Source organism: Camellia sinensis, chromosome 13, assembly GCF_055761805.1.
Source record: "Camellia sinensis isolate YWXY chromosome 13, ASM5576180v1, whole genome shotgun sequence".
Taxonomy (NCBI): Eukaryota; Viridiplantae; Streptophyta; class Magnoliopsida; order Ericales; family Theaceae; genus Camellia; species Camellia sinensis.
The window spans coordinates 78127016-78199104 of record NC_138973.1 but is presented as its reverse complement, the minus strand read 5'-3'; the positions used below and the strand labels follow the sequence as shown (position 1 = coordinate 78199104).

Sequence of the window (72089 nt, the reverse complement as noted above, 5' to 3'; positions counted from 1 at the left end):
GAATCTATTACATATGTTACATAATAAGGAAATAGGATGAACATAAAAAAATACGATAATGGCTGAAATTTTCTAAGACGATGCTTGGTTACAACAAAAATGAGTTTTAAACTCAATACATATAAAGCCCTAGGCTTGTACAAAAATAATTACAACAAGTAAGCAAAATGAAGCTCTTACTCCAAGTCCTCTTAAGCTATTGCCTTGGCGGAGGCATATCATCAGCACCTGAAAATGGTTTTCCCACATAGGGTAAGCCAAAGCCTAGTAGGGATACTACGACACAGTTTATGAATCTTAACCAAGTCATAAGGTGAATGCATATGCAATGCTCGTGACAAACATTTATATCTCTTTCCAAAACCATGCAATACCAGGTTTATATCACAATTTATAAAATATTTCATTTTCAATAGAAAGTAAAACTGTGAATACAACTCGGTGAATCTCTAGATACATGTCTGCAAGTAGATTATACAAGTACTACCAATTGTCATTTTTATCGGTATTAACCGGAAGACTCAACACCTATCCGCACAGGTTTATGGTCTTTCACCATGGACACACATGCCAACTTAACATTGAAACCACATCCCCTGCCTAGATTCACCAAGTATTCACCATTTTTCTCAAAACGTTAACATTTTTAATGTGTTAAATGTACAACAATGCTCAATGCAAAATGGATGAGAAATTGGATTTAATTCTCCTAGTACTCATGCAATTTCTACAACAATCATAGCTATCCTCCACCGATAACCCAAAACAGATATCTCTAAACAGATAAATACATTTTTCATAAAGATAAATTTCCTCAATTTTCAAGATGTGAGTGGTAATACATACGCAACTCCACCATCCTCATCAATACCAACCCGATTTTATAATTCTAACATTAATTTCATTATCTTTTCAAAATCAACATTTGAAATCTTTAGAGCAAAATCCTCTTTTCTTTATAAATCAATTCCAAGGATAAAAACTGTAACAACCTCGACCCATGATTAATGTATAATCCATGATTAAACATGCTTAATGAGCAATTAAGGTGAAAAGTTCAAATTAATTTCATGTGTGCATGGCATTACTTGTGTTTCTATTTGTTTATCGTAGAAATATCTATTCATGTTCCTGTTTTGTTCTGCGAATTGAAGGCCTTATCGGCATCCGATCACAGAATTGGATTGATTTATGTGTTATTTGGAATTTGTAGAATTTTATGGTAGGTTTGATTGAAATTTGATTTGATACGATTAAATTAGGATGGTTAATGTTCATTTGATTAGCCTAAAGTAATTATCCCTAACCAAGCCTATATAAGGTTAATGTGAAGCCTTAGATCACTTTACACGCTCTCATTTCTCATCTTCTTGACTCCAACGTGGAGAGAGAGAGAGAGAGACTAAGAGAGATTTGCATTCAAACAAAGGAGTTAGCTTGGAAATTCAAGGATTTGACTGAGGATCTTAGTATATTCACTATCTAGAGCATTATTGAATACCTAAGGTACGACTTCAACCCTTAGACTTGATCATAGGACATGAATTCTAGAAAACTAAGTAGAGTAATTCAAGAATTGAGCTTAGATGGATGAATATGGGAGTGTATCATGCATGCATGCATATATCATGACATTTTGGGGTAGTTTTCAAAAAATTCTCTTATGCATGTATCCATCTTATCTTTATTTTAAGAATTCATCTTGTTTGATACCAATTTACCTTCATTGGTCATGTTTTGAAAGCTTTGAAACTAAGATACTTCATGTGTGTGATGTTTTTAAAGATTTGAGATTGATTTTGCACAATTGGCAACACTCTTGGGCTTGATTTTGCGAAATGATTTTCAATTCATGAAGTTTGACAAGTTTACACAAGTTTCCTTAAGTTTTTGACGCAAAATATCATGAATTTCAGCTTTAAATTCGAGTTTGAGTTTGGCAGAGCAATATGGAAATCCTAGAATTCTGTCTCTCAACCCGAGCGACAGATCCTGCGCTCGAGCGACCACCTTTCTTTTTGAGACTTTCTGCTTGAGTGACCAAACGTTGGCTCGAGCGTAAATTGCATGCTCCCAGAAGTTTTCATGTTTTGTAGACCGCTCGAGTGAAGACCTCAGTCTCATGCTTGAGCGACCGTTGAGCAAAGAATTTACACAACCAGTACTTTTGCAGAGTTTACAAACAACTCGAGTGAAGAAAGTTGCGCTCGAGCGACCACTCACATTTTTGGCCATCCACTCGAGCGAAGGAAGTTGCGCTCGAGTGAGGCCATTGTTTTCAGCAAATCTGACTAAGTGTTTTCAAGTGCATTTTGGCATCCTCATTGTATCCTAGGCATTCCTAGATCACGATTAAGACCTAATAATGATGATAAGACTTACAAACACACTAAGAACAAAATGAAAGAAGTTATGTAATATCCGAGTACGTGTTTCAAGATGTGTATCTGTTATGTTTGTATAGGTCACGTGCCATAAGCTGTTTGATTTAGTCTGCTCTATCTGTCTGCATCTGGAGCCACTTGTGAGTAATAACTTAGTAAAGCTATATTCGACCTTAATTATTTTCTGTATGAAGAAATAAGATCTGTTTTATGAAATGCTATATTCTATACAATGAATAGTTGTCCAATTTTTTGACACGTACTCGTGGCATCCTTAGTACAAGGCCCTTGCCTGGGGGTAACAATACCATGGTCTCATGGCTCTTGCCTGGGGATAATAATGTCGTGGCTCAAGTATATTACAAGTTTCCGGCACTAGAGGTTCCTTATGGAACTGACAAGCATGATAACGCTAATGGATGTACCATGGATAATGAAACATAAACTCTGATTTCTGTATGTGGTTTGAACAAGATTATGAATATGAATCTGTTTTTGTTTCCTTAATCTAATAAGAGGCGTCATTCATTCAAACCCTTTACTCTGTTATTATTCATTGGGCTTCCGCTCACTATTTATATTATATATGTAGGTAAGCAGGTGCGTGAGCAGACCTAAGTTGTTGCCTGAAGAGTTTTTGGGTCAGCTAGCCACCATGCCTCCCGGGGAGGGTCCTTTTTGAGAAGTCAAGTTTTATGATCTTGTTGAAGATGTTCTTTTTGTTTTTGTTTTGTTTGTCCACCTGTACATTAGGCGAAGTCCCTTATGATACTACGTGTATGGAAGTTTGAAATAATATAAGTTTAAAATGTTTCTATCTCATGTATGTCTACACAGCTCTATGGACATTGTATTCTATATATTTTCTTCTGCAGCCCCTTATATTTTGTTATTCCGTCTAGAGGCATTTGGTGATCCTAGGATTACTGGCCAGTTACGTTGCTAAACCTACAGGGACAGGTTTAGGTCGTGACAGAGTGGTATCAGAGTACGCATTACACCGCACATATGAGTCCATATGAGCTATAGAATGTCCTAGTAAGAGTTAGGGGCATTTCATCTGCTTGTGTGAGTGTGTGTATTAATTTCTTTACATGTGAAAACTGCATCTAAACATGAACACATGAAATTGAAATGACTGAACTGGGATTGAATGTTCCGAACACTGTGAAAAGAACTATTTGCTTATGTTTATTGTTCTCATATTTCCCTATAGCAATGAAAAATACAAGAAGTGATGATACAGTAGGATCCTCTGAGGCTCAAATGAGCCGAATGGAGTAAATGTTCGCAGCCTTAACTGAAGCAATGACACAACAACAAAGACAACAACCGTTGCCTCCTCTAACCCCCACCTGTCCAAGTTGAATCGGATAAGAACGACATCATAAACTTAACTCAGAAATTCATGAAGATGAAACCGCCGACTTTCTTGGATGGTACTGAACCCTTAAAGGCGGGGACATGGTTGCTCGAGATGGAGAAATTATTTGAGGTATTTCCTTGTTCTAAGATTCAGAAAGTTCTATTAGCCACCTACACCTTAAAAGATGAAGCCTGAAGATGGTGGTTGTTGATTCTAACTAATAAAGGGAACATGACATGGGTGCAATTCAATGACGTCTTTTATGACAAGTACTTTCCTCAGTATTTTCGGGATTGAAAAGTTTTTGAATTTCAAGAATTAAAGCAAGGAAGGATGTCCGTAGCCGAGTATGAGGCAAAGTTTACTGAGTTGGCCAGATTTGCTCCTCATATGGGCGACACAGATTATAAGAAGGCCCGAAAATTTGAAGGGGGCTTAGATCTGGACGTGTATGATCGAGTAGGCATATTGAAATTGCCTACTTATATGGAAGTACTTGATAGGGCCTTGATGGTAGAGGCCATACTAGCAAAAAAGAAACAGACTAATGCTCCAATAACTGAATGGAGAGGCAAAAGATCTGGATCCAATTTTCGAAAGGGCCGCTCATCTTTTACAAGCAAAAGGCAAAATGCTAGATCTTCAAGTAGTTCAAGCCAAAACAGTGGGTCTATGCTAGTTTGTCCAGAATGTGGAAGGAAGCATAAAGGCACATGTCACCGTGCATCTGGCGCTTATTTTTGATGTGGCAAGACCAGCCACATGATTAGAGATTGTCCGATGAGATTTGACACTATTACCCGTCTTCCAGCAAGTTCACCTGGATCTGCTCCTGCACCAAGAACGAGTGCGAGAGCCAATACTAAACTTTGAGAGAAGGCTAGGTTTTTGCATTAGTACCTGGTGATGTATGGAACATCGAATCAGTGGTGTCAGGTATAATCTCTATTTGTGCTCAGAATGCCTATATGTTGATAGATTCTGGATCCATGTATTTATTTGTATCGCATGCATTTTCTCGAAAATTAACTAGACCGTTAGAACCTATGAACTGTTTACTATCTGTGTTTACACCATCTGGAGGTTCTATGATACGTGCTTACATTTATCCAGCATGTGATATAATGATTGGTGGCATGACATTGTACGTTGATTTGCTACCTTTGAGCATTGATCGTTTTGACTGTGTATTGGGCATGGATTGGTTGACCAAGTATTGTGCAGCTACTGATTGTGTGAATAAAACTGTTGTGTTTTGACCACCTGGTATGCTTGAGTTTGTATTTGTTGGGAATATGGTAATTTATCTACCGTATTTGATTTCTTTTGTGAAAGCCAGAAAGTTATTACGAAAAGGGTGTCGGGGATACTTATGTTGCATTTTGACTGCGACTTCTGATAGCTCTACTGTTGAGAACATCTCTGTAGTAAATGAATTTCCTGATGCATTTCCTAATGACCTACCTGGGGAGTTAATTGATAGGGAAATTGAATTCACCATTGATGTAGTACCCGGGACACAATCAATTTCTAAAACCCCTTACAGAATATCAACCTTTGAACTGAAAGAATTAAAAGCTTAACTCTAAGAACTCTTAGACAAGATATTCATCCGCCCAAGCACTTCACCTTAGGGTGCTCCAGTCCTATTTGTTAAGAAGAAAGATGGGTTCTTGAGATTGTGTATAGATTACCAGGAATTGAATAGAGTAACTATCAAGAACAAATACCCACTACCCCGAATAGATGATCTATTTGACCAACTTCAGGGAGCACAAGTGTTCTCCAAGATAGACCTTAGATCCGGGTATCACTAGTTAAAGGTCAAGGCAGAAGATGTAGAGAAAATGGCATTCAAAACTAGATATGGACACTATGAATTTTTGGTAATGCCATTTGGGTTAGCTAACACACCTACAGCGTTTATGGACCTAATGAATAGGGTTTTGAAACAATTCCTTGATGAGTTTATCGTTGTATTTATTGATGATATTCTGATTTACTTGAAAAATAAGGAACAACATGAAAATTATTTAAGACATGCCTTATAGATTCTGAGAGAAAAGAAATTGTATGCGAAATTGTCTAAATGTGAATTTTAGCTTGGCAGTGTAGCATTTTTGGGGCATGTAATCAACCAGGATGATATCTCTGTTGACCCACAGAAAATTGAAACTATTGTGGACTAAACTAGACCAACCAATGTATTAGAAGTTCGAAGTTTTCTGGGACTTGTAGGCTATTATCATAGATTTGTGAAAGATTTTTCCAAACTTGCTTTTTCACTCACTCAATTGACACATAAAACTACACCATTTGATTGGATTGATCAAAGGGAGTCGGCCTTCCAAGAGTTAAAGACCAGGTTAGTAACTGCACCAATTTTGACTTTGCCTAATGGTACTGATGGGTTTCAAATTTATAGTGACGCTTCGTACAAAGGGATGGGATGTGTATTAATGCAAAATAGGAAAGTAATTGCCTATGCTTCTCGATAACTCTGCCCTCATGAAAAGAACTATCTGACCCACAACCTTTAATTGGTAGCTGTGGTGTTTGCCTTAAAAATTTGGCAACACTATATGTATGGTGTGACTTGTGAAGTGTACACGGACCATAGAAACCTCAAATATTTCTTCGCTCAAAAAGAATTGAATATGAGACAAAGGAGATGGTTAGAATTGATTAAAGATTATGACTTGTAGATTTTGTACCATTCGGAAAAGGCAAATACAATTGCAGATGCTTTGAGCCGAAAATCCATGGGCAATTTATCATGTTTACTCACTAGTCAGAAGGAGTTAATATGTGTAGCTCACATTTTCATGCCCCATCTCAGAAGACGAATAAGCCCTATAGTATCGGTCTCCTACGGTTTTGAATCTGATCTCATAAGTACAATGTGAAATAGATAAACACCAAAGAGTCCAAATCCGACAAATCTTTTTGAAAAATCGATTTTGAATCAAATTGCCAAAAATGGACTGCTTTGCCAGATACAGAGTCGCAACCTAAATGTTTTTGGAAAATTTAGAAAACCCATGACTCGTGCCAAAGGCCACGTGTCCGTCATCACCAAGATTGTCTTGGCTCGGGAACTTAGGTATGAGAGGGGAAGGTCATGAATTGAGCACCCCCGCTCGCCCGATCAAAGATTGGCCTCTACTAATCATGATGTGAATCTTACTTACATTATATGCTCTTGTTCCGATTATTAGGCTAACATTACTATGTGATGCGCACACACACAAGCATAGACTAGCTTGCAAGAACTGGAACACTTGATTTCATGTTTGTTTTGAAAATGTACCCCTTAAAAAAGTGATTGCATATGAACATTACTCAAATTATTCCAGTTCAAGCAACTAGCCTTCATCCACAGACATTCAAGTAGTTTATCATTTAAGCAATTGCAAGCCTACTAGACAAGGCAATAATCACATTCGTGCAATATGCTAAAGCACAAAAGAGCTCACCTAGTACTCCAAGCCAAAAGATGACAGAGATAGAATAATGCATGATCCTAACTATGCAATGTGACTAAAGCAACGCATGCGATATTCAATCTAAATAGGCTCGGCTACTTAACATAACATGTGTATCAATTTGATAGCATGTGATCTAAACACGTATTCAAATAAGCATTTAAACTAACAATGCAATTTAGTGTGATGAACCGAGCCTTGATGCATGCAAGACAAGTGGATTTAAGGCATGAGAGATGCTAAACAAAATATGATGCCCTAAACTAACCAGCATAAGCAAGTAAATAAAAGGGAGAAAGACGTGGGGTTGGAAGACATACACATTATTACAAGTTTGTGCCCTCATGCAGGAGGGTTCGAATAAACTAACTAGCTAAGCTAATTAACTAGCTATTACAAAATAAATTAAATTGGCTAAACTGCTTAACTAATTATTACAACAACAAATTAATTAACTATTCTTGCTAACTAATTATTACAACAAATTAAATAGTCTATGTAACTAGCTAATTAATTACACTAATTAACTATTTAACAAATTAGAACTAACTAATGAATTACAAATTAACTAATTATAACATGAATACAATATGAGAGAAGTATTAAACTAACTACTCTGACTACTCTGCCTCGGGAAACGAGGAATGCTCATGTATGGCGGATTTCCACCCAAAAAAGTCACTATTTTGTTGCCAAATACCTCTGTTGCACAGCAGAACACTTGCACTATTTTTCACCTGTTTTGTTTCAAAATGGAACTGTTGGGTTTTGCAAAGGTGGCCGGTAGGCTAGAAGTGGTGGCCTGTTGGCCACAAATGATGGTCTGCCATCCACAAAAGGTGGCTTGACGACTGTCACACCCCAAATCCGGGCATGACCGGCTGTGGCCCACAGGGACTCAGCCCAAGGCACACAGAAGCCTAAACACGAATCCATAAACATATTGAATAACTATACAATAGTCCAATAATAAATAACCAAACTCAATCCAATGACATACCACAAGTATAAACGGTAAAACCAATCGTAATCAGTACCATCCAAACATATGGGATATAAACAGCCCACATATCAAAATAATCCTAAATGAACCTCAATAAAAATAAAAATAAATATGCACAACCTTGACATAACAATCTAAGACAAAATAAATGAATATCCTAGAGGTCCATGCAATTGAGTCCCCACTATGCCATGAGTCCACTCTAAGTCCTTCTAACGCCTGGAAATGATAAACAACTAAGTCAGCTGATAGCTTAGTGAATAGCAACGTGGATAGTAAATACAGTTTTGAAAACAGGGTTCAATTCCAAAATAAGATATATATCACAGAAACTAGATTGGCATACAGTTTGGTAAAGAGAATCTGTTTCAAAAAGAAGGTTCAACAGTTCAATAGTTAAAATACTCATGTCTCTCGAGAACATGATAAATGACATTTTTCACTTAAAATAGATTACAACATGAACACCAATAATTTCCTGGATACCAAGAAAACAACAAGTAATATGCCACATAGTTCTCAAGGCTATAAGCCTCGTTGGATCCAATACCGAACTAAGAGTCATCCTCAGGGTAGCAACCTGGGCCTTTTCTCAAAGACGATCCGATTGAAGGACACCTAGCTTAACCTAGGTCTTTTCCTTACCATCATTGAGCACTAGAGTCATCACGGCCCAACCCAGATCTGTTCCATAGTGGCCAGAGTCACCATACACAGTGGAATAATTTCCCTGGACTAAATACACAGATGGTCCCAATAATCAATACACATCAGTTTCGCAAAACATAGTAGTTCATTATTATAAACATGAGACCAAAACAAATAGTTTACAGTATGCCAAGTTCACACATGTTTCAGAAATAATTTGATTCCATTGATAATATAATAATTTATCAAAATAGTTTAGTCCTGAAACAACAATTTAATTTTCCAACAGCTCAGGGTAGGGAAACATTTATAAAAATATGTAGCATGAAAATACTCATCTGAAAATGAAATAATGTAATCCTCGAATAGAGTATAAAAGTCCAACTAGTGCCCTGAACCAAGTATAAAAATTACACGTCACTACTAATTTAAAAATACTAAAGAATAAGAGCTAAGTAACCTCAAACATAAAGCGCACTAACACAGCTCAACCCAACTCACCGTTACTCTTAAATATTATCTAAGTTCATGTTCTTCAATGTCTAAAATCACCCAAGACATGGATTCCGATCGAAACTTAACTAAAAGTGACTTTAAGATAAAACAGAGTGTTAAACAAGTTTTTCCAATCTATTCACTAACTTTGAAAATTACAAAACCCTCAAGATATCAACTAATATATCTTAAGTTTCAAACCCAATTGGTTTTACTTGATTTGCTTATCAAAATAATTATTTACAATTAGTTATGCCCAAACAAGTTATTTTCTGTAGCACTTTAAATAAATTAATGGTTCTCTTAGTATACATGAGCAATCAACACAAGGCCAAAAATGTAAGAATCTAGACTCGTAACCGGTTCTAACGATGCTGATTTGATAATTTTCGGATTTATACTCAAAGAGAACAATACTCTCGAATTTACTGTTTAAACCAGTTTTCTAGACAGATTTGAACGCATCAGTTTATAGGGATTTTGACTTTCAAAAATTATGAAAAAATTCAGATATGCAATTCAATATGTAATTGATCTAATGTAAAAATTTTAGTTCAAAATTCATTCGTTTGATATGGTTTCATGATTTCTAAAGTTTGTTGGCAGATTAATATTCTTAGGAGCAACATTATGAATTAAATTAAAATTTCTAGAATACTATCCCAATCAGCCAATCCATTCCTTTTTCTTCCACCAACTCACAACACCCACAAGCACCACAACTATGTAAACAACATATTATAATAGAACAAGAATAGATTGATTAATACCTTAGAGAGTTGTTGAGACACAAGGGTGCTTTCTCTCCCTCTCTCTTTTCTCTCTTGCTCTCTCTTCCTCTGTCACGTTTCTACTATTGCTGCTGCTATAGTGTTGATTAGGAACCCTAGGGTTGTTATATATATATATATATGAAAACAAAACTCTAAATAATTATCCTTTGTTTTATATTATTTTTTTTTCTCTCCATTAATTTAAATAAAATACAAATATTATTAGATCAACATATGCTCATTAATTTGACACTTATTTATTTATTTATTTATAAATAATAAATTTTGCTTCCAAATTAAAGACTTTCACCATAAATTTATTTTAGGTTTTAAAATTAGTTAAATGACCCTCCAATAATATTTAATTTGCACTTAAAGATTCACAATAAAATATTTGAGATTGTAATATTATTATTATTTAATTATTTACTAAATCTTTATATTCGGGTTCTTACACCAGCCACTGATGCTTGGTTCTTCTTGCTGCAACAGGGAGCAAACAGAGCAAGAGCAGGGTATTCTCAAGAGTTGTTTGCACAACTTACCCCTCCTTATCATCAAACAGCTCAAAGGAGCGGTAAATTTGATTTACAATCCATCAATCAATGCAATTTCATTGCATGATGGCCTATGAACCAAAGTGTGCAAGTTCAATAAATGCAACAAATAAAGACTCTCAAACCCCCTTCCTATCATGGATTGATCAATGGAAGTGGTTGACATTGACTCTTGAACCGTTTACATCATTAAAAAGTATGAAACGATCCAAGACTAAAGGGTTCAATTAATGTCCAATTGAACCCTAACCAAATTATTATCTTCCATCATTTTTTTGTCCTCAGTTTATTACTCCATTTTAAATTACCAACCATTCCTTAGTGAATTAAGTCCAAAGGTGAGCTTTAAGTCCTCTAATGGAAAGAAGCATCAAACCAAGAGTTGTTTTAGGCATGAGAGAAGTGTCATGCCGTTGGTAATGAACCCCTAAAAGGATTAAATAATTAAGCACAAGACCTCAATCTCATGCTTTAAACAAGCAAATGGCTTGAACCCAACTTTCAAAGCAAAGCAAAAGCCAAGAAAGGAGGGAGGTTGCAGAAGTGATTAGGGGTGAAAACAAGTATGGAGAGCCATAAACAAATGCTATCAACTCAAATAGGTTGGTGGCTAAAGCCTAAACCACCAAACCTGTGAGGACAATTACACTACAAGCATGCAATACAAGGCCCAAATGCAATAAACCACTAGAAACAGTCCTAAAATAGTGCTAAATCAGTCCTAAAACACGCTGGAATTAAGACAAAAAAAACTAGAACAATAAGCTAAAACATGGAGCATGTTAAGCTAGTAAGCAAGACAGAAGGAGGGGAGGCTAACCCTCCAATTTTGGACTTCAAAACAACATTTTAGCCACTGAAAAACATCTAAAATTCAATATTTAAAAGCCCAAAAAAAGATAGTGTAAAGGTGGGAAACACAAGGGTAAAGGCTATAGAAGAAAAGTGGAAAAAAAAGATGAACCACCCCTCTACCCTTTAAGGCCTTAAACCACAAGTTTCAGCCCAAAATTACAGAGTTTATACAACCTAAAAACAGTATGAAACAAAGCAAATAAAGCAAGGGGACAAGCCAAGTCTTACACCTCTTGAAGGGGAGAACATTTCCAAGCAACAATTCAACACATACACACCCTCAAGAGCTCAAAGGCTCAAAAGTACCTCAACTCAAAGATGGTAAGGTTTGGTTTAGAGTGTATACACAAAGGTTCAATAACTAGCAAGAGAGAGAGAAAGAGAGAGAGAGAGAGAGAGAGAGAGAGAGAGAGAGAATAATTTGCTCCAAAATTTTCTAACCTTGAAAGCAAGAGAGGAGGTCCTCTATATATAGACAAACATCAAACTTTTTCAGAAATATCAATACATGCATGTGTAAGCAAGTGCATGCATCAGTGACAACAGCTGGCAGAAAATATCTACAAAACACACTTGTGGCTGATAGGCCACTAATTCTGTCTGGTAGGCCACACCAGTGGTCGACAGCCAAGATTAGTAACCGACAGCTAATAGTGGTGGCCAGCAGGTCCCAAGTTTTTTCAGGCTTGAAGAACTAGGGTTGTGGTCCAAAACAAGGCAAGAAATGTACATGGTTTAAAGGCTCAAAGCTGTGGCATTCTGCTGAGGATTCCGAGCACTTGACAAGCACACACACATTCATCATTAGGTGTGCAAGTTGTGCATCCAAGTCGTAAGGGCGGTAAAAAATAGGGTGTCTACAATATGTGATCTAGAAAGGAATGAGATTGAAATTGTACTGCATGAACAAGGCGGGATCTTAGTCTCCATTTCTGCTCAGCCTGTAATCATTGAAGAAATTAAAGAGAAACAAATTGAATATGAATTCTTGAAGAAAATTGTTGATGAGATTGATTCAAAACCAAGGCCAGGATTTGTGCTTAATAATAACATGTTAAACTTTCAGAGTCGACTTTGTGTACCTGATTGTTCTGATTTAAGGAAACGTGTTATGACTAAGGCTCACAATTCAAAATTTGCTATGTATCTGGGGAATACAAAGATGTACCATGACTTGAAACAGAATTTCTGATGGCCTGGAATGAAGAAGAGTATTGCTGACTTTGTAGCTAGACGTTTGCACTGCCAACAAGTTAAAGTTGAGCATCAACAACCTGCTGGATTGCTTCAGTCGCTCCCAATACCGGAATGGAAATATCACTATGGACTTTATTGTGGGTTTACCTCGCTCTTCTCGAGATATGGATTCTATTTAGGTCATTGTTGATCGATTGACTAAGTCTGCTCATTTTCTGCCTGTTAAAATTATTTATAATGCGGACAAGTTGGCTAACATTTATATGAATGAGATTGTGAGATTGCATGGTGTGCCAGTATCCACTATATCTGACAGAGATTCGAAGTTCACGTCAAGGTTTTGGCAGAGTTTACAATAGGGCTTGGGAATTGAACTATGACTGAGTAGTGCCTATCACCGACAGACAGACGGCTAATCTGAACGAACCAATCTAACTTTGGAAGATATGCTTAGAATGTGTACCTTAGATTTCCAAGGCAATTGGGAGACCTACTTACCATTGGCCGAGTTTGTATACAACAATAGTTATCATTTAAGTATTGAAATGGCTCCATATGAAGCTTTATATGGTAAGAAATGTCGATCTCCAATTTGCTGGATTGAGGTAAGTGATAGACCTTTGTTGAAACCAGAACTTGTGCAAAAAACGACTGAAAACGTAAATTGATTCAGCAACGATTGAAAACCGCACAAAGCCGCCAAAAGAGTTATGTAGACGTTCGAAGAAGAGATTGGGAGTATGAAGTTAGGGATCATGTGTTTATTAAAGTAACTCCTATGAAAGGGCAAATACGGTTTGGAGTGAAAGGCAAGTTGGCACCGAGATATGTTGGGCCCTATGAAATCCTTGAAAAGATCAATTCGATAATGTATCGGGTAGCCTGACAGCCGGTCATGGAACATATGCACAATGTTTTTTATGTCTCAATGCTTCAGGAATATTTGAGAGATCCATTCTATGTGATTGAACTAATTCATGATCTTTTGAAGGAGGATTTCACTTATGAAGCACGACCAATACAAATTGTTAACCGCCGAATCAAAAGACTGAGAAATAAAGAAATTCCATTAGTAAAGGTTGATTAGCAAAACTACGGAGGAACCTATGCTACATGGGAAACTGAGGAAAACATGATGAGGAGATACCTTGACTTATTTTCTTTGGATTTGGTATTCTTCCAAAATGAAGGTAATTCAAGTTTAGAGGACCACATTCTTTTAAGGAGGGAAGACTGTAGCAACCCCGACCTATGATTAACGTATAATCCATGATTAAACATGCTTAATGAGTAATTAAGGTGAAAAGTTCGAATTAATTGCATGTGTCTGTGGCTTTACTTGTCTTTCTATCTGTTTATCGTGGAAATATCTGTTCATGTTCTTGTTTTGTTCTATGAATTGAAGGCCTTATCGACATTTGACCATGGAATTGGATTGATTTATGTGTTATTTGGAATTTGTAGAATTTTATGGTAGGTTTGATTGAAATTTGATTCGGAATGATTAAATTAGGATGGTTAATGTTCATTTGATTAGCCTAAAGTAATTATCCCTAACCAAGCCTATGTAAGGCTAATGTTAAGCCTTAGATCACTTTACACACTCTCATTTCTCATCTTATTGACTCCAACGTGTAGAGAGAGAGAAAGACTAAGAGAGATTTGAGTTCAAACAAAGGAGTTAGCTTGGATATTCAAGAATTTGGCTTGGGATCTTAGTCTATTCATTATCTAGAGCATTATTGAACACATAAGGTATGACTTCAACCCTTAGACTGCATCATAGGACATGAATTCCAGAAAACTAAGTAGAGTAATTCAAGAATTGAGCTTAGATGGATGAATATGGGAGTGTATCATGCATGTATGCATATATTATGACATTTTGGGGTAGTTTTCAAAGAATTCTCTCATGCATGCGTCCATCTTATCTTTATTTTAAGAATTCATCATGTTTGATACCAATTTACCTTCATTGATCATGTTTTGAAAGCTTTGAAACCAAGATACATCATGCATGCAATGTTTTCAAAGATTTGAGTTTGATTTTGCACAATTGGCAACACTCTTGGGCTTGATTTTGCGAAATGATTTTCTATTCATGAAGTTTGACAAGTTTACACAAGTTTCCTTAAGTTTTTGGCGCAAAAGATCATGAATTTCAACTTTAAATTCGAGTTTAAGTTTGGCAAAGCAATTTGGAAATCCCAGAATTCTGTCTCTTCCCTCGAGCGACAGATCCTACGCTTAAGCGACCACCTTTGTTTTTGGGACTTTCGCTCAAGTGACCAAATGTTGGCTCGAGCATAAATTGCTTCCGGAAGTTTTCATGTTTTGCAGACCGCTCGAGCGACAAGAGTTGAACTCGAGCGAAGACCTCAGTCTCATGCTCGAGCGACCACCGAGCAGTCGTCGAGCGGAAAATACACACAACCAATACTTTTACAGAGTTTACAGACTGCTCCAGCGAAGGAAGTTGTGCTCGAGCAACCACTCACATTTTTGGCCATCCACTTGAGCGAAGGAAGTTGCGCTCAAGCGAGGCCCCTGTTTTCAACAAATCTGACAAGTGTTTTCAAGTGCATTTTGGCATCCTCATTGTATCCTAGGCATTCTTAGGCCATGATTAAGACCAATAATGAGGATAAGACTTAGAAACACACTAAGAACAAAATGAAAGAAGTTATGTAATATCCAAGTACGTGTTTCAAGATGTGTATATGTTATGTTTGTGTAGGTCACGCACCATAAGCCGTTTGATTTAGTATGCTCTGTCTATCTGCATCTGGAGCCACCTGTGAGTAACAACTTAGTAAATCTATGTTCGACCTTAATTATTTTCTGTATGAAGCAATAAGATCTGTTTTATGAAATGCTATATTTTGTACAATAAATGGTTGTCCAATTTTCTGACAAGTACTCGTGGCATCCTTAGTGAAGGCCCTTACCCGGGGGTAACAATACTGTGGCCTATAAGCACAAGACCCTTGCTCGAGAGTAATAATACCGTGGTCTCATGGCCCTTGCCCAGAGGTAATAATATTGTGGCCCAAGTATATTACAAGTTCTTGGTATTGGAGGTTCCTTATGGAACTGACAAGCATGATAATGCTAATGGATGTACCATGTATGATGAAACATGAACTCTGATTTCTGTATGTGGTTTGAACAAGATTATGAATTTGAATTTGTTTCTGTTTCCTGAATTTGATAAGAGGCGTCATTCATTCAAACCCTTTACTCTGTTATTATTCACTGAGCTTCCGTTCACTATTTATATTATGTATGTAGGTGAGCAGGTGCGTGACCAGGCCTAAGCCGCTACCTGGAGGGTTTTTGGGTCAGCCAGCCACCGTGCCTCTCAAGGAAGTTCCTTTTTGAGAAGTCAAGTTTTGTGATCCTGTTGAAAATGTTCTTTTTGTTTTTTTTTTGTTTGTCCACTTGTACATTGGGTGATGTCCCTTATGATACCATGTGTATGGAAGTTTGACATTATATAAGTTTAAAATGTTTCTGTCTCATGTATGTTTACATAGCTCTATGGACATTGTATTCTGTGTATATGCTTCTGCAGCCCTTTATATTTTGTTATTCTGTCCAGAGGCCTTTGGTAATCCTAGGATTACTGGCTGGTTACGCACTAAACCTACATGGGTAGGTTTGGGTCGTGATAGAAACACATCATTTTATCACAACTCATCCTCATTTACAATCCCATAACCATTTCCAAGAATCCATTTCAAAATCCCTATTTTGATTTTTAACCCCAAAACCCTATATTGTTCAAAAATCTATTTTTTCACAAAGTTGATTTATAAAAACAAATAACTAAGTTTAAAAATCATAAGAAAGTGCAGATAAATCCCTACCTCAAGTTTAGAAGACAATAGAAGGAATAGAGAAACTTCATTGACCCCGAAACCCAACTTTGCTCTGATCAAGAGGAAGCTCTCGGAGTGTTGTACCTTTTTATCAAAGGGACACGAGTAAAAAAATCAATGGATCTAGGTGTATTTGTAGAGAGAATAGAGAAGCTCTAGATCTAGGGTTTTTAGAATTTTTAGAGAGAGAAAGAAATGAAAAAGTGAGCCAAAAATGTGACTTTAAGGACTGATATATGTGCCGACCTCTTGAGTACAGGAATGGTCGCTTGAGTGACCAGACATAATAAGTGGGGCCGCTCGAGCGCACAAAGTGATCGCTCGAGCGAAGAATACTAACTCTCAAAAATTTTACAAACAGAGGACCATCGCTCGAGCTTAAGAAAGACCACTTGAGCCAACACCGCTAGAGCGAATAGTACCATCTCTTAGTATCTCTGCAGACCTGCAAAAGTACTGGGAGTTCACAAAGACCGCTTGAGGGCAAGAATCACCGCTCGAGCAAAGAGGCAAAATTCTGGGCAACAACGTTTTGAAATAAAGCCACTAACCTGTTCCAAATGCAACCAAGGCACTCAAATGACCAAACTCAATGAGGAATAAGAAGAAACAAGACATGAACAATCATATAAGACAATGAAACCTGGATCTAGAACATCAAATGGGTCGGGTCTAAACCAGAATCACAATAGATCTTACATATAGGATCATGCATGTTGTACTAACTTTATTTTGTAATTGTTTGCGGCATGTCGGTAAATATGTATGTTTTTGTGCTTTAACATCCCGCTTGTGTGTGTTTTCTTACCATATTTAGCATCTTACCACGTGGCTATTTGCTTATTTGATATAACGCTATGCATGCCAATATATGGAGGTTTTGTTGTTCGATTTGGAATAGAAATTGATTTTTATGTTTGTAAAACTCAATTTTTTGTGTTTTGTACATTATTCAAAACTCTTTAAAAAAATAGATGAAATCGAATTACTCCAAAATGAATGACATAGTTTATACTTGATTGTTTCACATAGTAATTTTTAACATTATAAATAAGTCAGAATATGAACATATAAAGTAAATAAAAATCATATCATAGTTTAGTAGAAGTCGATCTTTTGATCGGGTGAGCAGGGGTGCTTAATTAATGACCTTCCCCCCTCATACTTAAGGTTCCAAGCCAAGCATCCTTAATTACGATAAACAATGGCCTTGGCATGAGTCATAGGTTTCCTAACTTTTTCAAAATATTAGGTGGCGACTCTAAGATCTGATGACGCAGTCCACTTTTAGCAAATGTTTTTGCAATAAAATGAATTTTCTATAAAGTTGCCAAATATGGACTCTTATCTATGTTTCACATTGCACTCGTGAGACTAGATCAAAGAAATCGAGGGTCTAAACTATTTAATGCGCGCGGGGGCCCCCAGGAGGTGTTATAGTTTTCTGGTGACTCTACTGGGGATATTAAGAAACCTTGACTCGAATTGCATGATATGACTTTTATTTTCAATTAATATGTTCATTGCATTTCATGCATTGGTGCGACTAAGTCCCGTGCTCGTCACTTGTTATCCTAGATGGCTATTCAGCTTCGGGCGGATAGGTGGCCATGGGCTCTAATATGGTAAAAGCACAATCCTTGGAATCGGGATCACCACATACCACTTGATTTGCGGATTGAGTTAATAGATATCGGTGTCTTACTGAGGTACCCTTTTTGACCAAGACTGACCTAGTGCATATAGTAAGCTCTAGCAACTTCCAACATTAGGACATGATGCTATCCCATTGTAGGATGTAGGATGCCGTTTGTTTAAATAGTGAAATCGTAGATCATTTCAAAGTTAAGATAGGATAACCCTACCCTCCATAGGGGTGTTTGTTCTCTTTCCTGCTATGTGCAATGCATGGGATATGTACAAAGGTTCTTAAATTTAGATGAATGGTTCAGCTATGTCAGTTTGTGGGTTCAATTTTTTCGGTGGGGCATATAATGATTAGTTGTGCGAATTGAGTCGAAGTGCTGTCGAAATTCTGATTGGGGGTATTGTTTTTGGTTTTCTTTTTGCTAAGTCATTGTTAACACCATAGCTTCAAAAAATTCTGATATCCCATAAAGTCTACCAGTGTAAATAAATAGAACTTGTGAGATATCCGACTATTTCTATGATTGGGGAGTGACCATCTGTTGATTGCATGAGCTTTATTTTGAATGCAGCAGATGGCCCACACTTTAACTAGCAATTTGAGAATGGTTTTATTATGAGTTCTAAATTGAGTGTTGAATCTAAGTTTGATTTCACCAAGTTTGTAGAGTTGCGATCAAGCTCGAGTCATTCTAGCACATCTAAGTCTAGTGATTTCAGGGGTGATAACCCAAACACCACTGTCTGGTCTATGTCTGTCTTTTCACTTTCTTTTGAGTCTGTTTCAATCATTGAGCTAGAAATTTTGAATGAAGATGCAATAATTTTCACCTACTTCTCTGTGCCTTTAAATCAGTGCATTGACCAAAAATTTCAAAACTTTTTGTAGAACTTTGATAAAAACGAAGAATAAGGAATTCCTCAGGATTTGAAAATTTTGATCGACTGAGAGGAAAAGAGGTGTGCTAAGCTCTTAATGGATGAGATCATTTTTGTTAATGTATGTATTGAGAAGGATCCTAGTTCGGTCCAGATTGGTTCTACATTGTCTTCAAAAGAGCACTAGCGATTAGTCACTTTATTAAAAGATTTTAAAAATATTTTTTTGCATGATCCTACGAAGACATGCCTGAAATTGATCTTGAGATTGTACAATATAGGATCACTCTTGACCTTGGAACTCGCCTCTTAGCTTTCAAACATTGATTCAGAATGTTCAATAATCAACCAGAGTATGAGTCTTGCATAGCCGGATTGGAAGCAACACTAGAAATAAGGGCAATAAGGATGGCTGTAATCGAAGTTTGAGAACTTGACATTCACCTACCTAGTTAGAGAGAATAACCAGTTTGTCGATGCTTTGGCAACCCTAGCTTTAATGGTGGATATACCGATTGGGGTTAAGATGCGTCCAATACTCATGGAGTAGAGGTATGCATCTGCATACGAAATAATAGCCGCAACAGAAGAGGTTCAAGATGAAAATTCTGGGTATCATGACATTTGAAACCTTTTTGGAAAGTGCCCTATGCCCACAAGGGGCAAATGCTAAGAATAAGATATCAACGCAAGATTGCCAAATCCCGGAATCTGAGAGAAGAAGATTTAGTGTTGAAGAACAATCGAACTCCTATCCACGACCCTAGGGGCAAATTCAGACCCAATTAGCCGGGTCCCTACATCATCACATCTATCTGGTCAAGAGTAGTAGTCATTCTCATGAATTTAGATGGCTTAAAGATCTCACAACCAATCAACATGGACAAGCTAAAATAAGGTACTACCTTTGAGAGGCTTAGTAGGCTGAAAACTCAGAAGGGTGGCCTAGGCATAAGTTAGAGAAGAAAAACCAAAAAAATAGAAAAAAAAATGATAAAAAAAGAAAAAGAAAAATGAAAGATTAAAAAAAGTAAAAAAATGAGAAAAAATAGAAAAAAAAATGAAGAAAAATGAAAAATTGAAAAAATGAAAAAAAAAAAGCTCACAAGATCGAAAATTTGGATGGGCGGCTTTGGCAAAAATTAGACCACAAAAGGAGAGTGAAAGTACCCAAGTGAGCCTTATCCTCATAACTACATAAGGTATGATTCCTATCTTTGGGATACGTATGCAATTTCATCTTGAAGTTCGACCCTAATCATTTTCAACTCACTTATCCCGTTCATGTTTGATTGGTTTATCCTTAGGTTATCCTATCCATGATCAATTGGGTAATCTTCATTCAATTTGATTGTCCTATCTCTTCTTCATAGAAGGTTCAGTTGCAAGATAGATTCAATGGTAATGTTGTGTATCTTGCTTGGGTTATTTGACTTAAGGTTGTGCATCTCAAAGGTTGATTCCATGTTGGTCGGGTAGTGGCCATTTGCGAAAACAGATTTTTGATGATTTTTAATGAAGTCGACTAATTTTCTCGAAAATTATTCCATTTTTACAAAAACCAAACCATTTTTTAGAACAAAAAGGAAAATTTTTAGTACTTACAGCTTGACTTACATGATAATAGTGGAACAAGTATGCTAATTTAACTCTCATGTTGGTCAAAAAAAAAAATTAGTAGAAATTAAAAAAGAAAAAGTCAAAGCAATGAACTAGGGGCATAATCGAGTCAAGAATTCTGTCTTCTCCCCTCACTCTCGAGTCTCATGCATGTTTTAGCCGGTCGGTTAACAATCCAGTCGACCGTCCAAGTTTTTAGTTGACTCCAGGTGTGTTTCCTAATTGTTTTAGTCGGTCGACTACTTGTTTAGTTAGTCGGCCAATTTTTTTTAGCCAGTTCATTAGTTCGTTCAGCTGGCGGGTTAATAGTCGGCCTGTCAATTTTTCAATCGGCGACCAATTTTGATATAATTTAGAGTGAAAAACTATAGAATTTGTATAGGCTCAATGGTTTGTCCTTTCGAGTCTTGTTTTGAGTGTCTTTCATTCTATCAAGTGTAAATATGTGTGTTTGAATTCTTTTTGCTTTGTTTTTCTTTCATTGAGTTTGTTTTTGATTTCTGGTTAGTTGAAGGCTCAATATCCAATTTAGAACTTATTGAAATTCAATCATTCTTAGATTCAAGTTCAAAACAAATTTTTTTTCATGCTCAAGGGTTGTGCCATTCACGCCGTGATGTGCAGAATGAAACTTATTTTATTGAAATTTCAAGGTGAAGGCCCCCTCCGATTATAGCATTACGAAGGAAAAGGAGAAGAAAATTTTAAAAACAACAAAAGGAAAATCATTGGAAACATTGGTGCTCCTTTCTAAGCAAAAACAGAAAGGCAAAACAACAACCAAAAAAAAAAAAAAAGGAAAAGGAAAAAAGAACAAAAGAAAAAAATTGAAAGTGTAAAAAAAAAAAAAAGGATTTTTTTAGATTTTCGGCAGCAGCTCTGTAGCGAGTGTTAAAGGTCGACTTCACGTGCAGACAGCTTCATCGCTTGACTCCATTGCTAATTATCCTGCCTCAAGTTGTTCATTCCGGGGAAGGCTTCGAAGGCCCTACTTCAGAATTTACAGGATTTCTGAAAGAAATCATCCCCCGTTGCCCATCGAATGAGGTATACCGAGGCACCAGGAATCTTTCCATGTTGGTTGCTTGGCGCTTCAATTCCTTGTTCTGCCTCTTCAAATGACTAATCTCTTCTTAAGTATCCTTGTACATATATTGGAGCAGAGAGAGTTGGGCATTTAATCCATGTACCTCATTTGTCCTGCTCTGCAGCCAGTGGGACAAATTGGAGACCGCGGTCATAGTCTCTACACAGGACTTCAATGTGTAATGGTTGCAATTGATGTTAGACTATGCTACCATCAGTTGTTGACTGACATTGTAGGGAAATTGAATGGCACTTTGTCAAGGCTTAGAGGAGCTGGCAGGGATGGCAATTTGAAACCGACCCAAGGGGGACCCGACCCCCTGACCCCGATTGAAATGATTTTTTCCTGAAAAATACCCCCGACGGGCTGGGGATGGTATTCAAAAATGAATCCCCAATAATTTTCGAGCCAAGGACAGTGATATCTTCCCCAGCTCGTCCCCGTACCCGTTTACCCCCGATATGAAATTACTGTTGTACCCCTTCATATATATATATATATATATATGTTTTTTCTATTCTTTGACTTATTTTAGGGTTTCACATACACACATACATCACGTTTTTTCTTCTCTTTCTGGTCACACGGCTGCTACCGCAGGCACCTCCCTTCTCCAGACTTCCTTATTGGCTCTCTTGATCTCGATTTCTCTCTATCTCTCTCTCTTAAACGCTGCATTCACGCCGATCTCCCTTTCTCCGATCTCCATCACTGGCTCTCATCTCTATTCTTCGAAGCCCCCCATCTCTCTCTCTCTCTCTCTCTCTCTCTCCCCCCCCTCTCCATCACCGTCGATCGCCATCGTCCCTCCATCGTTAGAGTTCTGTCACTTCACCAATGCTGGCGTGAGATCTTCATCCATCTGGGTTTTCTCGTTCATAAACATACCCACCAACATTAAAGAATAAGTTTCCATCGACATTGAGGAACACAAATGGGTATAGATTGTTCTGGTCACTGGTGCCCATCCATCCCCATCTCTCTCTCTCTCTCTCTCTCTCTATGTTTTAAATATATATATTAGATTTGAGCTCAGATCTGTTGTTGATAAAGATGAAGAAAATGATGATCTGCTGAATGTGTTAGATTTTTTATTTTTTATTTTTTACATTTGAGCTCAGATCTATTCGATCTGTTGAATATCTATAAGTTAAATCTGGTGTATGGGTGTGTTATTGTTGATGATGATGATGATGATGAACAAATATGATTTGGTGATGATGTTGTTATTGTTGATGAATATATATGCTTAAATCTGTTGTTGTTGAACATATGTATTGTTGTTGTTGTTGTTGTTGTTGTTTATTTTTATTTTGGTCGAGGAATTTTTGGGGTTGGGAAAATCCGATCCCTGTTAGGGGCAGGGGCGGGGGCGGTGATAGGCTCCCTGTCGGGGATCGGGGCTGGGGATGAGGAAATTTCCACCATCGAAGATCAGGGATGGAGAGTTTGATCCCGGCCCCGCCCCGGCCTGTTATCATCCCAGCCCCGCCCCACCCGGCCCGTTTCCCCTCTTTGGGCTGTTTATGTTTCATGTTGGATATGCTAGAGTCTTAGAATAAGGCTGGACTATAGGGATTTCATGGTGGATGTTGTGCTCTTGCCGAATCAGGGCTACTTTTGGGCTGGTAAAGTTATTGTTCAAGACCCCTATCTGTTTGGGACATGGTTCTTGAACAAGTTATATGGTCTGCCCGGTTGGTGTGTTTGTTCGGGTTCTTGATTTTGGTTATGGCAGGTTTTAAAGTATGGTGGCAGTTGTAATGTAATTCCTTTTAATATTTTAGTTTAGTTTTGTGTTTCTTTTGCATTGTTATTGTAGTTTGTGATAGGGCCTGGGGTTTACCTCTTATATTTGTGTAAATTTCTCTGTTCTATTTTATCTCTTATTCACCCAAAAAAAAAAAAAATAATCTCTATTAGGGCATCATTAAGGTCAAGAAAAAGGGAAAGAGGACGGCGGGATAAGGCTATGCCAAAGGGGGAGGTTGCAAAGTAATGGCAGAGAGAGTTTTGCTTGGCAGCTTTTTGCTCTGTCTCTCTCGCAGGCCTCAACTTAAGAAGAATATAGAAGAGAAGAAGAAACCAAAGAGGAAAAATCGAGGTAATCGTTAAAGAATCAGGGTTGTTCTAGCTTTGTCGGTCAGGCGCTGCGATTGTTGAAATCGTGCGCCAGACAGGGTGCTCGATGAAGACGAAAGAGGAAAAGAGAGACAAAAATAGAGGAGGAGAAAGAGTTGTATATAGTTTGTATATGTATATGTATATAGTTTGTATATGTATGTGTATATATACATATGTGTCTATATACATATGTATATGTATGTATCCGTATACGTATATAGTTTGTCTGTGTGTATCGTTTGTATTCGTTTATGTATATATGGTATGTATAAAAAATACAAAAAAAATCAAAAAGAAATTGCCAAAAATCCAAACAATACAAAAACCAAAAAAAAAAAAAAGAGAAAATTTTCAAAAAAGGAAAAAAAAAAAATCAATTTGAGTATTCATCTGTTGTGCATCCATCATATTATTTTTGCATCATATCATCATATTACATATTGCATGTCTCCCATCGCACTCTTTATGTTTTTGCATGCACCATCACACTTGAACTATCTATTACATTTGTTATGCATGGTTACAACTATCATCGTGTTGCGTCACTTGGTTACAATTTATTCACATCAATATTTGATTACAACCTTTTTCATCAGTTAATATTGGCCCCTTTTTTGGGTTGATGGTTAAAACTACTTGGTTAATATTGGCCCCTCTTTGAGATACTATCCCTTCCTCGAGTTGTCGTTAAAATCACCATCAGTTAATACCTCTATTTTCTTGAGTTGTTGGTTAAAACTATCCATCGATTAATACCTCTCCTGTTTTGGGTTGATGGTTAAAACTATTCACTGGTTAATACCTCCCCTTTTTGGGTTGATGGTTAACACTACAATTCCTTCTCTCATGTGAGTGTGTTTGGATTGTATCCCTTGTTATGCTTCATATCATTTGCACAAGGCTTGCCTCGTATATTACCTGTTACATTGCATTGCATAAATCATGAACTTTTAAAAGGAAAAAAAATGGCTTCGTGAAACTTGTAAGTCCAACTTTCAATTGTCTTTCGGGCATATCATTTGCATTTTGCCCTTAAACTATGCTGGTTTGATTCCTTGCAAGAGGATATGTAGGCAACCTTCGGGTTCAACCAATTGTATTTGTATCTTGTTTGTTTGCCCAAGTCTTACGGCCTTGTCAAAAGGGTTGTCTTCAGGCTTTGACATTCACTCACGTCAAGAGATGACTTCGAGTTCTATCAAAGAGGGGCAACTATGGACACCCCATTTTGAACAACCCTAAGACTTGGGTGCTTTCTTTTGATTACTCGATGATGAAAATAAGAATGTGTTTTTCACATAATCCACAGTAAGAAAGATAAAATTTGTGCTTCATTTCCAACTCTAAGCCTACTTTAGCCAAGTGCTTGAGTCCCGTTCAAAACTCTCTTTCGAAACTTTCTTTCTACGTTTTGTTCCAAGTATTTCCGTAGTGTTCTGAGGCTCATTTTTAAGCTTCAAAATAAAACATTTTCTCAGAAAATTGAGCAAAGAACAGTGTGGAAATAAGAGGAAAGGATGATAATTCTATCAAAAAAATCTTATTTTATGCAAAATAGTCTGGCTAATTTGCCCAGGAGTAGGGAAATTTCAGTAGAATTCTTGTTAAAAGCATGTGGGTCATGCCATTTCAGATCTTTCTTGATACATTCATGCACAGCGTGCAAATCTACTCACCCTCCATTGTCCTCCATTGGCCTTCATTGTCAAAAGGGTGTTTGTCTTCTTCTACAAAAGGAGCATCCAATGCAACCACCCTTGTCACCTCATCATCCTTATCTCCCACCACCTCCTTGACTTAGCTTCCTTGATTACTTATAGAGATGATCATATTGTAAGGAAGGAAATAAAAAATGAATCAAGAGAAGGAAATCAATTAAGAGAATAGAGATATAGAGAGAGAAAGAGAGAAATCTAAAGCTTTGAACCAAAACTTCCATTGCTTAGATATACCCTGATATACCAAGTTCTATATATCAAAACCATCTAAAAAATTCCATTGTAAGCCAAATTCTCGAGCTTCGATCAAAAAAAGAGTGAGTGTTCTTGAAAGAGAGAAAAACAGAGAGTTGAACAAAACTCCCCAACACACACTATTAAATAACCCCAAAACACCATTTTAACAAGAATTTCAAATTTTCAAACTGAGAATTAAGAACATACTTGCTAAACTTGAGGGTGATCAAAAGGAAGTTTAGAAATGAATCCTTTCCTTAGAGGGTAAATTTTGCACACTTTTTTATTTTCTTGCATTTTCTTTCTTATATTGTTTTTCTTGCTTTGATTTCACGTTATAAACTGTTGTAATTTCACTGGAAGTGGTGAGTTGACCTACCCACATATTCCTTGTTTGTTCTTTGTTTGGTTTTGCAACAAAACAGAGTTTTGGCCTGGCCTGATTAGTCGGTTGGCCGGCTCACTTTTTGGACGTCTATCTAACTTTTTCTGGTTAGAACCCAACAGTCTCCCGGTGTCGAGCCGAACAATATCCGAGGCCCCCTGAAGCTTTTATTTTTATGTTTTTCTTTTAATTTTAGAGAGATTTGTGAGGATATTTTTGTTGTAATATTTTTATTCCTCTCATCCCTTATTCAGATATGTAATATTTCAATGTTGTAATAATTCCCTACCCCGCTTCTTTCTATCCTATTCTTTTATTTGCTTTCCATATTTTGTACATATGCAGTATATTTTTGTTTGTCATCATATCCATGCTTTGCATCCATGTTTTATGCCTTAAGATTTGGCTAAATTTGCATTGGTGTATTCAATCGATTATTATGTGATTTTGTGTGCTACCTCAACTTATTGAGATGATTCACATGTCATATATTAGAAGCCGGATCTTTAGTTGCATTTCATGAGTGAATTGCATTAAGATCTTGTATATAGGATTAGGCATGTTTTATTAACTTTATTTTGTAATTGTTTGCGGAACGTCGGTAAATATGTAAGTTTTTGTGTTTTAGCACTTGTGTGTGTTTTCTTACTATATTTAGCATCCTATCATGTGGCTATTTGCTTATTTGATATAGCTCTATGCATGCTAGTGGATGGAGGTTGTGTTGTTTGATTTGGAATAAAATTGATTTTCATGTTTGTAAAACTCAATTTTCTGTGTTTTGTACATTATTCAAAACTCTTTCAAAAATATATGAAATCAAATTGCTCCAAAATGAATGACATAGTGTATACTTGATTGCTTCACATAAAAAAATTTAACAATATAAATAAATAGGAATATGAACATATAAAGTAAATTAAAATCATATCATGGTTTAGTAGAGGATGATCTTTTGATCGGGTGAGTGGGAGTGCTCAATTAATGACCTTCCCCCTCATACCTAAGGTTTCGAGCCAAGCATCATTGGTTACGACAAACAGTGGCCTTGGCATGAGTCATGGGTTTCTTAACTTTTCCAAAATATTAGGTGGCAACTCCGAGATCTGATGACATAGTTCATTTATGGAAAAAGTTTTTACAATAAAATAGATTTTCTATCAAGTTTCCAAATTTGGACTCTCATCTACGTTTCACATTGCACTCGTGAGACTAGATCAAAGAAATCAATGGTCTGATTTGTTTAATACGCACGGGTACCCTAGGCGGTGTAATAGGCGGGCCCTAACATGGCAATCAAGTTTAAATTTTAAACTTCAGATAAACCCAATCCATATATATATATATATAGTATTTTCCAATCACAAGGCAATATTAAACTCTCATTGTTGCTTAAAAATATGCCCACAAGGCCCTGCTGGTGCAACTGGATGTTATTGATCACCATCTCATCTACATAAACATTGAACTGCTGCAAAAAGATTGACCTCATAAATTATTGATTATCATTTCATTTAGAAAGTTTAAATGGTTAGAAAGAATGCTAATTTTATTATTTTTATTTTTAGCGAATAGTAAAATAAACCAAGTTACGCGAGAGTGGTTCGTTTTGTAAACAAACTAAGTTTAAATACATTTTTAAACTCACTAAATTTTCAAATTAAAATTGAACAACTTGTTACTCATTTGATAAGCTTGTAGCACTATTACAAAATTCAAACTATTTAAGATCGGCTTGAAAGGTGAATGTGATGACTGGTACGTAATTCTCCTCGTCTCTCTTTAAGTTATGCCGGGTACGTTGCTGTTGAAAACTCTTTCTCAAAATTTTCGTTCGTATTTAATTCGATCCCGAGTACTTCACTTGTTCTGGAGGGTGCGAGGTCGGGTTCGGAGTGTCGGGAGTTGAGTCGAGAACTTTTCGGGGTGGAGGACTAGAGCCGCACGTGCGGAAGAGAGGCCATACGTACGGGAGGTGAGGCCGCACGTGCGGAAAAGAGGGGGTGACCTGGGTGCATACTGAAATAAATGCACGTGAAGCAGCAGGTGGAGGAGAGAGAGGGGCACACGTGCAGGGTATGGGAGGCACACTCCGCACGTGCGGTGGTAGGTGAGTTCAAAAATTTTGTTTTTCTTCTCTTTGGGCTGAGTGTATCTCACTTTTGTTGTATCTATCTCTCTCTAAAAACTCTTTTCTCTCCCTTCTCTCTACATTTCCTACACCAAACAAGATCAAATCCTTGATCTCTTTAAATCCATTAGAGTTTTGCCCATAGTTTCTTCATCAAAGTTGGATAACTTCTCGAGGGCTACGCTGTGTGCGGTGAAGATCAAGCTTTGACACTGTTGATTTTGGGGGTTTTCATTTCATTTTTCCTTCAAAACTTGAGATAAGGATTTTTTTTGAGTTATATATATACATTTTTGTAAGATCTAGATGATTTTCGAAATCCCCGTTTGATAGCTTGAAATTTGATTGTTGGCTCAAGAAGATGAGTGATTTTGAAAGTGGGTTTATCTCTTATTCCTTTTTAAATAATCACTTGAGGGTTTTAAATTATATTGATAGAAGAAAGACGTTTTTGGTGTGATTCTTTCAAATGTTTTGGAGGTATAAGATTGTGGTGAGAAAACCTAGAAATTTGGAGGTTTTTAAAAGATGTTGAGAATTCATGGATGAAATGGCCACATATTTTCTTTGGGTGCCAAAATGAATGAATGTTAATTTTTTTTGTTTGAAAATTTCTTATTTATATTTATATAAATGATGAGTTTCATGAAATATGAGAATTGTGATTGTTAGAAGTTGTTGTTCAAAATGTTGATATAGTCTTGAAATGACTAAATTGTCGAGAATGCTCGAAATGTGGGAAATGTGTTATTCCTTGGAAAAATTGGAATAAAAGTATATATATTCATCTTGTGAAATTGCATTGAAAAGAGGATTGGGAATTTTGATTACAATGGTAATATTGTGTGGAAGGATGAAAAATGGAAGGAAGATTGCATTGCATTATTAATTGACACATTGACATATCCATTCATTTGATTATGTTAAGCTTTGAATTTAAATTTGAAAACTTTTGCATTGAGAAATGAATGTTGTGAAACAAGTTTTCATGCAATGGTTTTGGGATAAATACGTTGGTAAGTCCGCATAGGAGGTATAGATGAAATTGATTAAGCTGGCTTGAGTGTCCGGGGTGAAAGACCGAAAACACGCGCGAAGGAGGTACCACTTCCCTTTTGGTGAGAGACCGGTAAAGTGGGGTTTTGGTAGTGCTAGTTATGCCTACCTGCAGCTACCAACCTAGGGATTACTTGAGTCGTATTTACCGCCCCTTGAGTTAATTGATAAATTTTGAGTTTGTTGAAAATGTCAAGATATCATTGAACATGATGGTTTTCAAAAGATGAGCAAATGTGATTTTCTTTCAAAAGAGCATAACATGGCATATGCATTTCATTCCTTGAGATTTGTATAAAATGTATATACTTTGTTAAGAATTCTCTACTGAGTTTTATGCTCACCCTATGAGATTTTGGTGTAGGAAAAGACGTAGTGAACCCGCCAAACTAGGGCATGGGTGTATGTAGTGAGAGCACAAGGCTCTATTTTGTTGTGATTGTAATTTTTGCAAGCCAAGGGCTATGCATGTATGGGTTCGAGAAACCATCTTTTGTGTAACCGTGCTTAAGCCTTGGAACTTGTGAGCCCTCAAGGGCATTTATTTATTTTTGATTAATGTTCTACATGCTATAGATTTAGGTGCTAGAATTCATTGAGTGTATACTCGCATGTGGAACCATTTTGTACGACCTCATGATCTTTAATGCAAACACTGGGAGATTGTTTTGGGTTGTCATAAGGAGTAATGGATGTTATGTTATCATGTTGTATTTTTTTTTCAGGGCGTTATAGTGAACAAGTCAAGCTTGAGTTGAACACATTTTAAAACTCACTAAGCTTTCAAGTGAAACTTGAATAACCTACTACTCGGCTCGACTTGACTCATTCACCACCTTAACGTCCCTCTCACATGGACCACACTCTCCTCCATGCCCCCTTATGTATGACCAGACTCTTTTTTATAAACGGATCAAATACCTATAAGTATTACAAATGATCGGGTAGGCATTGAGGTATCCTCAAAGTTTTGAGGTGGACAGATTATAAGTTGTCTATGTACAATGTGGTCCATGTAAGAGAGGCAGACAGATTGTAATTGTTATTTAATCAATTCCTTTTTATGTAGCTAGTAGATCCTTTTCTCATAGAGTTGTCAATTTTTCTAATTTCAACCCAAGTTTGGTTGTCCTGAAGTTGATACTGAGACTCTACTTTTATCTGTCAAGAGTTCTGTGTGTGTGTGTGCGCGCGTGCGCTCGCACGCATTTGGTAGATATCATTATGTTGATATTCACATTCTCTGTTTAATGGTTTGAGGAGTTTGGATCTTCTCAGTTTTCCCATGAAAACATTTGGAGGTTTGTCATGCACTTTCTTAATATGTTTCTGTCTATGGGCATACGCTAATTAGTATGAAGTTACCACTCAGTCATTCATATATGTTTTAGCTGCTCTACCCTTGTCTCTGCTTGGTTTCCACAAGCTTGAATGAGAAAATCAATTCCAACTTTCTTGGGACTCCCAAGTTACAAAGCTGGTCCAACTAGAGATGTTCAGATTGCATAAGGTTGAAACTTAAATTATAGCCAATCTTGTTAGGATTAATTTGAATGGGGAAAAATGCACAATGGGGAAAAAAATTCCTTCCTATATTACCTCAGAGAAGTTACGGTCACGTAGTAGATACATTTGTCTTCTAGAAAACTTTCTTAATACTTTAAGAAAAACTTGAAAACATTCTTTGTTGGTTACTTTTTGTTTTCTGTTTATGTTTTCATTTTTTGAAAAAAACAAAAAATTTGTTTGGTGATTTTTTTTTTTTTGAAAATTGTTTTCAAAAAAAAAAAAAAAAGAAAAAAAAGAAGAAGTCTGAAACAAGACCCATTTGTCTTTTCCTGTCATGTTTAACACTACACTGTTATTTGCTTGTTATGGCTTTTCTCTCAACTGGAAGTGAACGATCATGACTAGTGTGTGTGTGTGTGTGTGTCTCTATGTTAGTTTGATAAGTTGAAGAAATGTGTTGTGATTTAAAATCCTACACAAATCAACCCACAAACTTTTATGAATTAAATCCATGTCTTCGCCATAGTATTGAATCACATAATGATTATACAAGTATCAACAATGAATTTAATACAAGAACTATTGAAAAGATGTTTTTGTTATAGCTTGTTTTGATTGCAAAAACTTGCTGAAAATACTACACCAATATAGTAAAATATTGAATTAATTGAAGTCGAGATGTACGTAAAATTTTTAAGCCAATTTGGTGATGACTTAATAGCAATGTAGTTACTGTATCTTTCATTTCACATTTTAGAGTATGCTAGATATGTTATCTTTTCCCAAAGCAATTCAATTGCTTTGTTGTGCCTTTCGCGGACAAAAGTATGCAGAAATTGAGCTATCCACCATTATTGATGAACTCTATGTAGCTCTACAAGGTAAAGAAGCTGATAGTGGGGGTGAAATCAACGTGGATGACATTGTAACTCCTTTTGCCAAGGCTAGATTTTTTAGCGGACTGTCATTTTGGTGGTTGAATCCATTACTCAAAAAGGGGAAAGGGAAGATTCTTGAGGACAAAGACATGCCAAAGTTGAGGCAAAAAGATCGAACAGAGACCTGTTACTTCATGTTTGTGGAGCAGATAAGCAAACGGAAAGAAAGCGGAATGACAAATCCTTCTATTTTGTCAACAATATTTTTCTGGCAGTGGAAAGCTATCTTAGTTTCTGGTTTTTTTTTGGCATTGATAAAGGTACTCACACTAGCTACCGGCCCATTGCTTTTGAAAGCTTTCATTGAAGTTTCTCAAGGAAAAGAAAGGTTTAAATACGAGGGATATGCAATTACTGTGGCATTCTTCCTTACAGAAAGCTTAGAATCACTATCAGAGAGACAATGTTACTTTCAAACTAGGCTAATTGGGCTTCAAGTAAGATCTTTTCTGTCTGCAGCAATCTATAAGAAGCAACTCCGACTCTCAAATACTGCTACGATTAGTCATTCTCCTGGTGAGATAACAAATTATGTCAGTGGATGCTTATAGAATAGGTGAATTTCCATATTGGTTTCATCAGATATGGACAACCCCCCTTCAAATATGTCTTGCATTTTTAATCATCTACTATTCTATGGGGCTGGCAACTATTGCAGCGGTATTTATAATTATATTGGCTGTGTTGGGAAATTATCCAGTGGTCAAATTACAGCAAAAACAACTGACAAAGCTCATGGTGGCGCAAGATCGGAGATTGAAGATTATTACAGAGACATTGACAAACATGAAAGTTTTGAAGTTGTATGCTTGGGAAAATCATTTCAAGAATGCCATAGAAAGGCTACAGAGAGATGAATATAATTATTTATCAGTAGTTTTGTCACAAAGAGGTTATGCGGCGGTTCTTTTTGTGTCATCTATAAACATTGCATCAGTTGTCACTTTTTGGGTATGCTACTTCCTAAAATTTCTCTTAATTCTAGTAATGCCTTCACATTTCTTGTAACTTTACGCATTTTTCAAGAGCCCATAAGGTTAATCCCAGAGCTTGGCACGGTGTTTATTGAAACAAAGGTTTCATTTACTCAAATAGTGAAGTTTCTTGACGCACCCGAGTTGCAGAATAGACATATATCAAGCAAAACGGTGACACAAATGAAAAATCAAGCAGTCTATATTGATCAATTCTACCTAAATTTCATGGGATATTAATTCTTTAAAGCCCACTCTAACTAACATAAATTTGGTGGTTCAATTTGGTGTGAAGATAGCTATATGTGGAGAGGTTGGCTCAGGTAAATCAATCCTTATAGCCACAATTACATCAATGGCATAGTAAGTATTCATTTCACTTGATTTTCATTTTCAAAGCTTGAATTTTCTTTTTCCAGCTTTGATATTGCCTAGAGTTAAGAAGTAAGTTAACATATTGGCAACGTAAGGACATACATTGTTTTGTTCTCTGATCCACAGTTTGCTAAATATTTGAAAATATCAGAAGTTTTTAATTGCAGCCAAAATGATTTACAAGTTTGAAATAATTTGTTCAAGCCTAAATGGATTCTAGACTGGTACTTTCTTCAACAAGTATCCATTCTGCATTATTTTCCAGGTTCAAGTATGTGGAAAGATTGCCTATGTTTCTCAAACAGCATTGATCCAAACAGGGACTATACAAGAGAATATTCTCTTTGGGTCCAACATGGATCAACATAGATACCAAGAAGTACTTGAAAAGTGTTCCCTAATAAAGGATCTTGAGTTGCTTCCATTTCGTGATTCCACTATAATCGATGAATGTTAATATCAATGGAGGACAGAAACAGCGGGTTCAACTTGCACGTGCACTATATCACGATGCAGATGTATATCTCTTAGATGATCCATTCAGTGCTGTTGACGTATGTACTGCAACCAGTTTGTTTAATGTGATTACAGTTCTTGTTTAACGTGGTTATTTATTTATTTTTTTCTACTATTGAAACATTTTTTTCCCAAGTAAAAGCAAATATGAGTTATGGCCAGGAATATGTCATGGGAGCTCTGGTAGAGAAAACAATCTTACTCGTGACTCACCAAGTTGACTTCCTTCCAACTTTTGATTCTATCTTGGTTAGACACTCAACAATTGTCAATTTCTTCATTATATTTATTTAAGATTGACATATTTTGCTCATTTTTTCCATTGACAGTTAATGTCTGAAGGGAAGATTGTGGAAGCAGCTACTTACGATCAATTGCTAGCTCATAGCAAACACTTTCAAAACCTTGTCGATGCTCACAAAGACACTACTAGTTCCAAGAAGCACACTAAATATGCCCCAAAATCTAAAATCTCAAGAGAAGAGATCCAGGAAGGTATTAATACTGAGGAACAATGAAGAGCACCATTAGGAGACCAGCTGATTAAGAAAGAGAAACGGGAGATACGGGGTCTAAAACCTTACATGCAGTATCTGAATCATAGCAAGGGCTTTTTGTACTTATCCCTGGCAGTTATCCTTCACATTATCTTCATAGTTGGGCAGTTTTTACAGAGAATATGGTTGGATGCTAATGTACAAGACTCTAACGTAACTAGATTGGAAGTACTCTTAGTATATTCATTGATTGGATGTGGTACGTCAATATTATTGCTCCTCAGATCTTATCTATTAGTTGCTTTAGGTCTTAATACTTCAAGCTAAAGACATCTCTTTTCTGAGCACCAATGTCCTTCTATGACTCTACGCCATTGGGAAGGATACTCAGTCGGATAAGGATCTTTGCAATATAACTATGATGCAAATTATGCTTCAAAGTATTTATGAGAGTTACATTTACAATTTATTTGTATAGGTATCTTCTAATTTGAGTGTTGTTGACCTTGAATTGGCTGTCAAATTCGGTAGGACTATAGGGTTAACATCGGACATAATTTTTGTCTTTGGAGTATTGGCTATCTGTACATGGCAAATCTTGATGGTCATCACACCCATGGTTTATATAGCCATACTCTTATAGGTAACATAACAATGCAAGTGGTTTTATGTTTTTCTTTCCCAACTCAAACCAACTACTATTTGTTTATGTGTATTATCTTACAAAACAGAGATTTTACTCTGCTTCTGCACAAGAGCTAGTGTCTTCAATGGTAAGCCATCTTGCTGAATCCATTGCTGGAGTAGTGACAATAAGAACTTTTGGTGAGGAAGATCGACTCTTTTCAGAGAATTTCCAACTTGTTGATGCAAATGCATGTTCGTTCTTCCACAAATTTTCAGTAAATGAGTGGTTGATCCAACGCTTGGAAATTCTATGTGCAATTGTTCAGTCGTGCTTAGAACTTGCCATGACTTTGTTTCCTTACAATGCCTCTGAATCAGGTTAGAGATCATTATTGTTTCTACCCCAAAAAAAAAAAAAAAAAAAAATCCTACAAATCCAAAACGCATGGGGGCATGTGACCCCCCCGGTCACTAGGTTTGCTTAATTTTATACAACCCTATTGTTGGTGAAAATACCAGAAGAATTATATTTTATTAATAAATAATGCAAAAAAAATGAGATATAAATAAATCAGGTTGAGGCACGAATATCTTGTTTTCTTTAAAGAGATAAAGCCCACTGCGGTTGAAAGAATCTAAATACCGATGTAGCAGTCACAAAACTATGATTTGTCCCCTCCAGGATATAACAGCCTGGCCACTTGTCGTATGGTTCAGGCCAACTTTGCATAAGATGGTGAGCCCAAAACTCCACCAAGAAAAACATCCTTCTTTGCTAGTAATCTCTCAAGTATAAACAATAGTTGGTGTAGAAAAGAGTAGATGAGAGGAACTATTTATAAGCTAATAGGACCTTACAATTACACCAAAAATAATAATGACCATTAAACTAGAAAAAAATGGAGAGTCTCCAAATATTAACTCATCACTAAGTCCATGAACTCCAATTAATCTCCATTCATGAACAAGACGAAAGGTCACCAAAATAATGAATCTCCATTCATGAACAAGATGAGATTCATGAACAAGAAAAAAAAATATATGAAAAAAATAAATAAAAGATATTAAAATGGTCCAACAATCCCCCACTCATTTTAATATCAATAAGGACAAGAGAGATTACCAAACAAAGATAAACTAGTATGTATCATGAACGTGTGCTCTGCATTGAACCTTCATTAGTAAAACAAAAACCTCTACTCCAGAGTTAGTAGTGGTCTCAGACTTGAACTATGACTACTTAGGGGAAATAAAGTATTACTACCCACACATTATAATCTAAGTGTTGACATGAGCTTTTAATAGCCAGCACATTACGGCCTTGTGCTAATCCCAGTTTTCATGAGCATATTTGAGAATAAGCCTTATTCTCATAGAAAGCAGCCCCACTTCCATGCTCATATAGGTGAAATCTGTCAAGGATGTTCCTGTAATTTATACACCCCACTCAACAAGAGTTATAGAATTTCATTAAGAGTATAAAAACTCAACCTTCCAACATTACAGGACAAATGCACTTACATCATAGGGATGGATAACAAAATATTAAAGAGTGCATTTTTTACAACCACCATATGATTCGTTCTTCTCATTGAACCTAGTTATAGGATCTCTGGTCCCCAGGTTGGGTATCCTCATACATGGTTTATGATTTTATAGGCTTCAAACCCATCCCCCTCGATGTATTCCAGACCCTATCTCTCGCCAAGTCCTTGGTTAACGGATCTGCAAGATTATCACAAGATCTTACATAATTCACAGTTATGATGCTATTACTCAAATAGGATTTCACATTACTATGTTTCTTTCAAATAGGTCTGGATTTACCATTATAAAAATGGTTGTTCACTCCACCAATAACAGCAGTTCTATCACAACAAATTAACATATGAGCAATTGGTTTTTTCCAAAAAGGGATTTCATGTAACAAATCTCTCAACCAATTTGCTTCCTCACATGTTGAAGCTAACGCTAGAAGCTCAGCTTCCATAGTAGAATTAGCAATTATAGTATGTTTTTTAGACTTCCAACATATAGCACCATCACCCAAGATAAAAATAAAACTTGAGGTAAAGAGAGAATCACCTGACAAAGTGTTCCAATTGGCATCACTATATCCCTCAAGTACCGCAGGATACTTGTTATAAAACAAACCATAATTTTTTGTACCAGATAAATATCTCATAATTCTTCCCATGGCTAGCCAATGATCTCGACTTGGCTTGTTAGTAAATCTGCTAAGTACTCCAACAGCATATGCAATGTCAGGTCTAGTACAGTTAGTAGCATATCTCAAACTACCAATCATGCTAGTATATTCCTTTTGATTAATCACTTCTTTTTCATTTGTTACAACAAATAAATGTATACTTGCATCAAAAGGAGTAGCAACATGTTTATAGTCTAGAAAATTAATTTTTTTAAAATTTTCTCAACATAATGCGACTGATCAAGAAAAATGCCATTATTAGTTTTGATAATTTTAATTCCCAAAATAAAATTGGCTTCACTAAGATCTTTCATATTAAAGTGGCTATTAAGCATATTTTTAGTCTCATTTATAATATGCAAATTAGAGCCAAAGATAAGTAGATCATCTACATATAGGCTAATAATCACATGTACATTCTCACAAGTTTTATAATATATGCACTTATCATAATCATTAGTCTTATAGCCATTCTCAAGCATGCTGGAATCAAATTTCTCATGCTACTGTTTAGGAGCTTGTTTTAAACCATAAAGGAATTTAGTTAACTTACACACCTTGCTTTCTTGGCTAGGCTCCACGAAGCCCTTGGGTTGGTCCATGTAAATATCCTCATCTAGATCTCCATTTAAAAATACTGTTTTTACATCCATTTGATGAATTTTTAAATCATGAATTGCAGCCACTGCTATCAACAGTCTGATGGATGTAACTTTAGTAACCAGAGAAAAAGTATCAATGAAATCAAGATCAACTTGTTACTTAAAACATTTAGCGACAAGCCTCGCTTTACATTTATCTATAGTTCCATCCGGTTTAAATTTTTTACGAATGACCCATTTGCACCCAATAGTTTTACAACCTGGAGGTAAATCCACTAACTTTCATGTTTTATTTGAAAGTAGTGAATCTATCTCATCATTTACAGTCTTTCTTCAAAAAATACCATCAGGTGATGATAAAGCATATTGTACCGTAAAAGGAATTTCTTCCACATTGTAAAGATAATAGTCAGGGCCAAAATCTTTTTGAAATCTAGCTCGTTTACTCCTCCTTGGTTGGATTTGAGAATTTTCTTGTTCTTGAAAAATTTGAGATGGAGTAGAAGAGCTAGGCATGGATACAAAATTTTCAGAAATTATTTGACTCCTACTATTTCTAGATTTGAAAGGAAATTTATTTTCATGAAAAATAGCATCACCTGATTCAAAAATAATATTATTTTCCATATCAAAAAATCTATAAGCTGTATTATGCAACTCATACCCAAGAAAAGCACAAGTAGTAGCTCGTTCACCAATTTAGGTCATTTAGGATCTGCAAGCCTCACAAAAGCCAAACAATCCCAAACCCTTAAATAACTTAGATTTGGTTTATGCTCCTGCCACAACTCATAAGGTATAATTTTAGTCTTTTTGTGTGGCACTCTATTTATCACATGGCAAGCTGTCAAAATAGCCTCGCCCCAAAGATTTGAGGAAGCACCTGAATCAATAAGCATAGTATTCCTTAAGTCAATTAACATTCTATTTTTTTCTCTCTCAACTACGCCATTAGATGAAGGTGAATATGGTGGAGTAGTCTCATGAATAATTCCCAATGACTGAACAAAAGAGTCGAATCCAAGAGGTTTATACTCCCGGCCTCTATCACTTCTAATTCTCTTAATCTTTTTACCGAATTAATTTTCCACTTCAAGAAGGAATTCTTTAAATTTCTCAAAAGTATCACTTTTATTTTTTTAATAAATATACATTTGTGTATTTTGAAAAATTATCAATAAAAGTAATAAAATATCGGTTACCACATCGAGTTAAAATTCCTTCAAACTCACACAAATCAGTATGAAATAATTCTAACAATTTGGTATTTTTCTCAACAATTTTATGAGGCCTCTTGGTAATTTTTGACTTACTGCAAACTTCACATTTCTCAATTTTGTTTGTCACTTTAGGAAGTAATCCTAAACTACTCATGATTCCCACATATTTACTGTTAATATGACACAAGTAAGCATGCCAAAAATTAATAGAAGACAAAGTGTAAGTGGTGTCATAGTAATAATCATAAAATTAATCAGCAAGGAAATTTAAGAGATAAAAGCGACATTTATACTCATATGTATTATAGGAAGTCACTTTTGCTTCATGTGCCTTGTAGTCTTCATCATTCATCTCCTCGGTTGAGATTTTGTTTGGGTTCTTCTCGGTAAGAACATATGCAACTTTCAAAAGGCTGAAGTAAAAAAGAATATTTCATTTCCACCTCTTAAAATGAACTCCTTTGAACTTGAAAGGCTTGCTGAGATCTCCAATTCCATCATTGGTTTTTTCTGGTACTTGTTCCATAGTTGATCTCCTTAAAATTGTTGGTGAAAATATCAGAAGAATTATATTTTATTGAAAAATAATGCAAAGAAAATGAGATACGAATAGATCAGGCTGAGGCACGAATATCTCGTTTTCTTTAAGGAGATCAAGCCCATTGCAGTAGGAAGAATCCAAATACCAATATAGCAGTCACAAAACTATGACTTGTCCCCTCTAGGATGCAATAGCCCGACCACTTGTCATATGGTTTAGGCCAACTTTGCACAAGATAGTGAACTCAAAGCTCCACCAAGAAAAACACCCTTCTTTGCTAGTAATCTCTCAAGTATAAACAATAGTTGGTGTAGAAAAAAGTAGATGAGAAGAACTATTTATAGGCTACTAGGACCATACAATTACACCAAAAATAATAATGACCATTAAACTAGAAAAAATGGAGTCTCCAAATATTAACTCATCATTAAGTCCATGAACTCCAATTAACCTCTATTCATGAATAAGACAAAAGGTCACCAAAACAATGAATCTCCATTCATAAACAAGATGAGATTCATGAACAAGACAAAAAAGATACATGAACAAAATAAATAAATAAATAAAAGATATTAAAATGGTCCAACACCTATTATATACTAGCAATTGTGGTTTACTTTCCCTTATTATTTTGTGAGTCTAATAATTCAATATCTTTGAAGTTTGCATAAAACACATTTCAAGGGAAACTTGATATTATAAAAGAGTGCTTTAGGTTCATTTGAATGATATTTGATTATGAAAAAAATATTATATGAATATAATGATCAATTGTTTAATTCTCAAACGAGCAAATTGGTTGTCACTGTTGTGATGGCAGGATTTATCGGAATGACTTTATCATATGGTCTTTCAATGAATGTATTCCTCATTTTTTTTTTGTCCAAAGCCAATGCCTATTGGCAAATTCAATTATTGCTGTAGAAAGGCTAGAACAGTAGTGAAACCCCTGAAATATTACAAGATAATCGACCTGCCTTCAACTGGCAAGCAATTGGTAGAGCTGAGATCCGTGATTTGAAGGTTAATATAGCAAGCCCAACAGTTTTTCTATAATTATGCTGACCTCCCTTTTGATTAGGGATGTAACTCGGGCGGTTCGATCGGGTTGGGATGTTGTCTAAGCTCAGCCCAAGTTGTACTGAGATCTACCCAGGCCCATCCAGGCCCGAATTGTAATCCGAAGTTGTCTGCCCAAGCCCGACCTAAGTTAAACCCGAATTGTAAATAAATTTCATTTTTTTGTTTTTGTTTTTTGCAGCTATATTATTAAATTATTAAAATTTGACTCTATTTATATTTTTTTTAAATAGAAAATCATTAATACCATCAAAACAAATAATTTATATAATGTAAGAGAGATGCTGCTATAGTAGTCTTTACAATTTATGAGTGAAAATAAAAAAAGTAAGATTTTATGTTATTTGTACATATAATATATATTCAATATGATTTAATAATTTAAATTACTTTAATATCATGTAATGGATAAAATTTATATAGTATATATTTAATATTTTTATATATCTATATATGTATAATTCGGGTTTCAGGTTGTTCGAGTTGTTTGACGTCTTTGCCCAAGTCCGCCCAAATTTAATTCGAAATTCTAAATTTTTGCCCAAGCCTGTACCAAATTTGAAAATATCTTGTCCCCCTAAAAAAATTCAGGCTAGGTTCGGGTTACTTGGGTTGAGCTTGCTCAAGTTGCACCCCTACTTTTGATAAGGCTAAAGATATCAAAATTAATGTAGATAGTGTGAAAATACAAAGATAAACAAAACAATATATATGTAAAAGTGATGACAATATCATTTGTCATCCGTATGACTAATGAATTTCTGGTAAAAAATTGGGCTAAGTTTTATGTGAAACTTGTGGGGCTTGTTGTATTTTTTCCAGAGTTCAAGGGAGGTTGGTATAATTGACCCTCACAGTAATTAATGTAATCTTTTTATTTTTTATTTTTTTATTTTATTTTTATGTATATTGTTGTATGCTAAAGAAAAAAGTGGTTTCTAACCAGGTTAGGTATTGGCCTAATGCACCTCTGCTACTTCGAGAGATTAGTTGCATATTTGAAGGAGGGCACAAAATTGGAATTGTTGGAAGGACTAGTAGTGGGAAGACAACTCTGATTGGTGCCTTGTTTCGTCTAGTAGAACCTACAGAGGAAATGATTGTTATTGATGACCTAAATATAAGTACAATTGGGCGTCATGACCTTAGTTCACATTTTGGTGTCATTCCACAAGATCCAACTCTTTTTAGTGGGTCGGTGAGATATAACCTAGATCCCTTAGAAGAACATATTGATCAAGAAATATGGGAGGTAAGGTAAGGTTTCTGCTAGATATTAAAATCTAATTATGGAATGTGAATCTAATAAAAATATGCTAGTAAGAAGTTAATTAGAAAATTGAGTAGCTTCTCATAACCAATAGAATGTTATCACAATTTGCAACTATACTTGCTTTGGCTAATTGATACCATTGCTAAACCATGTGTGAAAGGATCTTGAAAAATGTCACATTCGGGAGGTTTTTCAAGAGCAAAAAGAGGGCTTGTACTAAGGTAAGTTGTAGAGAGAATATAGACATATATATATATATATATATGAATAATACTATATGCACCAACTAATATACTAACTAGTATACCAATTGATGATGTGGCATAATTTAAGAGGTTTTTGGTATTTGTAATGTCATTAATGAGTGGAGTCAATAATAATGTTATAACTATTGTTGGTACACTAGTTAGTACACTAATTGGTGCATGTAGCACCACCGTATATATATAGACTTTGCACTAACAAACAGTTTACAGTTGTGGAAGATGGATCAAATTGGAGCATGGGCCAGAGACAATTGTTTTGTTTGGGATGAGTGCTATTGAAGAGAAGGAAGATACTAGTGCTTGATGATGCCACTGCATCAATTGACAATGCAACAGACTCTATCATTCAGAAAACTATAAGGATAGAATTTGACAAGTGCACTGTGCGAGTCGATTTCTGACCACACTGCCAAACTAGAACTCAGCTGGAGAAACACGGGCAGAATAGATTAAGCCCGAGAGACCTGTCACAAAAAGAAGAGATTCCGGCGGTGGTTCGTCTACCCAGGAGTACTCCGACGATCAAGTCAATTATCTCTCAAAGATAGCAAAAGTGCTTAACTCACTATTTAGATCATAAAAACATACCTTAGACCCATGAGGGTGCCTCTCTTTTATAGCCAACACAAATCTAATCTCAATAGAAGCCTAACTTTAATGGACTTAGGATTACTGCTAATCTTGGACTCCTAGTAGGATTGGGATAAAGTCTCTAAGAGTCTTATCTTTACCCAAACTGAAGTCCTCTCTCATTCTAGGACTCTTGTCCCTTATTCGCTTATCCCGGATTCCGGTATCTTCGGAAATAACCTCGGCCTAGCCGAGATCACCTTGGCATCATGACCAGGACACGTGGCACCTCGGCTGACACTTCGGTGTCACCTTGGCCACGTGTTGGCACTCAAAAAACATGTCCTCACAACTGCCCCCTAGGTTCTATTACCTCGGCAGCCTGAGGTGATGGAACCTATATCGTCATACCGTATAGCATGTCGGCTAACTTGCTCTATCATCCATTACCGAGGTCATCATTCGTCGGCTCCATATGACCAAGACCTGTAATATGTTTTCACCAATACTCCAGAACCAATAACCAAGTTTGTTCAAGTTATTTAGCCGAGATCATTCTTCTCGCTGAGGTATTTGCTTCATTAAATCAAGAACTCCAAGAGTTTTCACACGCGCATGAGCTGTACGCACAGTATTTCAAATGTTTTTGCCACGCATCTTTCCCCCTCTGGGTCGTACCTGACACGCGCCACTAAGTCGCATCGTTTTTGTGTGCGCCGTCTGACAAACACGTCGTTCCAGGCACATCAATTACGTTTTACCGCCTCTTCGCATTTTTGACAAACTTTTTCCCTCTCTCCTCGTCTTCTCACTTCTTTATCATTACTTTTGCACAAAACCCTCTCTCTCTCTCTCTCTCTCTCTCTCTTACTTTCTCAAATCTGCCATTGTTTCAAGTTCTTAAGCTCTACAACCACCGCCGTTCACCTCCTCCGACGAGGTTCTTGCTGATCTTTTCCATTTGCTGCCATCATCTGACTCTAGCGTACTCAACATCGGCTTCATTTTTCTTCAGTGAGTCACTGTTTCTCTCCGATTTAACTTCTTGTTTTAGTTTCTTGTTTCTCTTCAATGAACTCCACAGATTTACTTGCTGCCTCTGCAATCCTGCTCATGTCTTTGATTGTTTAATTTGTATCTTGAATTCCACCATGTATCGAACATGTTTGTTTTATGATTCTGTTTTTGCCCAATCCATTCTTGAATGTACACACACTGCTCACATACTTGTTGATTTCTGCCATTGCCCTTGGCCTTACACATCTGCACAAACTTTGTCACTGTTCTCTTGGTAGTTCATCATTATTCTTGATTCTGAATCTCGTTCCTGTTTGTGTTTTCTCCTGATTCTTGCCTTCAATCTTTGTTTCCATTGATCTGGGTTTGTGATTTGTTTGTAAAACCCACAAATTCTAGGAAAAAGTGAAACAAACTCCCCTTAGATCCTTACAAACTCTTGCCTCAGCATACGTCTAGGTTTTAGCCGAGGTCATCCAAATCTTCACCAAACATTTCTTTCCAAAATCCAACAACATCCCCCCGAGTCGACTTCATGGGTATGTGGAAGCATATGGTAGACATCCCAACTAAATTAGAATTTTTTAGGCAGGAGTTTTCCATCCCGACCGATGTCCATCTAAGGTTGGCTGGGGAGGACGACTCCATTATGCCCGATGGGAACTTCATGCATTTCCCTATTGTAGCTTTCATAGAATATGGACTTAGGTTTCCACTTAACATTCTTTTCTGAGAAGTCCTCTGTTACTATAAGCTCAACCCGATGCAACTAGCCATCAACTCCTACCGAGTTATAAATGGTATCATAGCCTTAGCCAGCCGAGAAAAAGCCAGGATAACTTTAGCCGATATCCAATACTGCTACACCATGTGTGGCCTTAGTTTAGAAAAAGGCTACATTTACTGTCTCAAGCCGAGGTCAACACAATACAAACTCATTGTCGACCTCCCAGACTCGAACAAGGGAGCCGGGGACGATTACGTCATTGTCTCGGGCAACTGGGAGTTCGCTCCAGATGAGGACCTTCACCTCTACCCTTTTAGCCGTACATTATTCAAAGAGGGAGATGGTAAGAGCCAAGTGTTGCATTTACTTGCTTTTAAGTTTTTAATACTTTGTTTCTTCTATATATTCTGACGTCTGTGTTTTTTTTCCTTGCAGTTCTTCTACAGCCACTCAAAGGCTTTCGCAAGTCCTTCTTTCCCAGTAAAAACCTCAAAAGGCTGTTGGATCTGCCAGTTCAACGGCGAAGAGCTCCTTTGCTGCTCAACTTCATCCCGACTTACAAGTCGGTGCTTCCCGACGTCCCGAAGAAGAAGAAAAGCAAGTCTCCTCTTTCCGCCACAACTCCACCAGTAACCTCATCATTTTGACCAAATCAAGGATCAACTTCCGATCTAGCTGAGCAACCATCAACCTCGGCCCCATATCTAATCCCTCTATCTCAACGCAAACGCCGACGCCAAAGTGAAATCGCTGGCGAGATGGGTTGCAAGAAAGCAGTTGCAGACGATCTTTTGGCCGACATCCCTGACACTGTTAACCCTCAACCAGCACAATCCCAGCCTCAACCAAGGCCAAAGCCCAAAAGAATGAAGAAGGCCCAGCCTAAGGCAACGGTGACTCAAATTGACACTGAGGACACCTTGCCAATTTCAAAATTGGTCGAGAGTGAGAAGACCTCCTCTGCTGTCGTGAAGAGGCTTGCCGAGGCCGAACCGTCCCAAACGACTTGGTCGAAGAGATTGAGGTCTGAGTCGGCGACCACCTCGGGGTCTATGAAACCATACGCCTCTTGGGCTCCCCCAATCACGATTGAGGACAAGCCGGTCAGGGCTAGCGACAGCGCCAACGACATTAAAGTCGGCGTTGCCCTCTCTACCGCCTTGCTCCTTCCCAATGACCTCAACTGGAATGCCAAATTTAGCGAGTATGAAAACTTCTCTTTAATGTTGCAACACTCCATCCAAGTAAGCCCTCAACACTTGGTACTTTTTCATTTTTTGCCATTCCATACTCAGAGAGTTTTACTAACTTGTTTTTCCCACTTCTTCTAGACGATCCAGTATGGCCGCTCCTTTGCGATGCAAGCCTTCGCCATCAACAAGGAGTTGGCCAATAAAACCAAGGAGGCTGCTGCGTTACAAAGGACCATCAACAAGGCCGAGGCAAAGATGAAGAACTTGACAGATCAGGCTGAGGCAGCCAAGAAGGATCAGGAGGATGCCGAGGAAAAGGCTGATGCTGCGGAGGCCATTGCCAAGGTCCTTATGGCCGAAAAGAAAGAGGCCGAAGCAAAGATGGCCGAGGCCTAAAAAGAGCTTCAAGATGCCCTGGCCACGAAGGAGGCCGAGATCAAGGCCGCCGACGAGAAGGCGTACGCCGATGGGACGGCCGACGTCAAGGAGGATTACAAAAAACAAATGAAGCAGGCATGCAACAAGGGTTTCACCCTTGGTTGGATGGCTGCCCTAAAAAAGCTGGATGTCCCCGAGGACTCCCCTCTCAAGAATGCTGGCGACCTCCCCCTGCTATTCCCCCCTACTCTAAGACAATCCGAAAGACGATTCTGAGTCCGAGGAGAAAGTTTTGGTCAGGAAGAAGAAGGAAGCTACTGGGGCCAAGTCCTCAACTCTGAATGAGCAAGTCGTGGACTTGTCATAGGATGAGGAGGGTGAGGTCTCCAAAGATGCCACTCTTGAGAAGACAACATCGGACGCGCCTATCGCCGACAAGAGCCTCGACCAGACTCTCAAAGAGATCAATGCCGAGCTCGAGACTGAGAAGGCCGCCGAGAAGAGTTCCCAAATGTCCTCTAAGCCCCAAACCGAACCAGCTAATGACGTCGAATAGTCTAGTTTCTTTTACTTCTTGTACTTTTCCTTTCTTTTGAAACAATGTAAGCTTTAATTTGGCTGACATGCCATTTTTGTAATTTGCTTAAGTCATCCTTTTGTTGGCTGAAGTGCCCTTTCCCAAATGTAAATACAACTTCTTCTTTCAAATGCTTATATGTTTGTCTTCTTTTTTATGATTGTATGATTCTATACTTAGAATATTTTGCATGTCTTCAACGTACACCTTAACTGTGTAATCTTCTTAGTATGTAACACCTTGATTATAACTGTTGAATCAACTTGCTACTTCTTTCAATATAACCTTGGTTTAACTTCAACTTGTAAATTTTAAAATTTCAACAACTATTAAACCAAACTCCTTTCCACACGACCTCGGCTTAACTTTAACTTGTAAATTTTAAAATTTTAACAAGTGTTAAACCAGTCTTCCTTTAGCATAACCTCGGCTTAACTTCAACTTGTAAATTTTAAAATTTCAACAAGTGTTAAACCAATTTTAGCTTGTAAATCCCAGCTTTCAAGCATTATTCTCCAGCTATCTGGCCCCTAATGTGAACTTAAGTTCCACTTGGATTCTCATTAAACATGTATTAATGATCTTGTCGGTGAGATCAGATTCAAACAGAGACAGGCCGAGGTCATAAACCTCGGTCTCCCTGTTACTCTACTTAGTTCAACTCTATTATATGCAAGTATAATTCAATTCTGCCATATAATAAGTCTAAGTTATTTGTCATGTTTCAATCAGAAACATCGCCAACTTAGTTCAACTCCATTATATGCAATTATAATTCAACTCTGCCATATAATAAGTCTAAGTTATTCGTCATGTTTCAATAAGAAACATCGCTAACTTAGTTCAACTCTATTATATGCAAGTATAATTCAACTTTACCATATAATAAGTCTAAGTTATTCGTCATGTTTTAATCAGAAACATCGCCAACTTAGTTCAACTCTATTATATGCAAGTAGGAACTCTGCCGCATAATAAGTCTAAGTCATTCGTCATGTTTCAATCAGAAACATCGCCAGGTTACTGATTAGTCAAACTACACAAGTTTAAAAATCAAACTAAAACTTTATTATTACTTTGGCTAATAACAAAAAGCTTTAAAAAACAAGAAAATCTAATGATAGAAAAACTTCACATTGCAAGTATTCCATGGTCTTGGCAACTCTTTGCCTTTACTGTCTTCAAGCCGATATGCCCCATTGCCTAAGACCGAGATGATTTTGTAAGGTCCCTCCTAATTTAGGCCAAGCTTGCCCTCTCTGAGATCCGACGACTTTTCTCAGGATGAGGTCCCCAACTTGGAACTCTCTTGGGCTGACCTTCTTATTATAAGCTCTAGCAAACTGCTGCTAGTATGCCCCTAGCTGAATTGTTGCCTTCTCCCTTCTTTCTTCCAGTAGGTCCAGATCTCGAGCTAGGAATGCATCATTAGTCCCATTCTCCACTCCTTGGGTTCTGATCCCTGGGATGCCAACCTCTAATGGGATTATTTCCTCTATGCCAAAAGCCATGGCAAATGGGGATTCCCCAGTTGATCTTCTCGGCATTGTCCGATATGCCCAAAGTACACTGGGCAACTCATCCACCCATTTACCCTTTGTTGCTTCCAGCCTCTTCTTAATCCTATCTAAGATGGTTTTGTTGGATGCTTCTACTTGTCCATTGCTTTGAGGGAAGCTTGGAGTGGAATAGTAGTTTTTGATTTTGTATTTTGCACAAAAGCTCTTGATTAGCTTACTGTTAAACTGTGTACCATTGTCTACTACTATTGACCTTGGGATCCCAAACCTAGTGATGATATTCTTCCATATGAAGCTCTTCACATCAACATCTTGTATCTTTGCAAAAGGTTCAGCTCCCACCTACTTGGTGAAGTAATCTGTTGCCACTAATAGGTACTTCCTTTGTCCAGTTGCTTGAGGCAGTTGCCCAACAAGATCCATGCCCCATTGGTCAAATGGCCAAGGGCTGGACACTAGATTCAGATCTGCTGCTGGTTGGTGTATCAAAGGTGCAAACCTTAGACACTTCTCACATTTTCTGACATAGGCTTTGGTATCTTTCTGCAAATAGGGCCACCAGTACCCTTGAGTAATGGCCCTATGAGCAAGTGACCTGCCCCCAGTGTGGCTTCCACATACTCCTTCATGTATCTCATACAAGAAGTCTTCAACTTGTGAATGATGTACACACCGCAAAAGGGGTCCAGTGAAAGATCTTTTGTAAAGATGTCCCTATGCTGTCAGACTGAATCTTGCCGACTTCAGTCTGATCTTGTGCGCCTCTTTGTGATCGTCTGGCAGTTTCTCATCCCTCAGGAATGCTATTATTGCATCCATCTAACTTGGTCCCATCTCCACACACATTGTTTCACGCTCTGTGTTCAGTTGTTCTATGCTTGGACCTGATAAGTAGTCCACCATTATCGCCCTTGTCTCTCTAGGTTTCATTGCACTAGCCAGGTTGGCCAAGGTATCGGCATGACTATTGTCATCTCGGCTAACCTGCTGTAGTCGGCAATTCTGAAATAAGGCTACCAGTTTGCCCATCTCCTTTGCATAGGCCGACATTCTTTCATCTCAAGCTGTGTAATCGCCTGTTGCCTGGTTGACGATGAGCTGGGAGTCACAGAAGACCACTACCTCGTCGGCTTCCATTGCTGCTGCCAACTTTAATCCTGCGACTAGTGCTTCATACTTTGCTTCATTTTTTAAGGCCTTAAACCCCAAATGAATGGACTGTTCCAGTATCTGCCCATCTGGCAATACTAGCACTACTTCTGCCTCCGCTCCTTGTCGGTTTGAACTCCCATCGACAAACAGCCGGAAGGAGTCGCCGATGTAAATACTGCATGGCTTGAGTTTCTCTTTTTTCCTCTATTTGGCTATCTCCAACTGGGCTTCTCTTCGTTCTCCTAGACCTCAGCTCAACGGAGCCCGATGTGTGATGGCACCTGGTGTGAACTCGGCCATGAAGTCGGCCAAAACTTGGCCTTTAATTGCTGTTCTGGGTCTGAATTCCAGGTCATACTAGCCTAATACCACTACCCATCTAGCTATTCTGCCCGTCAGGTCTCCCCCTACAACAGGGATTTCAAGGGATGCTCAGTTAACACCACAATTTTGTGGGCTTGGAAGTAATGATTCAGCTTCTTGGAAGCCATTACTATAGCCAATGTCAACTTCTCCAAGGGCAGGTATCTGGTCTCTGCAGCTGCTAGGGTTTTACTTACGTAGTAAACTGCTTTTTGCTCTCCCTCTTATTCTCTAATCACTACTGCACTTACTACATGTTCTGAAACTGCCAAGTATAAGAACAGCTCCTCTCCAGGCACTAGATTTGAGAGAACTGAAGCTGTGGTCAAATATTTCTTCAAGTCGGCCAAGGTGACTTCGAACTCTTCTGTCCATAAGAAGTCTATGGCTTTCTTTACTAGACTGAAGAAAGGCTTGCATTTATCAGAGCTTTTGCTTATGAATCAATTCAGGTCTGCAGCCCTTCCAGTCAACATCTGCACTTGTTTTGCCAATGTTGGGCTCTTCAATTCTAAGATGGCCTTGATCTGATCCGGGCTGGCCTCAATGCCCCTTTTGGTAACTAAATACCCCAAGAACTTACCAGACCCAACTCCAAATGCACACTTCGATTTATTGAGTCGGAGCTGATATGTTCTAAGGATGTCAAAAACTGCCTTCAAGTCTTTCAGATGATCCTCTAGTTCCTTGGTCTTCACGACCATGTCATCTATATATAGTTCCATCGTTCTGCTGATTAGATGTCTAAACATCTTGGTTACCAGTCTCTAGTAAGTTGTTCCTGCATTTTTCAACCCAAAAGGCATCACTCTGTAGCAATACAGCCCTTTTAGGGTGATAAACGCAGTCTTCTCTTCATCTGGGGGGTACATAACTATTTGATGATACCCCCTGTATGCATCTAGGAAGCTCATCCTTCCATGCCCTGAAGTGGCATCCACCAATTGGTCAATCTTGGGTTGTGGGAAACTGTCTTTGGGACAAGCCTTGTTCAGGCTGGTAAAGTCCACACAGACCCTCCACTTTCCATTCTTTTTCTTCACAACCACCGTGTTTGATAACCATGTCGGGTAATTTACCTCTCGAATGGCCCTGGCCTCCAAAAGTTTATCCACTTCCTCTTCTACTTCCTCGACATGCATCAACGTCGGCCTTCTTGCTCGCTGGATGACAGGTTTAGCCAACCTGTCCACGTTCAGTCTATGGCATGTGATATCGGGGTTAATGCTAGGCATCTTGTACGGCGTCCAGGCAAACACCTCAATGTTTGCTCTCAAGAATGTCTCTAACTTTTTTTCTTCTTCCTCGGCCAAGCCTGAACCGGGAAAAAAGAAGCGTTCTTCGTCCCCTTGTTGGACAAGGACTTTCTTCAGGGCTTCCTCACTCTTCTCGACTGGCTTTTTGCCGACGTCTTCGAAGACTTCCATGTCTTTTTCTTCAATCTCTACGGGTTTTGCTTCTCGTATGTTGCAGGTTGATTTCATTGCTGCCATGGAGCAATTCTTTGCCTGCACTTGATCTCCTCTGATCTCCTCAATTCCATGCTCTGTTGGGAATCGCAATAGCTGGTGCAGTGTTGAGGGAACTGCCCCCATTGTATACAGTCATGGCCTTCCCAAGATAGCATTACAAGGGGATGGAGTGTCAATTACTGTGAACTCAGTTTTTATCCTTTTGGTGTTAGCCTTCACTTCCAAACTAACTGTTTCCAGAGGCCATGTCGGCGTTCTGTTGAACCCGACCATTGGACCATTGGACTACTACAGGTCATCTTGGTGAAGGCCAAGCTCCTTGTAACATCTGAGATACATGATGTCACAAGAGCTGCCCTAGTCAATTAAGATGCGCTTCACTTGGCACTCCCCAACCTGGAGGGATACTACCAAGGCATCATTATGTGGATGCTGCACCATCTCTAGCTCGTCTTCAGTAAAGGACACCACCGGTCCTTGGCACTCATCTGCCCTAGGTCTTTTCTGCCTGACCTAGTACACATGCTGCAAATGCTTTACCTTCTGAGTCTCCCCACGTTTTTTATTCTCATTGACCTTCGAATGAATCATATTGATCACCCTAGGTCCGCCTGCCTGCGGTTGTGGTGCTGGAGGAGGTGGTGCTGCCGGTGCCTGGGACAGTCTTGCTTGTTCTTCCCTTGTCTTGGCCTCGTCTATAAGGTCCCTTAAATGACCTTGCCTTACCAGGTCTTCCAGATGTGCTTTCAGAGCTCTGCACCCCTGAGTCAGATGCCCATCTTCGTTGTGGTAAGCACAGTGCTTGCCAAGGCTTCTTCCCATAAATTCGCCTGGCACCCTTGTTGGTGCTCTATAATAGGGTTGATTTTAGATTTTCTCCAAGACCTTGTAAATTGGGATTCGGAATACGGTCGTGACTGCTTGCGCAGCCCTTAATCCTGTCTCTTGCTTATTGTTCCTGCCATTACCTCGACCTTGCTTCGGCGAGCCGTTTCCCTTCTCTTGCTTCGATGCCTTTGTCCCCGGCATGTTTTCCTCGGCCCTGGCATACTTCTCTATTTTGGCCATTAATTCCTCCATACTTTTGGCAATGTTTTCGCCAATGATTTTTGAAGCAGACAATCATCTTTTAGGCCGTTCTTAAAAGACATGACCGCTACCTCTTGGTTGCATTCTGGTATCCAATTGAATACCTCATAGTACCTTTTGGCATAGGCCCTTAGGCTTTCATCCTCACTGATTCTCAGAGCCATCAGGGAGTCCACCCTTAATGGCTGTAGCTTGTTTGTCACAAACCTAGCCACAAACATCTCAACTAGGCCTTCCCAAGTTTTCACAGTTCCTTTCGGCAACTTGTGAAACCAGTCCGATGCAATTTCCCCAAGGACGAGGGGAACACCTTGCAGAGCAACGGCTCATTCCCGGTGTATAGTGCCATCGAGTTTAGGTACAAGCCGACGTGAAAGTTGGGGTCCGACTTACCGTCGTATATCTGGAATCCCGGCATGTTGAACATTTTTGGGGCTTCAAATTTGTCCCACTCTACCAAAAATGGCATTCTCGGCTTGACTGGAGAGGTTACCTCGGCATTTTGTTGCTTTCTCTGGAGGTAATCCCTCAGATCCTCCTTTGTCCGTCCAGGAGCTCGGCTATCTCCAGATTTTAGCCTTTTCAACGCACTGCTTCCGGTGTCATTGTGATTCCTCTTGGACTTCTCTCCATTAGTTGCGTCAAAGTAGAGTTCCTTCCCCTGAACATGCCGATGTTCTTTGGGGTCAACTTCTTTGGTTTGATGCGTCCTCCGTGAATCTCCCTTCATTGACTCTCCTCGCCCGACCTCCATTGAAGGCCGGTGAGAGTGCTCTTTGGTCTTGGTGTGTTGGGGGGCTACAGGGACTATTTTCTGCCCTCCTTTCTGGGCATTGTTCTTGGCCACTGGAATCGGCGTGTCTTGCAGCGGGAACGGTGGCTGCATAACATTGTTTTGCATCACAAAATTGACGACCGTTTGCAGGTCCGCCAATTTGTTCGTCATCCCCTTCATCTCTTCGTCCCGCCGCAGGCATCTATCTTTCCATACCTGGAGGTTGTCCTCGTTGTAATACCCACTTCGGTCTGATTTCTTTGATACGTCGCCCTTTTGGCCGACGTATTTCTTTTTGTGATTCTGGTCCTGAGTCTCCTCGTTGCAACCATCTTCCTCCATGTTAGGGTTAACTTGTTTAGTACTCCCAGTAGGGATATCGTCCCCAACATTCTCCTTCTGTCTGTCCCTGGCCATCTATTTTTCTTTCTTTCCCACAGATGGCGCCAAATTGTGTGAGTCGATTTCTGACCACACTGCCAAACTAGAACTCAGTTGGAGAAACACTGATATAATAGATTAAGCCCAAGCGACTTGTTACAAAAAGAAGAGATTCTGGCAGTGGTTCGTCCACCATGGGGCACTCTGACGATTAAGTCAGTTATCTCTCAAAGATAGCCAAAGTGCTTAACTCACTATTCAGATCATAAAAACATACCTTAGACCCATGAGGGTGCCTCTCTTTTATAGCCAACACAAACCTAATCTCAATAGAAGCCTAGCTTCATGGACTTAAGACTACTGCTAATCTTGGACTCCTAGTAGGATTGAGATAAACTCTCTAAGAGTCTTATCTTTACCCAAACTGAAGTCTTCTCTCATTCTAGAACTCTTGTCCCTTATTCGCTTATCTTGGATTCTGGTATCTTTGGAAATAACCTCGGCCTAGCCGAGATCACCTCGGCGTCATGACTAGGACACGTGGCACCTCGGCTGACATTTCAGTGTCACTTTGGCCACGTGTTGGCATTCAAAAAATATGTCCCCACATGCACTATTATCACTGTAGCCCACAGAATACCGACTGTGAGTCTCTGATGGACTGCGCAAGGGTGCTTGCAATTAGTGATGGTGAGTCTTTTTCATATCCTTCTAATGATATTTGATACGAAGTATTATCTATCAAAACGTCATAAGCAATACAATGAAGATTCTTTTTTTTTTATTTGTTTTTTTTTGTTTATTTACATTTACAGGACAATTAGCAGAGTATGATGAGCCGATGAAGATGATGAACAAAGAAGAATCGTTATTTGGGCAACTTGTTAAGGAGTACTGGTCCCATTCTGGAAATGCTAGTGCCAACAAAGAAATCACCATGAATCTGTGGAAGATCCGGACTGAATGCTACCCAAATTGTGGTCCAAAGCCCAATTGATTTCCCACAAATACGAAGAAGCTTGTCTAACGACCAAACTCGGATCAATACAAGAGTGGTTGAAGACTCAATCAGTCCTAGCTTTCAATACACACCATCCAACTGTGGTAGCCCTACCCAGCAGCTCCCTACGCTAATGATCATTAGAACAATCCTCCAAAATAAACGACATTCGCAAACCTGAGACCCAAATCGCAACCAAACCAGAAAGCTCTACTCCAATTGCACTGGAAAAGTAGATGTCCATTGCATTGCCAGCATTCTGTTGTGCCTTTAAAGCCATGGTGACAACTGAAATTCGAGATCAAAAAGCTGAACCAGATAGTCGATTACTCAATGCCTGGCTATGCATTCGCAGCTTCTTCAAGCAAGTCTCATCGGCGATTTGTGAAATGGATCTCGGTGAATTAAAAATTTGAAAGCTCGATCGAGAGCCAATCTGATAGCACAAAGATCGATTGGCGAATCAAAAAAAAAAAAAAGATTGAGAGATTTTATGAGGAGAAGAAAGACCAACGATTCTGGACTATGAAAATGAGCGTGGAGGCGAATGAGACTGAGAGAGCACTCAAATCAACCGGTTTCTTTGCTTATTTGTCTTCCACTTCTTTCAACAGCTCACACGTCCATAGGGCTGTTTAAAAATCCGTTCAAACTGGTAATCCGGACCGAACCAGACCGAATCATACAATTTGGTTCAGTTCTATTAAGAATTAGTTCGGTTTTGGATTAAGAAGTATGAGAACCGTAAAAATGGTTCGGTTAATGGATTTTATGAAAAAACTGTGATTCGAACCGAACCGAATCGAATTTTAAAAGATATATATATAATATCAAGTTTTATTTTTATTAATTGGTTTTTTATAATTTTAATGATATTATGATAATATAGATATGTAGTATTAAGTAATGCCTTAATATTATTAGTTTTTATCATGAGTTAAATGTAATTAGTTTGAATAATTATTTTGCTAATATTAACAATTTATTCTTGTAAATAAAAATTTTTGGAACCGTAAACCAAACCGAAACCGAACCGTTTTTTCGGTTTGGTTCTGGTCCGGTTTTACAAGTGTAACGGTCTGGTCTGGTTCTCAAAATCACAGAACCGTTAGGATCGGTTCGGTTCTTGGATTTTCTCAGAACCGAACCAATTCGGACCGTGTACACCCCTACACGTCCAAACCAAAACGAAAGACCCAAGTAACGGGAGCTACCATTTTGGCACTGTAACGCCCTCAAAATAAACCCATTATATGTATATCATCAACATGCATTATTTAAAGAAAACAATTTATTAATTCATTCATTAGAGTATTACTAAATAAAAACATTACATGTAACATCAAATTAAATGCCCTATGGGCTTACATCTTTCCAAGCCAACACTTGGACACAAAATAAGAGTTCTAACTCAAATACAAATAAAGCCCTAGGCTTGATTATTTATCAAATAAAAACAAACAACTAAAGATAGTCTTCAAAATCCAAATCCTTCCAAGCTAAGTCCTGGGAGGTAGCTTATCACCTGGACCTGAAAATGATGTTCCCATAAAGGGTGAGCCACAGCCCAGTAGAAATATACTAAACCAAATATAAGCATTGAATAAAGCATTAGTATTTAATAGATGGTTAACCAAGATAATCAATTACATCATTATACAGTCTCATGACACTAATGTCTAAAACACGTTTTACTTTCCAACATTATCAATATGGCTCAGAACCTGGCCAAACTTACAACAGTGAACTATATATACATCATATTCACATTCTTCCAATGTCAACAAACAATTGAGACTCAGGCTCAATTCAAATCACTTCATACTTCCAGTTTGATACACATTTTAGTGCTGTATCAATAAAACACTTTAATATAAATAAGCACACATAAAAGTGATGCTAATGGAGTCCATCCCCTATCTCCTCCCAAACAAAATCCGGTTTAGAGGTCCATCCCCTATCTTTCCCTAAACTGTGGAGTACATCCCCTATCTCCTCCCACACAAAACAATGCATGCAAACACATAACATATACAACACACAATCAATACACATAATGTCTGTATTAATTCAGCAGTCAAAATTGATGACTTAATCAATGATTAGTTTCAGTTATCCCTAATCCACATGCAGTGTCTACAACAAGCACGACTATCCTCCACCGATAGCCCAAAACAGTTATTTCTAGACTTGGAAATAAATATACCAACAATTCAATAGGCGAGTGATTTACATTATCCAACTACACCATTTAATCAATAAATTTCCCAATTTCATGAATTTAACCAAATTCCCCAATTCCCTTAAATTAATTATACAAATTAATTAATTAATACAACTAGGGTTTTTCCCAAAATTATCAAAGTAACCCCAACATATCAATATACCAAAACTTAGAACAAAACTTAGAACAAAACTTATAAAATGGAGTAGGAAATCCCTACCTCGAAGAAATAGCCCCAAAAGAGAAGATGGAGATGATAACCCAAACTCCAAAGTGCTCTAAACTACCAACAATTCAGATTAAAACGAAGCCCTCGACTCACACACTCTTTTTAATGAAGGATCTAGGGTAGAAACGCACCCTAAGTGGATCAAATCTAAGAGAGAAGGTGAGCAGGGTGAGAGAGAAGTCGGACCTTAGGGTTTGGAATCTAAAAAGAGGATGAAAAACTGATTAAAAACCCGCTGCTGTCTAATTAAACTGGACAGGCTCGCTCGAGCGAAGACTTGGTCGCTCGAGCGACCAGACACAAGAAATACTCGCTCGAGCGAAGAAAATCTCGCTTGAGCCAAGAATGCAATACTTCAGGTCTATACTAGACGCAAACTCTCGCTCGAGCGACCAAACCCCGGCTTGAGCAAATAACCAAAAACAACAGCTCGCTCGAGCGACCAACTCCTCGCTCGAGCGAAGATCCAAAATTCTGGACAGCAACGCTTGGTTTCTAAACCCAACCAACCTGAAACAAACCTGCCCAACACATCCTATAACTCCAAATAAGAAAATAAAGAATGACAACAACAATTATACAATGAAAAAATCTACGGAACCTAAGTCCGGATACAATAATCAAATGGGAAAAGACCAGGGTCGCTATAACCTCCCCCCCTTAAAAGAATTTCTTCCCCGAAATTAAGCATAAGTTTGCAAACAAAAACAAGTTTTTCTCAATTCTCAAAGATATTATATAACAACAATAAACATCTTGACCCAATACTGGTCACTTCGTCTCTTTATCAAGGGGTATCTCACAATATATATAAAACAACATATATCTCAACTTGTATCATTATTATGCATTATTCCTTTCAATGTTAACAATTCCCATATCATATTCAATCGCATGATATATACAATACATTTAACAATGTACTCAACAGATGCAATGTTACACTAAACTTCTATAATGAAGTAAGTTTCAAGATACACCCATTTACCAAGACAAACTCAATGTTTTACAACTTAAGACATAGATAAAGCTCTTAAGTTCAACAATTTAACAGAATCTAATTATAAGATTACAAATCAACAAACATGTCCGGATATTTTTGGCGGACTTCCAATTCACGTTCCCAAGTGGCTTCCTCCACTCCGTGATGTTTCCACAAAATTTTCACCAAAGGGATGGTTTTGCCTCGCAAAACTTGATCCCGCCTATCCAATACCCGAACCGGTCTCTCCTCATACGAGACATCCTCATCAACCACTAAATCGGTCCAATCCAACACATGTGATGGATCCGGCTCATACTTCCGAAGCATACTCACATGGAACACGTCATGTACTCCGGACAGCTGCGGCGGTAAAGCTAAACGATAAGCAGCCTCGCCAATCCTCTCAAGGATCTCAAAAGGACCAATGAACCGAGGGGACAACTTCCCGCTCTTCCCAAACCTCATCAAACCCCGCCTAGGTGATATCTTCAGAAAGACATGATCACCCACGTCAAACACCAAAGGTCTCCTCCTACGGTCTGCATAAGATTTCTGACGACTCTGTGCTGTAACAAGCCTCTTACGGATAAGCTCAACTTTCTCCGTCGTTTCCCTCACCAACTCCGGACCCAACAGAGGTGCATCACCCACCTCGGCCCAACAAACAGGAGATCTACACGGTCGGCCATACAAGGCCTCAAACGGTGCCATACCGATACTAGACTGGAAACTGTTGTTGTAGGCAAACTCCACCAACGGCAAGTGCCTCTCCCACGACTCACTAAAGTCTAGAACACAACCCCGAAGCATATCCTCAAGGATCTGAATAGTACGCTCGGACTGCCCGTCAGTCTGTGGATGATAAGCCATGCTAAAGGTCAACTTAGTGCCTAAGGCACTCTGCAAACTCTACCACAACCTGGCAGTAAAACGAGGATCTCTATCTGAGACGATCGTCACTGGGACCCCGTGCAACCTCACTATGTCCCGAATGTACAAGTCGGCAAGATGATCGACTGAATCTCTCACGCGCATAGGAATGAAGTGCGCCGACTTAGTCAACCGGTCTACAACCACCCAAATAGCATCACTACCCCGCTGAGTCCTCGGAAGACCCACAACGAAGTCCATAGTGATGTGTTCCCACTTCCACTCGGCAATAGGTAAGGGTTGCAACAAACCCGCTGGCCTCTGATGTTCGGCCTTCACTTGCTGACAAGTAAGGCACTTAGATACGAAAGCTGCCACATCTCTCTTCATACCCTGCCACCAGAACTGGCGACCCAAATCCTGATACATCTTAGTGCCTCCCGGATGCACCGCAAGGCGTGAATGATGAAACTCTCGGAGTACCTCCTCTCGACAAGACTCCGGCACAAACAAACGGTCTCGGTATCTCACACTCAGGTCGGGATACACCGTCAAACCCTTCTCAACCTTCCCACCGGAAATCTTCTCACGGAGGGTTTCTACCTCAAGGTCACCCCTCTGAGCCTCTAACACTCGAGTCACGAGTGTAGGCTGTACAACAACAGAAAACAAGGCCGCAGCCTCAACGGATTCGCCCAGAAGTAAATTAAACTCCCCAAGTGCACCCAACATCTCTCATTCTCGGATGGCTATACTAGCTATGTCACCAACAGGTTTCCTGCTAAGGGCATCGGCTACCACATTGGCCTTTCCCGGATGATAATGCAACTCAAAGTCATAATCCTCTATGAACTCCATCCACCTCCTCTGCCTCAAGTTCAAGTCTTTCTGTGTAAACAAATATTTCAGACTCTTATGATCCGAGAATACCTCGAATCTCTCACCATAAAGATAATGCCTCCAAATCTTCAAGGCAAATATCACAGCTGCTAGCTCTAGATCGTGCGTAGGGTAATTCTGCTCGTGAATTTTCAACTGACGTGAGCCATAGGCAACCACTTTCCCCTCCTGCATCAACACACAACCCAAACCCTCTCGTGAGGCGTCACAATAGACTGCATAACCCAACCCTCTCTCTGGAATAATCAAGACTGGAGCGGTAGTCAGTCTAACTTTCAACTCCTGGAACGACTTTTCACAAGTCTCACTCCATACAAATTTGACTCCCTTCCGAGTCAATCTAGTCAAAGGCGAAGCTAATCTGGAGAAATCTTTCACAAACCGACGATAATACCCAGCTAACCCCAGAAAACTGCGGATCTCAAACACACTCTTAGGCTGTGCCCAATCTTGCACCGCCTCAGTCTTAGATGTATCAACAGACACTCCTTCCCCAGAAACTACATGGCCTAAGAACTTGACTTCTTCTAGCCAGAACTCACACTTCCCAAACTTAGCATAAAGCTTATGGGCTCTAAGTAACTCAAGCACCACTCTCAAGTGTTCCTTGTGCTTCTCCTCAGAAGGTGAATAAATAAGGATGTTGTCCACGAAGACGACCACAAAACGATCTAAAAATTCCTGGAATATTCGGTTCATCAAATCCATAAAAACTGCCGGTGCATTGGTGAGCCCAAATGGCATCACCAGAAACTCATAGTGGCCATACCGTGTACGGAATGCCGTCTTCGGAATATCCTCCTCCCTGACTCTTAACTGATGATAACCCGATCTCAAGTCTGTCTTCGAGAAACAACGGGAACTCTTCAACTGATCGAACAGATCATCTATACGAGGCATAGGGTACTTATTATTAACCGTAGCCCGATTCAATTTTCGGTAATCTATACAAAGTCTCAAAGCACCACCTTTCTTTTTAACAAAGAGGGCCAGTGCTCCCCACGGCGAAACACTAGGACGTATAAAACCCTTGTCTAGTAACTCCTGGAGCTGAAACTTCAACTCAACTAACTCGGCTGGGGCAAAACGATAAGGTGCCATAGAAATCGGCGCCGTGTCGGGCACTAGGTCAATAGAGAATTCAATCTCTCGATGCGGTGGCAAACCTACAAGATCCTCGGGAAAGACGTCCGAGTACTCACAAACCACCCTTGGCAACACAATCTGAGTCTCATCATCCTCACTAATCGAAAGGTTAGCAAGTAGACCACTAAGCTCACTCCGTCCTCGCGGAACATACCCCGGTGGCAACACATTACCAACCCGGTCCCCCAGAAAATGAAAATACTCTCCGCTCACGGTACAACAAGTGACCCTCTGGCGGTAGCAATCAATAACTGCCCGGTATGACGATAACCAGTCCATACCCAAAATAACATCGAAACCCCTCATAGGCATAACTACAAAGGAAAATGGGATTCTATGGTAATCAACCTCTATATCACAACCCCTAACACCTTGTTTCAAAATCAATTCACCCCCAAGAGGTGACACTACACAAATAGGAGATGCTAACTGTGCTAACTTTAACTCCAAAACAGATGCAAATGCAGCAGACACAAAGGAATGGGATGCACCCGTATCAATCAAAACATTAGCAACCGAGTTGCAAAACAAGAAGGTACCTCTCACAACTGATGGTGCTGGCACAAGATCCTGAGCGCTAACAGCATACACGCGCCCAGACGACCTCTGATCAACCTGCTCACCCCTAGGAGCATAAGATTGCTGCACCGACTGGGACGATGAAGCCCCCTGATTGGCCCTCGAGGCCTGACCCGACTGAGCTGGCTGCTGACCCTGAATCTGCCTCAAACCAGATGCACCAGGTGTGCCACCCAACTGAGGGCAATACCTCTTCATATGCCTTGGCTGACCACACTGGTAACACGAGAGTGGCTGGCCTCTACCCTGACTCTGGCTCTGAGATCGAGCCGAAGATGATACTGCTCTCTGCACTCCTCCCCTCTGAGGACAAACTGGAGACTTGTGGCCCAGCTGGCCACACTTGAAACAAGTAATGTCTCCCTGACTGCCTTTCCCCGAACTAGCACTCGGCACAGGAAAAGTCGATCTAGAAAAGCTACCCTGAGACTGCTGAGGATTAAAACCCTTCTGTCTCCTACCATCACTCTGACCATCCTGACTCCTCTTGGAGCGCTTCTGTCCTTCCTCCTCCTCCTGCATCATGATTTCCATGTGGGCTGCAGCATCAACCATACGCCCATAATCCCGAATCATAGTTCCCCCAACTCTCAGCTTGAGGCCACGCCTCAACTTCTTTTCAAACTCGATACAACGGCGTTCCTCAGACGCTACCATCTCAGGTGCAAACCTGGACAAACTAGTAAATGCAGCCTCAAACTCGGCCACTGAAGAACTCGACTGCTTAAGCTGGCAGAACTGGTCTCTCAGCTTCTCCCTAACTGCTGGAGATAAGAATTTCTCCTGGAAAGCATTCACAAAAGCCTCCCATGTACCTCCTATACGACCCTTAGTGAACTTCCACCACTGACCCGCATCCCCCTTCAACTGGAAAGATGCCAAGGTCACTTTCAACCCCTCGTCTTCGATGCCAAGCATCTCAAACGTCTTCGTTGTCTGTTCGAGCCATTCATCTGCCTTAAGCGGCTCTTTAGGATCACCTACAAATTCCTCCTGATTAGACTGGAAGAACTCCCTCTTCAGAAAGGAAGCTCCTGCGTCTGCAGCAACATCCCGAGCTTGATTCTTAGCTCTGAGAATGCCTACTGACTCCCTGAATGCTCCTGCTATCTCTCGGGCTAGAGCGCCCATAGCCTGCTGGCCTACTGGCTCGGCCACATTGGCCTGGCCAATTCCCTCCTGAACTGCTGGAATCTCCTCTGGCACAGGCACCTCCTGCCTACCCGGCCTGCCACGCCTACCGCATCCTCGTCCTCGTCCTGACATCCTAATAAAGGAAACAAGGACATTAGCACATTACTAAATGTGCCGAAGCTAAACACTCGCGTCCTAATGCATGGGACAACAATAATTCATTCCACGTAAGCACATAATCACATAAGCACCTACGAATTTCATTCCTGGATAATGATAGTCCCAATGCGTTGCTATAGTTCCGGTTGGAAGCAGCAGTGATCAAGTGCCTTTCGAACAAGACTACTAGAAACTCAAGGGTCCAATCAACATCCTAGAAACTACATTCCATACCCACATAATCACATAAACATGTTATCACATAAGCATATAACATTACACTAAGTCTCTATCAAACGAGACGAACCCAATGTGATACTAATCACTTCCCACGTACCCAAAATATTCAAACTCGATACGCTCTGATACCAAGTTGTAACGCCCTCAAAATAAACCCATTATATGTATATCATCAACATGCATTATTTAAAGAAAACAATTTATTAATTCATTCATCAGAGTATTACTAAATAAAAACATTACATGTAACATCAAATTAAATGCCCTATGGGCTTACATCTTTCCAAGCCAACACTTGGACACAAAATAAGAGTTCTAACTCAAATACAAATAAAGCCCTAGGCTTGATTATTTATCAAATAAAAACAAACAACTAAAGATAGTCTTCAAAATCCAAATCCTTCCAAGCTAAGTCCTGGGAGGTAGCTTATCACCTGGACCTGAAAATGATGTTCCCATAAAGGGTGAGCCACAGCCCAGTAGAAATATACTAAACCAAATATAAGCATTGAATAAAGCATTAGTATTTAATAGATGGTTAACCAAGATAATCAATTACATCATTATACAGTCTCATGACACTAATGTCTAAAACACGTTTTACTTTCCAACATTATCAATATGGCTCAGAACCTGGCCAAACTTACAACAGTGAACTATATATACATCATATTCACATTCTTCCAATGTCAACAAACAATTGAGACTCAGGCTAAAATCAAATCACTTCATACTTCCAGTTTGATACACATTTTAGTGCTGTATCAATAAAACACTTCAATATAAATAAGCACACATAAAAGTGATGCTAATGGAGTCCATCCCCTATCTCCTCCCAAACAAAATCTGGTTTAGAGGTCCATCCCCTATCTTCCCCTAAACCGTAGAGTACATCCCCTATCTCCTCCCACACAAAACAATGTATGCAAACACATAACATATACAACACACAATCAATACACATAATGTCTGTATTAATTCAGCAGTCAAAATTGATGACTTAATCAATGATTAGTTTCAGTTATCCCTAATCCACATGCAGTGTCTACAACAAGCACGACTATCCTCCACCGATAGCCCAAAACAGTTATTTCTAGACTTGGAAATAAATATACCAACAATTCAATAGGCGAGTGATTTACATTATCCAACTACACCATTTAATCAATAAATTTCCCAATTTCATGAATTTAACCAAATTCCCCAATTCCCTTAAATTAATTATACAAATTAATTAATTAATACAACTAGGGTTTTTCCCAAAATTATCAAAGTAACCCCAACATATCAATATACCAAAACTTAGAACAAAACTTAGAACAAAACTTATAAAATGGAGTAGGAAATCCCTACCTCGAAGAAATAGCCCCAAAAGAGAAGATGGAGATGATAACCCAAACTCCAAAGTGCTCTAAACTACCAACAATTCAGATTAAAACGAAGCCCTCGACTCACACACTCTTTTTAATGAAGGATCTAGGGTAGAAACGCACCCTAAGTGGATCAAATCTAAGAGAGAAGGTGAGCAGGGTGAGAGAGAAGTCGGACCTTAGGGTTTGGAATCTAAAAAGAGGATGAAAAACTGATTAAAAACCCGCTGCTGTCTAATTAAACTGGACAGGCTCGCTCGAGCGAAGACTTGGTCGCTCGAGCGACCAGACACAAGAAATACTCGCTCGAGCGAAGAAAATCTCGCTTGAGCCAAGAATGCAATACTTCAGGTCTATACTAGACGCAAACTCTCGCTCGAGCGACCAAACCCCGGCTTGAGCAAATAACCAAAAACAACAGCTCGCTCGAGCGACCAACTCCTCGCTCGAGCGAAGATCCAAAATTCTGGACAGCAACGCTTGGTTTCTAAACCCAACCAACCTGAAACAAACCTGCCCAACACATCCTATAACTCCAAATAAGAAAATAAAGAATGACAACAACAATTATACAATGAAAAAATCTACGGAACCTAAGTCCGGATACAATAATCAAATGGGAAAAGACCAGGGTCGCTATAACCTCCCCCCCTTAAAAGAATTTCTTCCCCGAAATTAAGCATAAGTTTGCAAACAAAAACAAGTTTTTCTCAATTCTCAAAGATATTATATAACAACAATAAACATCTTGACCCAATACTGGTCACTTCGTCTCTTTATCAAGGGGTATCTCACAATATATATAAAACAACATATATCTCAACTTGTATCATTATTATGCATTATTCCTTTCAATGTTAACAATTCCCATATCATATTCAATCGCATGATATATACAATACATTTAACAATGTACTCAACAGATGCAATGTTACACTAAACTTCTATAATGAAGTAAGTTTCAAGATACACCCATTTACCAAGACAAACTCAATGTTTTACAACTTAAGACATAGATAAAGCTCTTAAGTTCAACAATTTAACAGAATCTAATTATAAGATTACAAATCAACAAACATGTCCGGATATTTTTGGCGGACTTCCAATTCACGTTCCCAAGTGGCTTCCTCCACTCCGTGATGTTTCCACAAAATTTTCACCAAAGGGATGGTTTTGCCTCGCAAAACTTGATCCCGCCTATCCAATACCCGAACCGGTCTCTCCTCATACGAGACATCCTCATCAACCACTAAATCGGTCCAATCCAACACATGTGATGGATCCGGCTCATACTTCCGAAGTATACTCACATGGAACACGTCATGTACTCCGGACAGCTGCGGCGGTAAAGCTAAACGATAAGCAGCCTCGCCAATCCTCTCAAGGATCTCAAAAGGACCAATGAACCGAGGGGACAACTTCCCGCTCTTCCCAAACCTCATCAAACCCCGCCTAGGTGATATCTTCAGAAAGACATGATCACCCACGTCAAACACCAAAGGTCTCCTCCTACGGTCTGCATAAGATTTCTGACGACTCTGTGCTGTAACAAGCCTCTTACGGATAAGCTCAACTTTCTCCGTCGTTTCCCTCACCAACTCCGGACCCAACAGAGGTGCATCACCCACCTCGGCCCAACAAACAGGAGATCTACACGGTCGGCCATACAAGGCCTCAAACGGTGCCATACCGATACTAGACTGGAAACTGTTGTTGTAGGCAAACTCCACCAACGGCAAGTGCCTCTCCCACGACTCACTAAAGTCTAGAACACAACCCCGAAGCATATCCTCAAGGATCTGAATAGTACGCTCGGACTGCCCGTCAGTCTGTGGATGATAAGCCATGCTAAAGGTCAACTTAGTGCCTAAGGCACTCTGCAAACTCTACCACAACCTGGCAGTAAAACGAGGATCTCTATCTGAGACGATCGTCACTGGGACCCCGTGCAACCTCACTATGTCCCGAATGTACAAGTCGGCAAGATGATCGACTGAATCTCTCACGCGCATAGGAATGAAGTGCGCCGACTTAGTCAACCGGTCTACAACCACCCAAATAGCATCACTACCCCGCTGAGTCCTCGGAAGACCCACAACGAAGTCCATAGTGATGTGTTCCCACTTCCACTCGGCAATAGGTAAGGGTTGCAACAAACCCGCTGGCCTCTGATGTTCGGCCTTCACTTGCTGACAAGTAAGGCACTTAGATACGAAAGCTGCCACATCTCTCTTCATACCCTGCCACCAGAACTGGCGACCCAAATCCTGATACATCTTAGTGCCTCCCGGATGCACCGCAAGGCGTGAATGATGAAACTCTCGGAGTACCTCCTCTCGACAAGACTCCGGCACAAACAAACGGTCTCGGTATCTCACACTCAGGTCGGGATACACCGTCAAACCCTTCTCAACCTTCCCACCGGAAATCTTCTCACGGAGGGTTTCTACCTCAAGGTCACCCCTCTGAGCCTCTAACACTCGAGTCACGAGTGTAGGCTGTACAACAACAGAAAACAAGGCCGCAGCCTCAACGGATTCGCCCAGAAGTAAATTAAACTCCCCAAGTGCACCCAACATCTCTCATTCTCGGATGGCTATACTAGCTATGTCACCAACAGGTTTCCTGCTAAGGGCATCGGCTACCACATTGGCCTTTCCCGGATGATAATGCAACTCAAAGTCATAATCCTCTATGAACTCCATCCACCTCCTCTGCCTCAAGTTCAAGTCTTTCTGTGTAAACAAATATTTCAGACTCTTATGATCCGAGAATACCTCGAATCTCTCACCATAAAGATAATGCCTCCAAATCTTCAAGGCAAATATCACAGCTGCTAACTCTAGATCGTGCGTAGGGTAATTCTGCTCGTGAATTTTCAACTGACGTGAGCCATAGGCAACCACTTTCCCCTCCTGCATCAACACACAACCCAAACCCTCTCGTGAGGCGTCACAATAGACTGCATAACCCAACCCTCTCTCTGGAATAATCAAGACTGGAGCGGTAGTCAGTCTAACTTTCAACTCCTGGAACGACTTTTCACAAGTCTCACTCCATACAAATTTGACTCCCTTCCGAGTCAATCTAGTCAAAGGCGAAGCTAATCTGGAGAAATCTTTCACAAACCGACGATAATACCCAGCTAACCCCAGAAAACTGCGGATCTCAAACACACTCTTAGGCTGTGCCCAATCTTGCACCGCCTCAGTCTTAGATGTATCAACAGACACTCCTTCCCCAGAAACTACATGGCCTAAGAACTTGACTTCTTCTAGCCAGAACTCACACTTCCCAAACTTAGCATAAAGCTTATGGGCTCTAAGTAACTCAAGCACCACTCTCAAGTGTTCCTTGTGCTTCTCCTCAGAAGGTGAATAAATAAGGATGTTGTCCACGAAGACGACCACAAAACGATCTAAAAATTCCTGGAATATTCGGTTCATCAAATCCATAAAAACTGCCGGTGCATTGGTGAGCCCAAATGGCATCACCAGAAACTCATAGTGGCCATACCGTGTACGGAATGCCGTCTTCGGAATATCCTCCTCCCTGACTCTTAACTGATGATAACCCGATCTCAAGTCTGTCTTCGAGAAACAACGGGAACTCTTCAACTGATCGAACAGATCATCTATACGAGGCATAGGGTACTTATTATTAACCGTAGCCCGATTCAATTTTCGGTAATCTATACAAAGTCTCAAAGCACCACCTTTCTTTTTAACAAAGAGGGCCAGTGCTCCCCACGGCGAAACACTAGGACGTATAAAACCCTTGTCTAGTAACTCCTGGAGCTGAAACTTCAACTCAACTAACTCGGCTGGGGCAAAACGATAAGGTGCCATAGAAATCGGCGCCGTGTCGGGCACTAGGTCAATAGAGAATTCAATCTCTCGATGCGGTGGCAAACCTACAAGATCCTCGGGAAAGACGTCCGAGTACTCACAAACCACCCTTGGCAACACAATCTGAGTCTCATCATCCTCACTAATCGAAAGGTTAGCAAGTAGACCACTAAGCTCACTCCGTCCTCGCGGAACATACCCCGGTGGCAACACATTACCAACCCGGTCCCCCAGAAAATGAAAATACTCTCCGCTCACGGTACAACAAGTGACCCTCTGGCGGTAGCAATCAATAACTGCCCGGTATGACGATAACCAGTCCATACCCAAAATAACATCGAAACCCCTCATAGGCATAACTACAAAGGAAAATGGGATTCTATGGTAATCAACCTCTATATCACAACCCCTAACACCTTGTTTCAAAATCAATTCACCCCCAAGAGGTGACACTACACAAATAGGAGATGCTAACTGTGCTAACTTTAACTCCAAAACAGATGCAAATGCAGCAGACACAAAGGAATGGGATGCACCCGTATCAATCAAAACATTAGCAACCGAGTTGCAAAACAAGAAGGTACCTCTCACAACTGATGGTGCTGGCACAAGATCCTGAGCGCTAACAGCATACACGCGCCCAGACGACCTCTGATCAACCTGCTCACCCCTAGGAGCATAAGATTGCTGCACCGACTGGGACGATGAAGCCCCCTGATTGGCCCTCGAGGCCTGACCCGACTGAGCTGGCTGCTGACCCTGAATCTGCCTCAAACCAGATGCACCAGGTGTGCCACCCAACTGAGGGCAATACCTCTTCATATGCCTTGGCTGACCACACTGGTAACACGAGAGTGGCTGGCCTCTACCCTGACTCTGGCTCTGAGATCGAGCCGAAGATGATACTGCTCTCTGCACTCCTCCCCTCTGAGGACAAACTGGAGACTTGTGGCCCAGCTGGCCACACTTGAAACAAGTAATGTCTCCCTGACTGCCTTTCCCCGAACTAGCACTCGGCACAGGAAAAGTCGATCTAGAAAAGCTACCCTGAGACTGCTGAGGATTAAAACCCTTCTGTCTCCTACCATCACTCTGACCATCCTGACTCCTCTTGGAGCGCTTCTGTCCTTCCTCCTCCTCCTGCATCATGATTTCCATGTGGGCTGCAGCATCAACCATACGCCCATAATCCCGAATCATAGTTCCCCCAACTCTCAGCTTGAGGCCACGCCTCAACTTCTTTTCAAACTCGATACAACGGCGTTCCTCAGACGCTACCATCTCAGGTGCAAACCTGGACAAACTAGTAAATGCAGCCTCAAACTCGGCCACTGAAGAACTCGACTGCTTAAGCTGGCAGAACTGGTCTCTCAGCTTCTCCCTAACTGCTGGAGATAAGAATTTCTCCTGGAAAGCATTCACAAAAGCCTCCCATGTACCTCCTATACGACCCTTAGTGAACTTCCACCACTGACCCGCATCCCCCTTCAACTGGAAAGATGCCAAGGTCACTTTCAACCCCTCGTCTTCGATGCCAAGCATCTCAAACGTCTTCGTTGTCTGTTCGAGCCATTCATCTGCCTTAAGCGGCTCTTTAGGATCACCTACAAATTCCTCCTGATTAGACTGGAAGAACTCCCTCTTCAGAAAGGAAGCTCCTGCGTCTGCAGCAACATCCCGAGCTTGATTCTTAGCTCTGAGAATGCCTACTGACTCCCTGAATGCTCCTGCTATCTCTCGGGCTAGAGCGCCCATAGCCTGCTGGCCTACTGGCTCGGCCACATTGGCCTGGCCAATTCCCTCCTGAACTGCTGGAATCTCCTCTGGCACAGGCACCTCCTGCCTACCCGGCCTGCCACGCCTACCGCATCCTCGTCCTCGTCCTGACATCCTAATAAAGGAAACAAGGACATTAGCACATTACTAAATGTGCCGAAGCTAAACACTCGCGTCCTAATGCATGGGACAACAATAATTCATTCCACGTAAGCACATAATCACATAAGCACCTACGAATTTCATTCCTGGATAATGATAGTCCCAATGCGTTGCTATAGTTCCGGTTGGAAGCAGCAGTGATCAAGTGCCTTTCGAACAAGACTACTAGAAACTCAAGGGTCCAATCAACATCCTAGAAACTACATTCCATACCCACATAATCACATAAACATGTTATCACATAAGCATATAACATTACACTAAGTCTCTATCAAACGAGACGAACCCAATGTGATACTAATCACTTCCCACGTACCCAAAATATTCAAACTCGATACGCTCTGATACCAAGTTGTAACGCCCTCAAAATAAACCCATTATATGTATATCATCAACATGCATTATTTAAAGAAAACAATTTATTAATTCATTCATCAGAGTATTACTAAATAAAAACATTACATGTAACATCAAATTAAATGCCCTATGGGCTTACATCTTTCCAAGCCAACACTTGGACACAAAATAAGAGTTCTAACTCAAATACAAATAAAGCCCTAGGCTTGATTATTTATCAAATAAAAACAAACAACTAAAGATAGTCTTCAAAATCCAAATCCTTCCAAGCTAAGTCCTGGGAGGTAGCTTATCACCTGGACCTGAAAATGATGTTCCCATAAAGGGTGAGCCACAGCCCAGTAGAAATATACTAAACCAAATATAAGCATTGAATAAAGCATTAGTATTTAATAGATGGTTAACCAAGATAATCAATTACATCATTATACAGTCTCATGACACTAATGTCTAAAACACGTTTTACTTTCCAACATTATCAATATGGCTCAGAACCTGGCCAAACTTACAACAGTGAACTATATATACATCATATTCACATTCTTCCAATGTCAACAAACAATTGAGACTCAGGCTAAAATCAAATCACTTCATACTTCCAGTTTGATACACATTTTAGTGCTGTATCAATAAAACACTTCAATATAAATAAGCACACATAAAAGTGATGCTAATGGAGTCCATCCCCTATCTCCTCCCAAACAAAATCTGGTTTAGAGGTCCATCCCCTATCTTCCCCTAAACCGTAGAGTACATCCCCTATCTCCTCCCACACAAAACAATGTATGCAAACACATAACATATACAACACACAATCAATACACATAATGTCTGTATTAATTCAGCAGTCAAAATTGATGACTTAATCAATGATTAGTTTCAGTTATCCCTAATCCACATGCAGTGTCTACAACAAGCACGACTATCCTCCACCGATAGCCCAAAACAGTTATTTCTAGACTTGGAAATAAATATACCAACAATTCAATAGGCGAGTGATTTACATTATCCAACTACACCATTTAATCAATAAATTTCCCAATTTCATGAATTTAACCAAATTCCCCAATTCCCTTAAATTAATTATACAAATTAATTAATTAATACAACTAGGGTTTTTCCCAAAATTATCAAAGTAACCCCAACATATCAATATACCAAAACTTAGAACAAAACTTAGAACAAAACTTATAAAATGGAGTAGGAAATCCCTACCTCGAAGAAATAGCCCCAAAAGAGAAGATGGAGATGATAACCCAAACTCCAAAGTGCTCTAAACTACCAACAATTCAGATTAAAACGAAGCCCTCGACTCACACACTCTTTTTAATGAAGGATCTAGGGTAGAAACGCACCCTAAGTGGATCAAATCTAAGAGAGAAGGTGAGCAGGGTGAGAGAGAAGTCGGACCTTAGGGTTTGGAATCTAAAAAGAGGATGAAAAACTGATTAAAAACCCGCTGCTGTCTAATTAAACTGGACAGGCTCGCTCGAGCGAAGACTTGGTCGCTCGAGCGACCAGACACAAGAAATACTCGCTCGAGCGAAGAAAATCTCGCTCGAGCCAAGAATGCAATACTTCAGGTCTATACTAGACGCAAACTCTCGCTCGAGCGACCAAACCCCGGCTCGAGCGAATAACCAAAAACAACAGCTCGCTCGAGCGACCAACTCCTCGCTCGAGCGAAGATCCAAAATTCTGGACAGCAACGCTTGGTTTCTAAACCCAACCAACCTGAAAC

At 39.2% G+C, this 72089-nt stretch overlaps 1 pseudogene; it reads left to right on the top strand.

Annotated features, from left to right (window-relative positions):
* Positions 1-31797: 31797 nt before the first annotated feature.
* Positions 31798-54414, top strand: LOC114299909 (ABC transporter C family member 10-like; annotated as a pseudogene).
* Positions 54415-72089: the final 17675 nt, after the last annotated feature.